The sequence below is a fragment of the Homarus americanus genome, unplaced genomic scaffold (assembly GCF_018991925.1).
Source record: "Homarus americanus isolate GMGI-L3 unplaced genomic scaffold, GMGI_Hamer_2.0 scaffold10373, whole genome shotgun sequence".
In the NCBI taxonomy this organism is placed as follows: domain Eukaryota; kingdom Metazoa; phylum Arthropoda; class Malacostraca; order Decapoda; family Nephropidae; genus Homarus; species Homarus americanus.
The window spans coordinates 400,378-472,466 of record NW_024754652.1 but is presented as its reverse complement, the minus strand read 5'-3'; the positions used below and the strand labels follow the sequence as shown (position 1 = coordinate 472,466).

Here is a 72,089-nt window from a genome sequence, read left to right as displayed (position 1 = left end):
CCAGTAACACCCATTAGTAGAGCCCTGTAACACCACCAGTAAGAGCCCTGTAACACCCACCAGTAAGAGCCCTGTAACACCCACCAGTAAGAGCCTGTAACCACCAGTAAGACCAGTAGAGCCAGTGTAACACCCACCAGTAGCCCAGTAACAGTAACACCCATTAGTAACACCCACCAGTGAGCCCAGTAGAACACCCACCAGTAAGAGCCCTGTAACACCCACCAGTACCAAGTGAGCCTGTAACACCCACCAGTAACACCCACAGTAGCCCTGTAACACCCACCAGTAAGAGCCAGTAACACCCACCAGTAGAGGCCCCCAGTAACACCCATTAGTAAGAGCCCTGTAACACCACTAAGAGCCCTGTAACTTCCACCAGTAGAGAGCCAGTAACACCCACCAGTAAGAGCCCAAGAGCCCTGTAACACCCACCAGTAAGAGCCCTGTAGTAGCCCAGTAACACCCACCAGTAAGAACCCAGTAACACCCATTAGTAACACCATTCAGAGCCACTGTAACACCACCAGTAGAGCCCAGTAACACCCACCAGTAGAGCCCTGTAACACCCACCAGTAAGAGCCCTGTAACACCCACCAGTAGAGGCCAGTAACACCCACCAGTAAGAGCCCTGTACACACCCACCAGTAAGAGTGGAGCCCACCCACCAGTAAGAGGCCACTGTAACCACCAGTAAGAGCCCAGTAACACCCATTAGTAAGAGCCTGTAACACCACCAGTAAGAGCCTGTAACACCCACCAGTAAGAGCCCTGTAACACCCACCAGTAAGAGCCTAAGCACCCACCAGTAGAGGCAGTAACACTACCAATGTGAGCCACTGTAACACCCACCAGTAGGCGTAGCACCACAGTAGCAGCCCAGTAACACCCATTAGGTGAGAGCCTGTAACACCACCAGTAGAGCCCTGTAACACCCACCAGTAAGAGCCAGTAACACCCACCAGTGAGCCCTGTAACACCCACCAGTGGGCCAGTAACACCCACCGGTAAGGCCCAGTAACACCCACCAGTAAGAGCCCTGTACCCACCAGTAAGAGCCCAGTAACACCCATTAAGAGCCCTGTAACACCCCTGATAAGAGCCCAGTAACACCCACCAGTAAGAGCCCTGTAACACCAGTAGAGCCAGTAACAGTAACCCATTGGTAAGAGCCAACACCCACCAGTAAGAGCCCTGTAACACCCACCAGTAAGGCCAAGAGCCCTAACACCCACCGGTAAGAGCCCAGTAACACCCACCAGTAAGAACACCCACCGGTAAGAGCCCCAAGTAGCAAGCCTGTAACCGGTAAGGGCCCAGTGTAGCCCTGTAACACCCACCAGTATCTGCCTAACACCCACCAGTAAGCCCGTAACACCCACCAGTAAGAGCCTGTAATAAGAGCCCAGTAAGAGCCCGCAACACCCCACCAGTAGTAGAGCCCAGTGTAAGTAGAGTAAGAGCCCTGTAACACCCACCAGTAAGATCTGCCTTTGTGCCCGAGAGATACAAGAGTGTATGATCATGGACCCAAAAAGTTAAACCTGGGTCGCCTAAATTAGGGAGTTGGGTGATAATGTAGAGACGGGGAGGAGGAGAAGGAGGGCAGGAAGAGGAGGAGGAAGAGGGGCAGGAAGAGGGGGAGGAGGGTAGGAAGAATAATAAGAGGAGGAAGACGGAGGAGGTGTGTCTCTTGGCATCCCGGCTTTGTTTTCCAGAGGTGAGAACCAGTACTGTGGGTTCGAAGATTGCTTGAAAGGGGGTGGGGTGGGAGAGAGGGAGGGGGGAGGGGTGGAGAGGGCTCTGTTATTCATGGCAGTGGGAGATCTCTTCTCTTATCTCTCCTGGGACGGTGTGTGTGTGTGTGTGTGTATTTCTCGAATGTCTCTCCTCGTGAGATCTCGTTCTGGTGAGGGTAGGGATTTTTGAGATATTATGTCTGTGTCTGTCTCACACACACACACACACACACACACACACACACACACACACACACACACACACTTTGCTTAGATTTTTCAAAGATAATCTCTCTCTCTCTCTCTCTCTCTCTCTCTCTCTCTCTCTCTCTCTCTCTCTCTCTCTCTCTCTCTCTCTCTCTCTCTCTCTCTTTTTGTACGTCTCGCGGTGTTTATCTCCCAGTGTCTCGTGATCTCTCTTGTGAAGGCCCAGCCAAGCTCCTACAAGGATTAGAGAGATGGATGTCCCTTGTGTCTCTTCGGGGTCAGGATTCATGACAATCTTATCTCTCAGTGTCTCTCCCCCATGTGATCTGCCTTTGTTCCCACGGGGTGAGAGATGGGGGGAGAAAGAGAGATACCTTGTACAATGTCTCTCAATGCTGGCTGGGTAGAGATAATGATGTCTCTCACCTCTATCTCTTCATACTGTCTCTCAGGGGGTGTAGTGTTTTGTGGTCTCAAGGAACTGTGACTTCAATTATTACGATGACTTCATTTAGTACGATGACTTCAATTATTACGATGACTTCAATTATTACGATGACTTCAATTATTACGATGACTTCAATTATTACGTTGACTTCAATTATTACGATGACTTCACTCACTCAAATAATAGTATGTCAAAAAATATTCGATGCAAAATAGAATTAGATAACACTAGTCACTGTAGAGTTTCGTAGATTCAGTCTTGTTACAGAGCGAGGGATATAAATACTGTAGTTACTGTAATTGCAAGGTATGGTGATTTGAGTTGCTGCAGCTGTAGGGTAAACGATCACACTAGCTGCTGTTTACGATAGGTTGGATATTGTAGCTACCGGGCTTTATGACATTATCCATTATAACACCACGATACAATAACCCCGGTTAGGGTAGATTACAATACTGTTTACAATTACTGTAATCGTGATGTGAAATAACTATTGGTATAAGTAACCGGAATACGATATTGTATGGCACTAGTTTTACGATACAATATCTTTTGATATGGAAAGTACGAGTGAGATTGAACATTAGGTATTGTAGTTAGGTATTGTAATCAAGTATTTTAATATTGTAGTGAGATATCATCAGGTATTGTAGTCAGGTATTGTCCAAAATGCGTCAACTACAAGTTTTAACCAACGATACGTTCATTTAATCAGTCGTAAAATGTATAGTGTCTGGAAACTATAGTCATGCTGTATTGTAAAATTGTAACTACGATACTATTGTCACCTGTCTGCATATCGGTACTCCTGGGTGGGGCAGTCACTAGGTACGGTGACGAGCGTTACTTGTAAGGCAAGCGGGACTGGTGACACTTCCAACTCAAGGTATTACACTAAGTCTCTGGCCTTTTCATAAGTAACTTTAGTACTTATGATGATTTACAAGGCATTGATTGTTACTTTAGTTTTTATCTTAGGATTTATTTGTATTCTGTAAGTACTGAGAATAATCGTCAATATCTTTCTTTGGCTTTGATTAAGATACTTCACGGTGAAAATAATCGTTAATACAAGAAACTCTAGACAGTGTTGATGATAACTCCCTAGGCTCTGTAGTCTCCGGGCAGGATAGCTAGGCGACTCTAGATAATGCTACTTACGATAACTTAGAGCACTGTAGATGATATCGTTGTTAACCCAAAGGTCATGTTGCCTGGAGGTGTGTAAGATAATAGGCTGCACCGGGTAGTATATCATGTTATAGCACCGCGGTAATGTTGGGTACTGGAGAGGATAAATATATTAATCTGAACCACTGTAACACCAGGATACAGTCACTTGTTGCCTCAGGATACAGTCACTTTACATGATATTATCCCAGTTTACAGTCACTTCACAATCCCAGCTTCCAACCACTCAGATCATTAGCAAGAACCATCAGAACACGCTTACCTGGAGTGATCTAAAAGGTAAATGAACGGTGTGACATGAGAGTAGTGTGGTCAGCAATGATAACTGGAGGGTGGATCAGTACGGCCTCAGCATGCTTAAACAGTATGTGTGTTAAGTTAGATGGTAATGTGTTGAGGGACTGGTTACTAATTGGGGTACAAGCTACACCTCACTGCATACGGTGTACACAACATGCAGACCGCGCCGTGACCCTTGTACACCTGTGTATTTTGCTCACCTCATGAATATTAAGCTAAAATGCATACACACCCACACAGAGAAACACATATACATGCGCATACAGAGAGAGAGAGAGATTCATATACACACACGCGTGCATAATAATAATAATAATGGTTGCCCCTCGTGTAACAAGGATGGCTGACTCAAAGGCCACCTAGGTGTGAATTTGTTTAAGGTGTAGAAGCTGTCGGCAACACGACAACCACACCCTAAGTTAACGAGCTGCATGACCCAGTGTCAAGCAATAGTCCGAGAAGACCGGACAACTTACCAACTGCACTGGCTAACCATTACCCCGGAACACGATCCGCAAATCGATTAACATCCAGGTCCCCAATTTCTGCTGGGTAGACAGAGGCAAATGAAGTAAAGAAACTTGTCCATAGTTTCACCCTACCCGGAGATCGTACCCGGGTCCACTCACTTGCGAGGATAACATGCTGATCATTACGCCACACACACACACTGTGGGCCTTCTTTCTTTCTTTCTTTCTTTCATTCTTTCTTCTTGTACTTCTTCTTCTTCTTCGCTATCTTTCTTATTACAACATAAAGTGTGTTTAATATTTCGTGTTGACGTTCTGGGAAGCTCACAGATGGAGTGTTTATCATACCATAAAAGGAATACTGATGTTAGTTTAATGTTTACCGTAGAATAAACTGGTGATCCGATGTTAAATTTAGTTAGAAACAGTTAATAGTATATAGCGATGTTAATTTGACTTCATTTACCAATTGTTGTTACGAAACGATATTTACTTTAAGAATTATTGATAACAAGTGATATGTACTTACAAATTTGGTGATAGAGTTAATATTTACTTAAAGATATTGGTGATAGTGGTGATAGTCAGTGAAGGTGTTAGTTTAGCATTTAATGACTACTTGTTTATACGTAATTACATGTATGTGAAAATTGGGTGATACAGAAGCAGTTATCGTAGGAATTGGCGATAGAATACAAGAGCCATTGTTGAAGTTTGTGATGATGAATGAGTCTTTATGTTTGGTAGTTACGATAGAGGTTACTTATACAATCTGGTGTTTAATTTGACTTTGAAGTTATTAAAGAAAACGGTTGATTGGCGTAAAAAGCCTGATATTCCGGTGTTGTGTGTCTCTGTGTGTACGTGTTTGTCTGTGTGTACGTGTGTGTCTGTGTGTACGTGTGTGTGATGACGTCTTGGCCAAGATAAAGAAACGCAACGCATTCGGCGCCACCAGTCTTATCAGCACCATCAAGTGATTCTTATCTGTAGGAAGGGAGGAGGAGGAGGAGGAGGGGAGGTGGTGGTGGTGGTGGTAGGTGGTGGTGGTAGGGGGAGGAGGTGTGGTGGGGATAGGAAGAGGAGTGGAATTGCTGGTGGTAGTAGGGGGAGGTGTGGTGGTGGTGGTGGTAGAGGGAGGTGGTGGTTGTGGGGAGAGTGATGGCGGTGTTAGTGGTCCGGGGTGTTATCTTAGTGTATGGGTCACCTGTTATCTCAGTATATGGGTCACCTGTTATCTCAGTATATGGGTCACCTGTTATCTCAGTATATGTTATCTCCTGTTATCTCAGTATATGGGTCACCTGTTATCTCAGTATATGGGTCACCTGTTATCTCAGTATATGGGTCACCTGTTATCTCAGTATATGGGTCACCTGTTATCTCAGTATATGGGTCACCTGTTATCTCAGTATATGGGTCACCTGTTATCTCAGTATATGGGTCACCTGTTATCTCAGTATATGGGTCACCTGTTATCTCAGTATATGGGTCACCTGTTATCTCAGTATATGGGTCACCTGTTATCTCAGTATATGGGTCACCTGTTATCTCAGTATATGGGTCACCTGTTATCTCAGTATATGGGTCACCTGGGTCACCTATCTCATATATGGGTCACCTGTTATCTCAGTATATGGTCACCTGTTATCTCATATATGGTCACTGTTATCTCAGGGGTCACCTATCTCCAGTATATGGGTCACCTGTTATCTCAGTATATGGGTCACCTGTTATCTTTCAGTATGCAAGGTCACCTGTTATCTCCAGTATATGGGTCACCTGTTATCTCCAGTATATGGGTCACCTGTTATCTCAGTATATGGTCACCTGTTATCTCAGTATGGGTCACCTGTTATCTCAGTATATGGGTCACCTGTTATCTCCCAGTACTTGATTCACCTGTTATCTCAGTATATAGGTCTCTTATCTCAGTATATGGGTCACCTGTTATCTCAGTATATGGGTCACCTGTTATCTCCAGTATATATGGGTCACCTGTCTCAGTATATGGGTCACCTGTTATCTCAGTATATGGGTCACCTGTTATCTCAGTATATGGGTCACCTATTCTATCTCAGTATATGGTCACCTGCTATCTCAGTATATGGGTCACCTGTTATCTCAGTATATACTGGGTCACCTGTTATCTCAGTATATGGGTCACCTGTTATCTCAGTATATAGGGTCACCTGTTATCTCAGTATATGGGTCACCTGTTATCTTAGTATATGGGTCACTGTTATCTCCAGTGGTCACCTGTTATCTCACCTGTTATCTCAGTATATGGGTCACCTGTTATCTCAGTATATGGGTCACCTGTTATCTCAGTATATGGGTCACCTGCTATCTTAGTGTGATGATCGTATGTTATCTTAAGCTAGTAAAGATCCCGAGTCATATGTAACCAATAGTCACTAAACATCACTAAACATCACCACTAAACATCACCACTAAACATCACCACTAAACATCACCACCAAACATCACCACTAAACATCACCACTAAACATCACCACTAAACATCCTCACTAAACTTCATCACTAAACATCACCACTAAACATCACCACTAAACATCACCACTAAACATCACCACTAAACATCACCACTAAACATCACCACCAAACATCACCACTAAACATCACCACTAAACATCACCACCAAACATCACCACTAAACATCACCACCAAACATCACCACCAAACATCACCCCCAAACATTACCACTAAACATCTCACCTTCAGAACATCTTAATAATAATGATGCAGGTCAGGGATTACAGATACAGTATAATTACTTTATTACGTTGTGGTCCAGCTGTTCCCATGACTGGCTCCTCCTGTGTAATTATATCAATAATTTGCATAATGACAAGGTCGAGAGAGAGAGAGAGAGAGAGAGAGAGAGAGAGAGAGAGAGAGAGAGCAGTAAAAGTGATATAAATAACCCCAATAATAACTTTAATAACGGAAAGTAGATAACAATAATAAAAATAACTCGAATAATAGTGACAAAATCTCTCTCTCTCTCTCTCTCTCTCTCTCTCTCTCTCTCTCTCTCTCTCTCTCTTCCACTTCCTCAGTGTTTATTTCTCATTCGCTCTCTTAATCTTCCTTCACAAACTCACATACAAAACAATAACAAAGATCCGTGCGTCATAAGTTTGCGTAATAATCACTCCTAATCAACGTCTGACGCAAAATTGCTTCTTAATCGTCTACTTGTGTCTATCTAACGCAGATTAGAGATACGACTTATTTTGGTTGATTTTAACAGACACGTTTTACATCCACCAACATTCTACATTCATCCAGCACAGAGTAGCAACATTCTACATTCATCCAGCACAGACCAGCAACATTCTACATTCATCCAGCACAGAGTAGCAACATTCTTCCTTCATCCAGCACAGAGTAGCAACATTCTTCCTTCATCCAGCACAGAGTAGCAACATTCTGCATTCATCCAGCACAGAGTAGCAACATTCTTCCTTCATCCAGCACAGAGTAGCAACATTCTTCCTTCATCCAGCACAGAGTAGCAACATTCTTCCTTCATCCAGCACAGAGCAACAACATTCTTCCTTCATCCAACACAGACCAGCAACATTCTTCCTTCATCCAGCACAGACCAGCAACATTCTTCCTTCATCCAGCACAGATAAGCTGAGATAACGGCTCCATCCAGCACAGTTCCACGAGTCTATATACAATCCTACTCTTTGATCAGATTACCTCTTATGTGGGTCACCTTATCAGCTTGGTTAGTGTTGCCTGCTGCTGCTGCTAGCCTGGGCAAGACCACTCACACACACACACACACACACACACACACACACACACACACTCTCTCTCTCTCGCACAATAACTGGTTAACTAAGACTGACTGACTTATTGATTCCCAGTTATTTCTGCTGTGTGACTGTCTCCATGGCCGTCAGTCAACTCTAGTGTGGTGCTGACAGTCGCTGCTGGGGTTGCTGACACTTTTGGCTGTCTAACTGGACTTTAGTTAACATTGATAGAGCTGACAGTTGGTGTTGTGGTGGGAGCTGATGGCTGACTTACAGACTCGTGCTGATCCTGTCAACACTCATCGTGCTGACGGATGCTGACATTGTTGTGCTTGTTGACACATTGATGATGTTATTGTTGTTGTCATTATTTAGGTTGTGGTTGTTGAAAAAAGTACATTGTTATTATTGTTATTGTTGTTTTTGTTGTTAAACTGTCTTGGTGCTAGTGGATATGTTGTAATGGGTATAAAGGTGCTGAAAGACTTAATGGTGCTGAGTGATATATTAGTGCTATTAGACATATTGGTGCTAAAAATACATGGCTGTTATTGGAGACATATTAGTGACACTTTGGACTAGCAGACATAGCGGTGACCGAACTGGGCGCTTGTAGATGAGACATAGTGTGGTTGATATGATGGTAGTGGTGGTGATAATGGTGAAGGTGTGGTGGAGGAGGTGTTAGTGGTGATGGAAGGAGTGGTGGTGTTAGTGGTGATGGAAGGAGTGGTGGTGTTAGTGGTGATGGAAGGAGTGGTGGTGTTAGTGGTGATGGAGGTAGTGGTGAATGGTGGTAGTAGTAGTAGTAGTAGTAGTAGTAGTAGTAGTAGTGGTGGTGGTGTACGAGACTGGTGGTGGAGATGAAGGAGGAAGAAGTGGAGGAGGACCTTGAACATGGCTGTAAACCTGGGGGGGGGGGGGGGCGTGGTGTGTGATGTTAACATGATAAGACATGAAAGATTAGATTACACCAGAAAGAAACTCCCTCTCCTCCCTCCTCTCCCTTCTTACCCCTTCCTACCCCCTCCTTCCTCTCCCTTCCTACCCCCTCTCTCCTCTCCCTTCCTCCCTTCTCACCCCCTCCCTGGTCAAGAGGTCGTTCTCTGCTTCTCAGCTGCTGATAAGATAAGGTCAAATGACGTCACGGTGAGATCATGTGAACTCAGATGACGTGATGGTGGTTGTTGGCGACTGTTGGTGGAAAACAACAACAATAAAACTCTTATACTCAGAGCCAACTCTTACTCTCTTAATTAAGGAACAATGGCGGGTGTATAGAGTCCTCGGCGTGTTTAAAGAGTTGCGTTCATGAGCTGCCACCGTCTTCAAGAGTTCTGAAGGTCTTATTGTTTTCAAGAGCTGATACTGTCTCATAACGCTCTCACTATTAAAGAGCTCTTACTATCTGAAATAGTTTTGGCTGTGTCTACAAGAGCTTTGCCTGTATTAAAGAACTCACTCTTACTATCTTAAACACCAAGTTACTGACTTTAAGAACTCTCACTTTCTCAAAAAAAGACTCTCAAAAAGCTCTCACTGTGTTAAAGGACTTTCGTTATCTGAAGGAAAGTGATACTCGTTTATCTTATCAGGTGGTGGCGGTGATAAGGCGAGTGGCTATAACACGATGCATTCCTGGGTGATAAGGCGGAGAGGGAGGTGTTGTGTGTGATTCCCTGGTTAGTAAGAGACAGACAGACAGACAGGGGACACAGACAGACAGACAGACAGGGGACACACAGACAGACAGACAGAGAAAGAGATAATAATAATAATAATTGATGGTTTATTGAAAAAGTTCTGCAGCTCGAAGGCTGAAAATATACATTGGACATAAATGACTTATTACATACATTGATGGTTTAACAAAAGCCTTCATTAGAGAAAGGTAAAGGAACATACAGTGAACATACAGATTAATGTAGGTGTTGAACAGCAAACTCGTAGTGTAGTAACTCCCTCCCAGATGGTGTTAGGAGGGACCTCACGTGGTGTAGTAGTTCCCTCACAGATGGTGTCATGAGGGACATGTGGTGTAGTAATTCCCTCACAGATGGTGTTATATGAGTGAGGTTTGGTCTTAGGCCTTCCTATCGTAGACGGATTAACACATCGCTGGTTGTTGTTGGGTCTCACGGGCCGTTATCACTGGGTACCTGGGACCTCACTGTGTGAAGGTTAACTTGGGTACGACTGTTACTGTTGAGTTGTTCTCACTGACTTAAGCACTGTTCACCACTGTTCACCTCTGTCCAACACTGGTTCCGTTCCTTTCCTAAACGAAATTGTAACTTCTGGCGAGAACTTGTTGATATTCCGGTGGGGAGGAGGGTTCAGGGGAGAGGGTTGGTATGGGCCAACTTAACAGTTGACCTGGCTGCTCCGAGAGGAGCGCCAGGTACGTCTTGACCCTTCGGTGGTCAAGGATGGTGTGTGTGTGTGTGAGGAACAATAGTCTCCATTCATCATATTTAGTAATAGTCTGATAAGTGATGAAGAAGGTTTAGAAAAAGGTAAATGATAAGGTCAGGGCGGAGGACAGATAAGGTCAGGGGGGGAAGGTAAGATAAGGTCAGGGAGGAGGACAGATAAGGTCAGGGGGAAGAGTGGGTGGGGTTGTTTATATCATTGAGTTAAAAGAAGATAAAGAAATACAAAATTGGTCAATGATAAGATAGTGATGAGGTCAGATAGGAAGAGGGAGAAGAAGAAGAAGAAGGAGGAGGAGAGAGACAAGAAGAAGAATTAGAAGAGAAATAAGAAGATCAAGAGAAGGAAGAAGTATAATAGAGAAGAGAAGAAGAAATACCAATAAAGAAGATTATTAACCTAACATAATAATCCTGATCTTGTGTCAGTAATCAACGTCTGGGATAAACATTATTAATGTATAAAAAAAAATACTTTATATACATGTACTGTGAGATCGAACCCAGGTCGTGTTGGCTCCGGGAAGGTTATAATAATGAGGTTTGAGATGGGAAGTAGATGGTGGATTAGTTAGGTAGATTAGTGGTAACTAGAGGTTGTTAGAGGGTTAGTAGTGGATGTCGGCCAACGCTTATCTGATGATTGCATAAACAGTTTCTCTTATCGATCACTCTACGTAAACAAAGAGCCGCCATCTTGGCTTGCGAGGAAGGGGAGGGAAGGAAGGAAGGAAGGAGGAGAGGGGTAGGTTGTGGGAAAGGAAGGAGGGAGGGAGGGAGGAGAGGTATAGGTTGTGGGAAGGGGAGGGAAGGAAGGAGGGGGGTTAGGTTGTAAGGGAAGGAGGGGGAGGTTAGGTTGTGGGAAGGGGGGAAGGAGGGAGGGAGGAGGAGGGGCAAGGGAGAAGAGGGGAATTGTTGTTGATTTTAGGGACAGGAGAAGACTTTTAAGTTAAATATATATGTTTTAGGAAAGAACCATTGAAGAGAAGACGTACAAGGGAATTATGGTGATTTTAAAGGGATGTTTGACGATTTTTTTTAAGTAAGGGGCATATTTTAGGTGGGGGTCATTTAAGGGGAAGGAGGTGAGGAAGCATACTGAGGCAGACAAGCGACAGCGCCGTAAAGACGCTGCCTCCGTCCCTCCCGCACTAGATGTAGCCCCCCACACGTGCAACCTCAGAGCTCACCAACGAAGGTGACATCCTTAATAACTCATATCATTGCATCGTAGCTGGATGATCGCCATACTGGATTCCGAGTGACAGCAAAGTAGTAGTAGTATCGTTAGGTTAGGTTAGATTAAGGGAGAAGTTAGAGACTGTATGATAGGGTTAGGTTAGGTTAGGTTAAGGGAGAAGCTAGAGACTGTATGATAGGGTTAGGTTAGGTTAGGTTAGGTTAGGTTAGGTTAGGTTAGGTTAAGGGAGAAGCTAGAGACTGTATGATAGGGTTAGGTTAGGTTAAGTGTGGGAGGTGATGGTGGTGGTCGTGAGTAAAGCTGGAAGACCAGAAGTTACTGCAATTACATCAACAGCAGCAAAACACAGCAGCAGCAAAAGCCACAACAAAAGCAGCAGCAGCAAGAACAGCGGAGCGTCTGAGACTATCGGTACATCAGCTGATCATTATCAACAGTGGGGGGGAACAGTGGGCGGGGGGGTGGGCGGGGGTGGGTGGCTCAACAACCTAGTAGCTCAGGTTTTTCTTTAATTTTCTTTATTAATCCACTAAAGGTGTGTATTTATGACTTACCTAGACATTGTTATATTTTTCTTCTTTCCTCTCATGTATGTTATTAAAGTATATTGAACCTGTGTGTGTGTGTGTGTGTGTGTGTGTGTGTGTGTGTGTGTGTGTGTGTGATGCTTAAGAGTAGGAAGGAGGAATTTGAACACAGAAAATGTTTGTCTCAAAATGTGGGGGTAACTGCGTTTTTTTTTTTTAACAACCATACTTAGGCACATTAGCTATTATTGTTCGGTTAATATATGTATGTCTGTTAAGCGAATATAGTAATCAGAGTTGTGTTGTTGGTACAGTTTGTGATTCTTAAGCGATTGGGGTCTTTTTTTTATTAACGTAAACAATGACATAATGGCTCTTGTTTACATAGCGTTGGTTAAGATAATATAGTTTGATGACCGGACAGCAGTTTATTACCATTTGATTGTGTTACTTCCTTGTACTGATTTAAATTACCCGTTAAACGATACTAAGAAGAGAGAGAAACGATTGAAGAGAAAGGTAAACAAAAGAAGAAAAACGAAAGAAAAGAAGAGAAACGAAAGAAAAAGAAGAAAAACAAAAGAAGAAAAACGAAAGAAAAGAAAAAAACGAAAGAAAAAAGAAGAGAAACGAAAGAAAAGAAGAAGAAAAACGAAAGAAAAGAAGAGAAACGAAAGAAAAAGAAGAAAAACGAAAGAAAAGAAAGAAGAGAAACGAAAGAAATGAAAGAAGAGAAACGAAAGAAAATAAAGAAAAGACTCAACACTACATCTCACAGTTCACTACACTCGCCCATTTGTTATTATTACTGTAATAGGGCGTACTGGAGCATTACAATCATGGTTTATGCTCATTGTAACGTTAACCAACTTGTACAAAATAACAGTCATACTTGTGTCCAGTTATTGTGTGGGTCATCAATTTTAAAGTAATGAGAAGAAAAAAAAAATCAAAATGGAACTGGTTTGGTAATACTGCCACCCGCTATTATATTATACATTATTATTGTTATATATTGCTTCTTAGATACATGTTTTAGGACACCACCACCACCACCACGACTTGTCTAAAATCATTGCTTCTGTAAAAAAAAAATGGTAAAATTGTTATAGATCTGACCTATTACAGTGGGTCTTGATGATAAAGATTATATACCAATTTAAACTTTATTGTGCTCTGTGTGTGTGTGCAGGGGGGGTGGGGGGTTGTCTGCTGGTGAACTGTAAGATAATGGAGCATAAGATAATTCCTTCAGTTCTCTCATTATTCTTATATATAATTTAATTCTACTAAATTACCAAATACTCATTATATTATTACAGCCACTCAAAAAACTATCTGTACTCGAGGTGATCGATGAATCCCAGAATGAACACTGTAACTCCTGTTGTCTCGGTCGGGTTGTCAAAATCCTTCGTCCGTTGTGTCATATTTCTTCAACACAATTTTGTATAGATAGTTTTTTTTTATTTATAAGCACAATAAATTTTTCCTCAAAGGGCAGACCAACATTCAAGAGGACATTTTCTACAGTATTTTGAATGTTTGAGGGTTTGTATTTGTGTGTGTAGGTTAAGTTACAGTAAGGGAGTGGATGTAGGTAGGTTAGGTTACAGTAAGTACAGTATGGGTGTTTCTCATTCTGTAATTGTGTATTTTGGTGATTTGTATCCATAATACAGTCAAAGGGATAAGGGTGGTGTTAGGGTGTGAGGGTGGTGTTAGGGTGTGTGTGTGTGGTGCCAGGGGGTGAGAGTGGTGTCAGGGTGATGTCAGGGGGGTGAGGGGGAGGTGTATGCAGGCTGGGGTGTACTTTATCACCTGATCACCTTGTTAGTGCCACTGTTATCACCGTCATCGTCTCGAATCTACACCGCGAGGATAGAATGTTTTCACTTGGTGTGTACCGCCTCGCTAACACGCTCACCCACCCACACACGCTCACTTACGCACGCACGCACGATCACCCACCAACAGACGCACACACACACACACACGCACGCACACACACACACACACACACACACACACACACACACACACACACACTCCTCACAGACGCTCCACCCACCCCACTCACCCACCCCGCTCCCACACATACATCCCCTCCCCACACACCCACCCACGCTCACCCACCCACGCTCACCCACCCACACACGCTCACTCACACACCCACACACGCTCACTCACACACCCACACACGCTCACTCACCCACGCTCACCCACCCACACACGCTCACTCAGGGACAGGTTTAAGCATACTGTGTGTGAAATAGCACAACACTTCATCTCTAATGGCAAGATAGCCGACATATTAAGATTGTATCCACTTTTTGCACTTAGTAGCTATATCAGTTCCCATGTACAGAACCAAACACACAATGTGCTTGAATACTTCTCACGCAAATGTGAATAACAAATGTGCTACCAAACATATTGCCTCACACGCCTGTACTCACGCAGTTGCAAATAAGTTACCCTTTATGTATAGAACTAAACAAAGAATTGATTTCAAATACTGTGTAACATTCAGTGCCACAATATCCTGACCACGGGGGTTAGTTATACACACCCTTTGTGAACTGTGTAATCCTTTTCCGCTACCGCTCACAGGATGAGTATGGGGTGCACAATAAAGTAGCCTCTGTAAATGGCACACGCTCACTCACCCACACACGCTCACTTACCTACACACGCTCATGTACACGCTCATGAACTTTCGCTCCTGCATCATAGTCACCAACACACGCTCATCTATACAAGATAAACGTGGGGTTTTATTGTCAAGTTTATTCAATCGTATTTAATTATACCAAATCAAATTCATCGTAGGCAGAAAATTAAAATGTTGGTTAATTATAACTTATTAAGCGTTGATGACGTGATTGTTTAAATAACGTGATTTATTTTGTGATTATGACCGTGTGTGTGTGTGTGTGTGTGTGTGTTTGTGTGTGTGTGTGTGTGTGTGTGTTTGTGTGTGTGTGTGTGTGTGTGTGTGTGTGTTTGATGGCCCTCCCAGTACATTCAGTAACTTCCTCCCCTCCCAGTACTGCCCCATCCAGTAACCCCTCCCCTAGCACCCCCACCCCCATTCCCTTACTCCTGGTTCACTGACCTCAAAACACAACTAAATTAGAGGAACTCAAAATCGATTTAGGTAGTAAAGATAAGCCACTGATAATAATAAGGCCGGAATCACCTGAAGTACACCTGCACACACACACACCTGCACACACACCTGCACACACACAAAGGCCAGCCACCACACCTGTGCCTCTGTTACCGTGATGATGTTGATGATGGCAATTGTGTTGATCGAACTTAACCTCAACACAACAGCTATTTATTTCAGTTTATTACAGGTGTTTCATGTGATGTCCCTCTTTAAGAGCACCTGTGAGTGTGGGGGGCAGTCTTACAGGTGTAGTAGTAGTAATAGTAAGTGTTGTAGTAGTAGTTGTAGTTACAGCACTTGATTGAGAGTCTTTTGTGTGTAGCTTGAAAAAAAAAACGTGTTTGGAAGCCTTTTAGGTCAGTTTATATGTAACTATTTATCAAAACACACACACACACACACACACACACACAGACCGACCTATAAATGTGTGTGTGTGTGTGTGTGTGTGTGATACCTGAGTACACCTATGTTACCTGTCAAGTGTTTACGTGTAATAACTAATATCCACTTCTCTTCCTTCCACAGGTAAGTGAGAGTCCATGTGTGTGGTGATGAGCGTCTTGTAAGTACTGTATACCTGTATGATTAAGGTATACATACATGGTGAATTATGTATATTTACGGTGTGTCAAGTAGTTTCTCGAGTGTTTATCATAGTTTGGTGCTTATAACAGGAAGGACCTCAGATCTGGTCATTAGCCACGTCTACTGTAATGTATTGGGAGATAAATAATTATAATTATAAAGCCGCTCAGTCAAAATGATAATAATACCTCCTGACCAACACCGAACCTAATTATCCACACCTGTACCTCTTGATCCACACCTGTAACTTCCTGACCCACACCTGTAACCTCCTGACCCACACCTGTACTTCCTGACCCACACCTGTACTTCCTGACCCACAGCTGTACCTCCTGACCAAGATGGCTCTCTTGACCCACACCTGTGATTCCTGAAGGTGTGACAGTAGGTGGAAGCTGAGAGGTGGAGGGTGGAGGTTGAGAGGTAGGAGGAGGGTGGAGGTTGAGGTGTGATGAGGTTGGAGGAGTTGAGGTATGATGGAGGTTGAAGGTTGAGGTGTGATGGAGGGTGGAGGTTGAGGTGTGATGGAGGGTGGAGGTTGAGGGTGTGATGGAGGTTGGAGGTTGAGGTGTGATGGAGGGTGGAGGTTGAGGGTGTGATGGAGGGTGGAGGTTGAGGGGTGTGATGGAGGGTGGAGGTTGAGGGTGTGATGGAGGGTGGAGGTTGAGGGTGTGATGGGAGGTTGGAGGTTGGAGGGTGTGATAGAGGGTGGAGGTCATAAATTAGGTCGGCACCTCAGGTTGTGGAGTGTCGTGTTCTTATCAGATGGCAGGGTCGTGTTGTCATTTTATCTAAGGGGTGTTTGGTCCTCCCTCCCTCCTTTGGTTTCTCCTTTGGTCATGTAGTGGCCTCACCCACCTTGGTCTGTCCCTTAAGGGGTAGCTAGGCTCCCTCCCCCTCCTAGCCCTTGTTGTCTGTTGTCTGGTTCTCTCTCACCTCCCCCTTCACCCCTTGGTCCTCTTTAGGGGTATCTGATACCCTCTTTCGTGAGATAATTTTGCCCCTGACCCTTTCGTGGTCTGTTCTTCAGGGGCGTCTCAGCCCTCCCCCCTTGTAATGACTCAGATATTGGGCATCGATGGGGGGGTTAGGAGACCCTATGACCCAGTGTTGGGTACTGGGGAGGGCATGAGAGCCATAATGACCCCAGTGTTGGGTACTGGGGGAGGGCATGGTGCCCAGAGTGTTGGGTACTGGGAGGGGCATGAGGCCCTGTGACCCAGTGTTGGGTACTGGGAGGGGCAGGGGCCTGTGGCCCGAGTGTTGGGTACTGGGGAGGGCATGAGAACCATATGACCCAGTGTTGGAGTGGGGAGGCATGAGGGGCCATGTGGCCAGTGTTGGGTACTGGGGAGGGGCATGAGGGACCATGTGGCCAGTGTTGGGTACTGGGGAGGGGCATGAGGGACCCTATGGCCCAGTGTTGGGTGCTGGGGAGGGGCATGGGGACCCTGTGGCCAGAGTGTTGGAGGCTGGGGAGGGCATGAGGGACCATAATGACCCCGAGTGTTGGGTACTGGGGAGGGGCATGAGGACCATAATGACCCGAGTGTTGGGTACGGGGAGGGGCATGAGGGACCATAATGACCCAGTGTTGGGTACTGGGGAGGGCATGAGGGCCATGTGGCCCAGAGTGTTGGGTACTGGGGAGGGGCATGAGGGGCCATGTGGCCAGAGTGTTGGGTACTGGGGAGGGGCATGAGGGCCATAATGACCCCGAGTGTTGGGTACTGGGGAGGGGCATGAGGGACCATATGACCCGAGTGTTGGGTACTGGGGAGGGCATGAGGGCCAGCCAGCCAGAGTTTGGGTACTGGGGAGGGCATGAGGGGCCATAATGACCCAGAGTGTTGGGTACTGAGGGGCATGAGGACCATAATGACCCCGAGTGTTGGGTACTGGGAGGCATGAGGCCATAATGACCCCGAGTGTTGGGTACTGGGGGAGGGCATGAGGGACCATAATGACCCCAGTGTTGGGTACTGGGGAGAGGGGCATGAGGGGCCATGTGGCCGAGTGTTGGGTACTGGGGAGGGCATGAGGGGCCATGTGGCCAGGTGTTGGGTGCTGGGGAGGGGCATGAGGGCCATAATGACCCGAGTGTTGGGTACTGGGGAGGGGCATGAGGGCCATAATGACCCCAGTGTTGGGTACTGGGGGAGGCATGAGGACCGGGTTGGTAGGGAGGGGCATGAGGGGCCATAATGACCCAGTGTGTTTGGGTACTGGGGAGGGGCATGAGGGACCATGTAATGACCCCAGTGTTGGTACTGGGGAGGGGCATGAGGGGCATGTGGCCAGAGTGTTGGGTACTGGGGAGGGGCATGAGGGGCCATGACCCCAGTGTTGGGTACTGGGGAGGGGCATGAGGGACCATGTGGCCAGGTGTTGGGTACTGGGGAGGGGCATGAGGGGCCATATGTGGCCAGTGTTGGGTACTGGGGAGGGCATGAGGGGCCATAATGGCCAGAGTGTTGGGTACTGGGGAGGGACATGAGGGCCATAATGACCCCGAGTGTTGGGTACTGGGGAGGGGCATGAGGGGCCATAATGGCCAGAGTGTTGGGTACTGGGGAGGGGCATGAGGCCCTGTGGCCCAGTGTTGGGTACTGGGGAGGGGCATGAGGGACCATGTGTGAGTGTTGGATGCTGGGGAGGGCATGAGGGACCATAATGACCCCAGTGTGGGGTACTGGGGAGGGGCATGAGGGACCATAATGACCCGAGTGTTGGGTACTGGGAGAGGGCATGAGGGGGCCATGTGGCCCAGTGTTGGGTACTGGGGAGGGCATGAGGGGCCCTGTGGCCAGTGTTGAGGTGCTGGGGAGGGCATGAGGGGACCATAATGACCCCAGAGTGTTGGGTACTGGGGAGGGCAGGGGCCATAATGACCCAGAGTGTTGGGTACTGGGGAGGGGCATGAGGGGCCATGTGGCCCCGAGTGTGTTGGAGTGCTGGGGAGGGCATGGGGACCATGTGGCCAGGTGTTGGGTACTGGGGAGGGCATGGGGGACCATGTGGCCAGTGTTGGAGTACTGGGGAGGGGGCATGAGGGGCCATGTGGCCCCAGAGTGTTGGGTGCCTGGGGAGGGGCATGAGGGACCATTGGTGACCCCAGTGTGGGTACTGGGGAGGGCATGAGGGACCATAATGACCCCGAGTGTTGGGTATAGGGAGGGCATGAGGGACCATGTGGCCAGTGTGTTGGGTACTGGGGAGGGCATGAGGACCATAATGGCCAGTGTTGAATGCTGGAGGAGGGCATGAGGGGCCTGAGCCAGTGTTGGGTACTGGGGAGGGCATGAGGGGCCATAATGACCCGAGTGTGGGTACTGGGGAGGAGGGCATGAGGGGCCATAATGACCCAGAGTGTGGGTACTGGGGGGAGAGGGCATGAGGGCATGTGGCCAGTGTTGGAGTGCTGGGGAGGGGCATGAGGGACCATAATGACCCCAGTGTTGGAGTACTGGGGAGGGCATGAGGGACCATGTGTGAGTGTTGGGTACTGGGGAGGGCATGAGGACCATAATGACCCGAGTGTTGGGTACTGGAGAGCAGGGGCCATGGCCAGTGTTGGGTACTGGGGAGAGCATGAGGGACCGGTGAAGTGTTGGGTACTGAGAGGGCATGAGGACCATGTGGCCAGTGTTGAGGTACTGGGGAGGGCAAGGGACCATAATGACCCGAGTGTTGGAGTACTGGGGAGGGGCATGAGGGCCATGTGGCCAGAGGTGTTGGGTACTGGGGAGGGGCATGAGGGGCCATGACCCCAGTGTTGGGTGCTGGGGGAGGGCATGAGGGACCATAATGAAGCCAGAGTGTTGGAGTACTGGGGAGGGGCATGAGGGGCCATGTGGCCAGTGTTGGGTACTGGGGAGGGGGCATGAGGGACCATAATGACCCCGAGTGTTGGGTACTGGGGAGGGGCATGAGGGACCATAATGACCCGAGTGTTGGGTACTGGGAGGGGCATGAGGACCATGTGGCCAGAGTGTTGGGTGCAGGGGGAGGGCATGAGGGCCATGGAGCCCAGTTTGGAGTCTGGGGAGGGGCATGAGGGGCCATGTGGCCAGGTGTTGGGTACTGGGGAGGGGCATGAGGGACCATGACCCAGAGTGTTGGGTACTGGGGAGGGCATGAGGGGCCATATGACCGAGTGTTGGAGTGGGGGAGGGCATGAGGACCATGGCCAGTGTTGGGTACTGGGGAGGGGCATGAGGGCCATAGCCAGTGTTGGGTACTGGGGAGGGCATGAGGGCCTGTGGCCAGTGTTGGGTACTGGGGAGGGCATGAGGGACCATATGACCCCAGTGTTGGTACTGGGGAGGGGCATGAGGGACCATGTAATGAGTGTTGGGGTACTGGGGAGGGCATGAGGGACCATAATGACCCAGTGTTGGGTACTGGGGAGGCATGAGGGACCATGTGGCCAGGTGTTGGGTGGGGAGGGCATGAGGGGCCATAATGACCCAGTGTTGGGTACTGGGGAGGGGCATGAGGGGCCATAATGACCCTGAGTGTTGGGTACTGGGGAGGCAGGGGACCATAATGACCCAGTGTTGGGTACTGGGGAGGGCATGAGGAATATGACCCCAGAGTGTTGGGTACTGGGAGGGGCATGAGGGGCCAGCAATGACCCATGTTGGGTACTGGGAGGCATGAGGGACCATATGACCTGAGCAGCAGAGGGGCATGAGGGGCCATATGACCTGAGTGTTGGGTACTGGGAGGGGCATGAGGGCCATAATGACCTGAGTGTTGGGTGCACTGGGAGGCAGGGACCATAATGACTGAGTACTGGGAGGCATGAGGGACCATAATGACCCTGAGTGTTGGGTACTGGGGAGGGGCATGGGGCCAACAGACCTGAGTGTTGGGTACTGGGGAGGCATGAGGGACCATAATGACCCGAGTGTTGGGAATTGGGAGGCATGAGGGGCCATAATGACCTGGAGTGTTGGGTACTGGGAGGGCATGAGCCATAATGACCCGAGTGTTGGGTACTGGGGAGGGGCATGAGGGACCATAAGACCCTGAGTGTTGGGTACTGGGGAGGCATGAGGGGCCATAATGACCCGAGGTTGGGTACTGGGAGGGGCATGAGGGCACCATGGCCTGAGGTTGGGTACGGGAGGCATGAGGGACCATGACCCTGAGTGTTGGGTACTGGGAGGCATGGGCCATAATGACCGATGTTGGGCATCGGGGAGGCATGAGGACCATAATGACCGAGTGTTGGGTACTGGGAGGGCAATGAGGGGCCATAATGACCCCTGAGTGTTGGGTACTGGGAGGCATGAGGGCCATGACCCGAGTGTTGGGTACTGAGGGGCATGAGGGCATGACCCTGAGTGTTGGGTACTGGGGAGGGCATGAGGGGCCATAATGACCCGAGTGTTGGGTGCATTGGGAGGGGCATGAGGCCATAATGACCCGGAGGTACTGGGAGGGGCTGAGGGGCGCAATGACCCCTGAGGTGGTGGGTACTGGGAGGGCATGAGGGGCCAGAATGACCCGAGTGTTGGGTACGGGAGGGGCATGAGGGGCCATAATGACCCTGAGTGTTGGGTACTGGGGAGGGGCATGAGGGGCCACAATGACCCTGGAGGTTGGGTACTGGGAGGGGCATGAGGGGACCACACACCCGAGTGTTGGGTACTGGGAGGGCATGAGGGACCATAATGACCCGAGTGTTGGTACTGGGGAGGCATGAGGGGCCACAATGACCCTGAGTGTTGGGTACTGGGGAGGGCATGAGGGACCATAATGACCCGAGTGTTGGGTACTGGGAGGGGCAAGGAGCCATACGACCTGAGGGTTGGGCAGGGGCAGGCAGACCTGAGGCAGCACTGGGAGGCATGAGGCTACAATGACCCCGGAGTGTTGGGCACTGGGGAGGGGCATGAGGGCCATACCAACCCCGAGTGTTGGGGTACTGGGAGGGGCATGAGGGGCCACAACCCGAGTGTTGGGTACTGGGGAGGCATGAGGGCATGACCCCGAGGTTGGGTACTGGGAGGGGCAGGGCCATAATGAGGAGAGGCACTGAGGGCATGAGGGGCCATATGACCCGAGTGTTGGGGTACTGGGAGGGGCATGAGGGACCACAATGACCCTGGAGGCAAGTTGGGAGGGGCATGAGGGCCACAATGACCCCTGAGTGTTGGGACTGGGAGGGGCATGAGGGACTCAATGACCCTGAGTGTTGGGGTACTGGGGAGGGCATGAGGGACCATAATGACCCGAGTGTTGGGTACTGGGAGGGGGCATGAGGGGCCATGATGACCTGAGTGTTGGGCACTGGGAGGGGCATGAGGGGCTGGTACGATCCCTGAGTGTTGGGTACTGGGAGGCATGAGGGGCCATAATGACCCTGGAGGTGGGTACTGGGAGGGGGAGGCCATAATGACCCGAGTGTTGGGTACTGGGAGGCACAGAGGGCCATATGACCTGGAGTGTTGGGTACTGGGGAGGCATGAGGGAGCACGACTGGAGTGTTGGGTACTGGGAGGCATGAGGGGCCATAATGACCTGAGTGTTGGGCACTGGGAGGCATGAGACCATAATGACCTGAGGCAGGCTGGGAGGGCATGAGGGGCAATGACCCCTGAGGTTGGGTACTGGGAGGGGGCATGAGGGGCTGGTAATGACCCGGAGTGTTGGGCACTGGGAGGGGCATGAGGGCCATGACCGAGTGTTGGGCACTGAGGCATGAGGGGCCATAATGACCTGGGAGGGCACTGGGAGGGGCATGAGGGCCATAATGACCCCGAGTGTTGGCACTGGGAGGCATGAGGGGCATGACCGAGTGTTGGGTACTGGGAGGGCATGAGGCCATAATGACCTGAGGTTGCACTGAGGGGCATGAGGGACCAAATGACCTGTACACTGGGAGGGGCATGAGGGGCCATAACACCTGAGCAAGGTACTGAGGCGAGGGCCATGACCTTGAGGTTGGGCACTGGGGAGGCATGAGGGGGTCATACGACCCCTGAGGCACTGGGAGGGCATGAGGACCACAATGAGCCCGGAGTGGTGTGCCTGGGGAGGGCATGAGGGGCCATGACCCCGAGTGTTGGGCACTGGGAGGCATGAGACTACATGACCCGAGTGTTGGGCACTTGGGAGGCAGAGGCCATAAGACCCGGAGGTTGTACTGGGAGGGGCATGAGGGGCCAGCATGACCTGAGGTTGGGCACTGGGAGGCATGAGGGGCTCATGACCCTGAGTGTGGGGCACTGGGGAGGGCATGAGGACTAATGACCTGAGGGAGGGGTACTGGGAGGGCATGAGGGCCATAATGACCCTGGGAGGTTGGCACTGGGCATGAGGCTGCATGACCCCTGAGGTTGGGTACTGGGAGGGGCGAGGCTATAATGACCCGAGTGTTGGGCACTGGGGAAGGAGGGGCCATAATGACCCGAGCTGGGGCACTGGGAGGCATGGGCTACAATGACCTGAGTGTTGGGCACTGGGAGGCATGAGGCCATAATGACCTGAGTTGGTATCAAAGATACATGACCCGAGTGTTGGGTACTGGGGAGGGCATGAGGGGCCATAATACCCGATGTTGGGGTACTGGGGAGGCATGAGGGGCTAATGACCAGAGTGTTGGGCACGGGAGGCATGAGGCTCACGACCGAGGTTGGGCACTGGGAGGCGCAGGGGCCATAATGACCCGGAGTGTTGGGTACTGGGGGAGGGCATGAGGGACCATAATGACCCCGAGTGTTGGGTACTGGAGACATGAGGGCCATAATGACCTGAGCAGCACTGGGAGGCATGAAATAATGACCTGAGGGTACTGGGAGGGCATGAGGCCATAATGACCTGAGAGTTGGGGCACTGGGAGGCATGAGGCCATAGACCTGGAGAAGTACTGGGAGGGGCATGAGGGGCCATAATGACCTGAGTTGGGTACTGGGAGGCATGAGGACCATAATGACCCGAGTGTTGGGTACTGGGAGGCATGAGGGGCCATAAGACCCCGAGCACTGGGAGGCATGAGGGGACCATATACCTGAGGCTGGGGGGGCATGAGGGGCCAGGACCTGAGTGTTGGGTACTGGGAGGGGCATGAGGGCCATACACCTGAGGTACTGGGGAGGCATGAGGGACCAATGACCGAGTGTTGGGTACTGGGAGGGCATGAGGGACCATAATGGCCTGAGTGTTGGGCCTGGCCGCCTGACAGGTTTATCTGCAGGTCTTGGACGACAAGCAACACGCCCTACAAGATACATAACCCAGCCAGCCAGCCTCCACTACAGCCAGCCAGGCCCTCTACTGCAGCCAGCCAGCGCCACACACTCACCAGCCAGGCCCCCACTGCAGCCAGCTAGCCACACACACCAGCCAGGCCCCCCACCGCAGCCAGCCAGCCACACACCCCCAGCCACCACAGCCAGTCAGCCTCTACCGCAGCCAACCAGCCAGCCACACACACCCAGCGAGGCCCCACCACAGCCAGCCAGCCACACGCCCACAATCTCCCAGCCAGTTTTAGTCTCCTTTCTAGTCAGTCTCCCAAGCTGGTCAATCTCACCTTCCCAGTCAGCCAGTCATTTACGACAGATGCCCGCAGACTTTCCCCTGTCCCACCTTTCCTCTCCTCCCACTCCTCTGTCCCACCTTTCTCTCCCACCTCTCACTATTCTTTTCCTCCATATCCTCTCCCCGAGCAGAGATTCTGAAACCCATGACGAAGAATATAGGTAAAGTGTCAGTGAAGCTTCGAGGTTTGAGTCTAGACGGGGAACCTTTACCAGAATACTTGTCGTGGGTTTCAGAATATATGGTACATTAGTTACGGAAGTGTAGAGACTTGTTTTGGCTGTACATATTTAATAGTTATGAGGGGGGGTGGAGGAGGTAGAGGGGGAAGACTGGTGGAAGAAGGGAGGAGGAGACGAGGATGGAGGGAGGAAGACTGAGGGAGGAGGGAGGAAAGGGATGGGGGATTAGGGAGGCTTGTCGTGACCAGTAGTAATTGTGTGGTGGTGGTGGTGCTGCCCTCATCACTTTAAGGTTCACCTGATGACACCCGGTGACTCCTTGTGACACCTGATGACACCCGGTGACTCCTTGTGACACCTGGTGACACCCGGTGACTTATAGTAATAGCTCGTTGAAGGTTCCTGGTGACAGCTTTGGACACCTGGGTATAAAGAGGTGACATATACCTGGTGAGACTTGGTGCCTTGTGGTGAAAACTAGTGCCCTGTATAGCACTTGTCTGTTATATCCGTGTGTGTGTGTGTGTGTGTGTGTGATGGCATATATCTTCCCACCTATATGCCACCCCACCCACATGACACCCCACCCACATATCACCATCCACCCCCAAACCACTACCCCACCCACATACCACCACCCCACCCACATGCCACACCCCCCACCCCACATATCACCATCCACCCCAAACCACTACCCCACCCACATGCCACCACCCCACCACACGCCACTACCACCCAACACCCCACAACACCCCCACCACACCACCACCCCACCCACAGGACGGAAGCCCCCTGTAGTGGGCATGTATGCGTTGGCCTCCCGAACCTTGAGACAGACTCGGTAATTATTCCTGGCCAAATCCTTCACTCGTGATGTAGAGCAACGGCCGCCCATCTTATCTGATATCTCGTTGCCAGCTTCTCTTAGAATCGTAATTATCCGTAATCAGATCAGCAGGGATGACATGCTAACGACCAATTATCGTTTAGAACCAGTAATTCAACCAGGGTATCACGAGCAGACTTTGCCCCGGCCTCATGCAAACTATTCCCCCCGTCAGTGTGTGTGTGTGTGTCTGTCTGTCTGTCTGTCTGTCTGTCTGTCTGTCTGATATTTCTGTGTATCAGTGGTGGTTGAGTAGGTTTTGTGTGACAGGTGTGTGTGGTGTGTGACAGGTGTGTGTGGTGTTTGATAGGCGTGTGATGTGTGGTAAGTGCCTGTGGTCCGTGGGAAGTTTCTGTGATCCGTGGTCAGTGCTTGTGGTCCGTAGTGATCGTCCGTGGTCCGTAGTGGTCGTCCGTGGCCAGGCTGTCAGGGTTGGAATGTTTCGGGGTTGGTTCTCATGGGGCAAAAAGTTTAGTGGAAAAATTAAGCAATTAGGAAGGTCTAGTCCCCAGTGTGTGTGTTGACCATGGCTTGTGCCCCGACCATGGCTTATGCCCCGACCATGGCTTATGCCCCGACCTAATACCCTTATGAGTTAGCCATATAAGAATGTGTGTGCGTGTGTGAAGGCGTTTATGTAATGTAAGCCCTGTGTGTACATAAAAACATTCATGTATGTGTAGGAATGACTCCATGTTATGTAGGAATGGTGGTCCTCCTTCAGAATATCTTACACGTGTCTTTAATGAGATCTACACCTGTATAATACTTAGGAACACCTGTACACCTGTATAATAATTAGGATCACCTGTACACCTGTATAATAATTAGGATCACCTGTACACCTGTATAATAATTAGAAACACCTGTACACCTGTATAATAATTAGAAACACCTTTACACTTGTATAATAATTAGAAATACCTGTACACCTGTATAATAATTAGAAACACCTTTACACCTGTATAATAATTAGAAATACCTTTACACCTGTATAATAATTAGAAACACCTGAATAATAATAATTAGGATCACCTGTACTTGGGAATGCCATGCCTGTATATGTGTATAAATATCAACATATACTTCAAAATACTTGAATGAATATATGATAATGTGTTTACATATATTATCATACCATTGTAAGTAAATGTGAATCATGAGTGTATATATGTATGTTGAAATAAGTGTGTTATTTCTTCGTATATATGTGTTCAGCCATGACCCATTATACACGTGTACTGTATAATAGAAGGTTAAGTAGACCATCAACCTCCCCAAGTGAACCGCAGTGTGTGTGTGTGTTGGTCCATCCGGTGAAACCCAGTGCCACTACCGTAAAAAGCTCCATCCTTCAGGCCACGTTACTTGCTCCCCGACTTTTTTCCCCCTCTCCCACCCTCTTATCTGACATCGGTAATGACACAAGTTACAGCAACGTATCATCTTTTGCCGACGACACCAGTATCAGTAGACAGCTAACATCTCCGGCCAGACGAGAGCCAAGTTTTCCACAGGACGCGGGGCTTCGGCGGAGAATAATGTGACGGCGACTAGAGACGAATTTCAAATCCTCCTTCGGTGTGTGGGAAGAATGGCGAGATGAAACTGGGTAATCCCTTGAGTTTTTTACTTGATCTCTGTCGTAAGGTAACAAGACTGGTGTTGATTGCTTATTATAGCGTTAAACCTTGGCTGCTGGAACCACTAAAACCAAAATAACAACAAGAACAGATTGAGGGCGGAGTACAAGACAGAGCTAAGCCACAAACACAGAATGTAAGAGAATGTAAAAGATACGAGAATAAAAAAAAACCCAAAACAATTACGTCAGGGCGATAGGAACATCAGACAACCTAACCTAACCATCGAGCCCAGCAGAAAATAATGGGGTGTATGATGAGAACTTTCAGAGCACAAGATGTCAAGATGTTGCTGCTGTAAGGGCAGGAGGAATACATACCCACGTTCTACCAACATTACCGTATATAGCTGATGAAATTACCCAAGTGGAAAAATATAGAAAGATCATTTGAACCACTTGGATTAAATCACTTCTAAATCTAAATTGCCACAGCGGCTTACAAACATTCATATCAGACACAATGGAATGTAGGCACTAGAGGTATATACATTTTTACAGGCATGAAAATATATTACTAAATCTGATGCTTCCTAATATGATAATAATTCAGTGCTGTGTGTGTGAATCTCTCTCCCGGCCTCAGTGTGTTTTTTTTTGCCTTCCACCATTATATATAACTTTACTCACTTCAAAAACATCTTGCTTCACATAATCTTCAATTCACGCCTCGCTGGGTAGGTATAGATCTGACACTTGGGTTATAGTGTAATCTCTCTCTCTCTCTCTCTCTCTCTCTCTCCCTTGTTTATATAAGATGATATATTGACTTAGATAACAATACATATTACAAATGCCTTTTACCTCTCCCACTCCTCTACCCCATTCCCCTTTCAACATCCGGGGGGGGTGTCTGAGGGGCTTCAACCTGTTAACATCAGCCATCAGGTATTTTTAGGAGTGATGCAGACAAGTTTTCTCCGCCAAATACTTGATTGACCAGACTGTAAAGAATATATCGAGTTGAGATGCAAAACAACAGTAGATTGCTTGATCGGGTCCTCATCCGGGAAGCGTGGGGGTGGGGTGGGGGTAGACTGAGGTGAGGATGGGGGTAGATTGAGGTTCCTGGTGGGGTTGGAGGTTAGATGGGTACCTGGCAGGGATTGAGGGGGTAAACTGCGGTAGAATTTTGCTCTTGTTTACATGCAAATCCTTCCTCAAAAAAAAAAATCTAAAAATATCTACATCAAATATCTCACTAATAACACCTTCACACAACCCTCATTAACTACTAATTAATAACCAGGTGTGAAACATTACCTGCGCTAACCTCCTACCTTTTTTTTTTAATTACCTTGTGAACATCCATAAAGAAGATGAATTTTGTTCCCCGCCAGGTGAGTTCTGTCATCGGTGTGAGTGATGGCCTCGCTAACACTCAGGCATTATAACCTTGTTGAACCTCACTGATTTAATACATCAGCCTGGGAGATGGATTGGCTGGGTTTTCAGGTTCGTATACTAATCTGAGGTGATGATCTTATTGATGGATTAACCTTTAACGTTTTACATTAATCGGTACTGATCGCTGTAGAACTTGTAGTGAAGGATTTTTTTCTAGGGGGGGGCGTGCTCTGGTCGTGTGTGTGTGTGTGTGTGTGTGTGTGTGTGTGTGTGTGTTAGTCATCGCCTCACTTCCATCCTAGTTGGTGTTTTAGTGGTGTTGGAAGGGGTGATTGGTCCTGTGGTGGTGTTGGTGAATGATTGGTCCTGTGGTGGTGTTGAAGGGTGATTGGTCCTGTGGTGGTGTTGGTGAAGGGTGTGATTGGTCCTGTGGTGGTGTTGGTGAAGGGGGTGATTAGTCCTGTGGTGGTGTTGGTGAAGGGGTGATTGATCCTGTGGTGGTGTTGTGAAGGGGTGATTGGTCCTGTGGTGGTGTTGTGAAGGGGTGATTGATCCTGTGGTGGTGTTGGTGAAGGGGTGATTGATCCTGTGGTGGTGTTGGTGAAGGGGTGATTGATCCTGTGGTGGTGTTGGTGGGGGGTGATTGATCCTGTGGTGGTGTTGGTGAAGGGTGATTGATCCTGTGGTGGTGTTGGTGAAGGGGTGATAGATCCTGTGGTGGTGTTGGTGAAGGTGATTGATCCTGTGGTGTTGGTGAAGGGGTGATTGATCCTGTGGTGGTGTTGGTGAAGGGGTGATTGATCCTGTGGTGGTGTTGGTGAAGGGGTGATTGATCTTGTGGTGGTGTTGGTGAAGGGTGATTGATCCTGTGATGGTGTTATGAAGGGGGTGATTGATCCTGTGGTGGTGTTGGTGAATAACTAACTGGTCTTGTCTTTGGTGGTCATATTTCTCCTCCAAACCTTTTAAAATAAATTCTTAATGTCATTACCATAATAGACAGATAACTTTCAACGCATCAAATTAAACCACTTTTCTATCTTATTTTAAATCCCTTCAGTAATCCGACCCCCTTTGATCACCGACTTGACGTGTCTGTATCGATGTATGTATGTGTGTGATGGATTAACCTTTAAACCGCATTATTATTCTCGGAGGCTGATCTAATTGATTTCCAAGTAAGTGAGGGTGGAGGCTGGTCGTGCGAGATGGAGCCAAGATGTTCGCTAGAAACTCGTTTGTCTGACCTGTGTTTTCCCCGATTCTGAGGCTGATAAACGGACGATTGCGACGGATCTTAATTATGTGGGACTGATAGTGATCACGAGATGGCCCTATCGACTTTTTTTTTTTTTTTATTATCACGGGCCAGGTGCGTGTCCGAATGGCTGGGTGTTGACTTCCTTCTGCTACCTCTCTCTCTAGATTTATCGTTTTTTTAAGATTATTATTTTTTTTCTCTTTATTTAAGTTTTCGTGGTTATGGTTTTTGGTGTTAAATTTTTTGTAACGTGTGTGTGTGTGTATATGTATTAGCGTGTATATGTGTGTGTGTGTGTGTGTGTGTGTGTTCGAATACCTCAATTTTAACTTGCTAAGGTACAGTAATTTTCCGCTTTAGATATTGATAGAAATAATTTTTAACTAATTTTTTCTTTTTTTTTCCTTTTTTTGGCTCTTGAGATTTATGGTAATAAGTAGCGGTATCAAGGGTGATCGTAGGTGTTCGAATCCCTTGACTATCGACTTTCTAACACACTATATGTCTCGTAGGTGTTCGAATCCCTTGACTATCGACTTTCTAACACACTATATGTCTCGTAGGTGTTCGAATCCCTTGACTATCGACTTCTAACACACTATATGTCTCGTAGGTGTTCGAATCCTTGACTATCGACTTCTAACACACTATATGTCTGTAGGTGTTCGAATCCCTTGACTATCGACTTTCTAACACACTATATGTCTCGTAGGTGTTCGAATCCTTGACTATCGACTTTCTAACACACTATATGTCTCGTAGGTGTTCGAATCCCTTGACTATCGACTTAACACACTATATGTCTCGTAGGTGTTCGAATCCCTTGACTATCGACTTCCTAACACACTATATGTCTCGTAGGTGTTCGAATCCCTTGACTATCGACTTCTAACACACTATATGTCTCGTAGGTATTCGAATCCCTTGACTATCGACTCCCTAACACACTATATGTCTCGTAGGTGTTCGAATCCCTTGACTATCGACTTTCTAACACACTAATGTCTCGTAGGTGTTCGAATCCTTGATCATCGACTTTCTAACACACTTATGTCTCGTAGGTATTCGAATCCTTGACTATCGACTTCCTAACACTATATGTCTCGTAGGTGTTCGAATCCCTTGACTATCGACTTTCTAACACACTATACGTCTCGTAGGTGTTCGAATCCTGACTATCGACTTCCTCAACAATATGTCCCGTAGGTGTTCGAATCCCTTGACTATCGACTTCCTAACACACTATATGTCTCGTAAGTGCTTGAACTTGACTATCGACTTTCTAACACACTATGTGTCTCGTAGGTGTTCGAATCCCTGACTATCGACTTTCTAACACACTATATGTCTCGTAGGTGTTCGAATCCCTTGACTATCGACTTTCTAACACACTATACGTCTCGTAGGTGTTCGAATCCCTTGACTATCGACTCTAACACACTATATGTCTCGTAGGTGTTCGAATCCCTTGACTATCGACTTCCTAACACACCATATGTCTCTGTAGGTGTTCGAATCCCTGACTATCGACTTCTAACACACTATATGTCTCGTAGGTGTTCGAATCCCTTGACTATCGACTTCCTAACACACTATACGTCTCGTAGGTGTTCGAATCCCTTGACTATCGACTTCCTAACACACTATATGTCTCGTAGGTGTTCGAATCCCTTGATTATATGGGGAGAGGTGTTCGTTATATGGAAGTATTGGTATTTAGTGATTCATGTATAGGTAATGTTTATGTGATATTATTTTATGAGTAATGTTAACAGTTTCCTTTGCCGCGTTTGTTATATGAATACTGTTTTAATGTTCTTATGGGAGCTTCAGTGTAAATAATGAAAATAATAATAATGTTATTTTTTTGAGTTATGTATGGTATTTGTGAGTAGTGAATGTGGAGTGAATGTTTAGTGGCTGTGTAGTAATGTGGAGTGAATGTTTAGGGATGTGTAGTGAATGTGGAGGAATGTTTAGTGGCTGTGTGTAGTGAATGTGGAGTGAATGTTTAGTGGCTGTAGTGAATGTTGATGGCTGTGTAGTGAATGTGGAGGAATGTTTAGTGGCTGTGTAGTGAATGTGGAGTGAATGTTTAGTGGATGTGTAGTGAATGAGTGAATGTTTAGTGGCTGTAGTGAATGTGTAGTGAATGTGTAGTAAATGAGTATTGAATGGGTGTAGTGAATGAGTATTGAATGGGTAGTGAATGAGTATTGAATGGGTAGGAATGTAGTGAATGAGAGTGAATGGGTCGTGAATGAGAGTGAATGAGAGGAATGAGTAGTGAATGAGAGTGAATGAGAGTGAATGAGTAGTGAATGTATCGTGAATGAGTAGTGAATGTGTAGTAAATGAGTTGTATCTATAATCAGGTGAATGGTTAGGTTAGGTTAAGTGGCTCTTTTGTTAATAGGTACATACCAGTTGTAATTGGCCCCCAGTCCTATTACTGTAGGTGGAGGAGGTGTTGGTGTAGTGGTGTAGGTCAGGGTGGTGGTGTAGTGGTGTAGGTGAGGGTGGTGGTGTAGTTGACAGTGGTGGTGGTAATAGTGGTGTAGGTGGTATTGGTAGTAGCATGAGTCACCACTACTGTAGGAGGTGGTGATGGAGGCGAGAACTACCACTAACCACTTACTACCACAACCACTCCTTCTGCCCCCCCCCCACCCCCCCGGGTCGCCAGTAAAGTCTTAGGCCGAGGTAGATGTGAATTGAGTTCTCAAGATAAGGGTTCTGGACGCCAACGAGCCTTCCAATTAACGTCGGATTCCAATGGACCGGACTGCTACACGTCGCCAGTATTGCCGTAAGACCAGCTGACGTGCTCCTGCAATTCGACGCTTAAGGATTATAACGAGATACCATCAGGTTCTCGCGCCGCAGGAAATTGGACTTAATGGTAATGAGGGAGTGAGTGTGTTGTGGCGTGCGATGGTCCTCTCTCTCTCTCTGGTGTAACTCTTATTTTTTTTTGTAAATTCTCAAAGCTCTTAACATACACACTTTAAGTTTGTGGACATTATAAAAGAGAAGACTTAAGACTAATAATGTGGGGGTCTTATTTGTTACCTGTGATAGATGTAGATATTCTTGAAGCAAAGATTATAACATTTCCAGCGGACATATTTAGTTTAAGTATTGTTATAGATATTCGGGTAACTTACGGTCTATTGATTATATATTTGTCGTAAGATAAGAGCCAAGATATGCGATTAAGATTAATTATTAGTTTAGCATTATTATTAGTCTTTGAGTATAGGGAATTTGAAGTGTCTTATCGAGGTGTTTTTATAAGAGACAGTCATATACGTGGACCAGATAAGGTGTACAGGTATGAATGCTGATCTAGAATAAGTGTTTAACGACCTTAGTAAGTTGTTGGTGGTCGGGGATACAATATACTGTAGGTGTGGGAGAGAGGTCGCATGGGGGGAGAGTAAGTATTCCCTATATTATTAATGTACCAGGAAAAACTATATTGAACTATTTTTTTTACAGTTTTGAATTTAGTGTAAATATTTGATCCGCCGTGTGAGTAATTACAGAGTTATATTACAAATTAATACTTGACCGTAGTGGGGAATATTTTCAATAGAGTTTTTTCAATACATAGATTAATAATATTAGATTTGGTTTATTGTCAAGAACTTTTGAGGTGAAGGAAATTATGAGAAAATATTTTAATGTTTTTAGTTAGGATCTTAAGTTACGTCAAAATAAGGACATACATACATACATACATACATACATACATACATACATACATACATACATATATAATTTGTATCAATGTACATGCTGTAAGTGTGTATGTAGTGTTTATATTAATATTCGCTAATATATACTGTATATAATGCTTGTCTTTTATTTTATTATTAATTATATTTTTTATTTATCCCACAGGTGAGTACCATGACCCGGACAGGTGTTGTGTTACCCGCGCCTCTCACGTCTAACCCGGTACTGAACCCCAACACCGTGAACCCCGGTACTGAACCCTAACACCCTGAACCCCGGTACTGAACCCCAACACCTGCCCAGTACTGAACCTAACACCTGACGGTACTGAACCCTAACACAACCCCGGTACTGAACCCTAACACCCTGAACCCCGTACCGAACCCTAACACCCTGAACCCAACACCTGACAGTACCGAACCCTAACACCCTGAACCCCGGTACTGAACCCTAACACCCTGAACCCCGGTACCGAACCTAACACCCTGAACCCCGGTACTGAACCTCATCACCCTGAACCCCAGTACCGAACCCTAACACCCTGAACCCCAGTACTGAACCCCAACACCCTGAACCCACTGAACCCCAGTCTGAACCAACCAATGGAACCCTAACACCTGAACCCCGGTACTGAACCCCAACACCCTGAACCCCGGTACTGAACTCCAACACCCTGAACCCCGGTACTGAACCCCAACACCCTGAACCCCGGTACTGAACCCCAACACCTGAACCCCGACCTAACCTGGCCCCAGTACTGAACCCCAACACCCTGAACCCCGATACTGAACCCCAACACTCCGACCCTAACACCCTGAACCCCGTACCGAACCCTAACACCCTGAACCCCGGTACTGAACCTCATCAACTGGCTGTGTATATCTGATAGTTTCTCCAACAGTTTATACTCCTACAACTCCACAGTGTCTAAGAGGAACACTGGGTACAATGTCTTTTTATTTTAGACCAGGATTCAATTTTTACCTTGGAATTTTTTTTTAAAATATTGCTTATAATATTTTGTTTAGATGTAAAAAAAAATTGTAATATTTTTGTTATGTATAAAGTCAGTTCGTTATTGTAGACTAAATGTTAATATTGTTAGATGTGGTATTTTAACTCTTTTTAAATTACTTGACTATTATAACACCTGTAATTAGAATAGGTTATGTCTAAATTTTTCAAGTATTTTTTTTGTGGGGGTCGAGGGTGGGGGGCGGAGGGGGGTCGATGTATTTTTGCAAGATTAATTTTATAAGATGTGAAGACGTTAACAGTGTCCCGTTATCAGGAGAGCCTTGAGTATCTCACACACTCCTCTCTAGATAGCTCTTTAAACTTGACCTTTGACCTTTAAAACACCAATAACACCGTAGTTCCAGGGGTCAGACAAGTTCAATCCCGTTTTTAAGAAGTTTCATTGAGTTCTTGTTTATGGTCCTGATAGATAGATAGATAGACTGGTAAATATAGAGATAGATAAATAGATAGACAAATAGTACGATAGATAGATGGATAGATAGATAGATAGATAGATAGATAAAGGGTTATAGTTAAGGTTTAATTTGTGACCTTTTTGAGTTGGTGGAAAGTTAAGTGTTTGGATATTGGAATAGACAGACAGACAGAGAAATAGACAGACAGGCTTACGCAAACAGACGGAGGAGACATAGAAACAGACAGATAGACAGAAAACAAGACAGAGGAGACATAGACAGACATACAAACATAGACAGACAGACAGAAGAGACATAGACAGACAGACAGAAGAGACATAGACAGACAGACAGAAGAGGATCGTGGTGTATAGGTATCTCTTAACAGTATATAACAGCAAGTAGATTAATGTGTCTTGATATGGACGTTTCCCACAATGCGTCTTCTGTCTCCTCATCCATCTTCCCCTCCTCACCACCCCCTCCCATCTCACCTACCCCCCTCCCTTCTTCCCCTCCTCACCTACCCCTCCCATCTTCCCTCTCTCACCTACCCCCTCCCATCATCCCCTCCTCACCCCTACCCCCTCCATCTTCCCCTCCTCACCTACCCCCTCCCATCTTCCCCCTCCTCACCCTACCCCTCCTTCATCCCCCTCCTCACCTACCCCCCCTCCCATCTTCCCCCTCCTCCACCTACCCCTCCTTTAGTAACCAGGTAGTCAGCCACCCACCATACTTCTTGTCCCTCCTTCCCCCACCAACCCCCCCCTCCTCCTCCCACCACACAAACACCTGTCAATTAATCCCCGTTACTCAGGTGAAGTTAATGGCTACTCTCATCAATTCCCGACCAGTGTGTTGAGGTCTTTGGAATAATACTGTGTTAGGGAGGCCGTCATTGTTGTTGGCAGGCGTGAACACAACCCGGGGACTCGTTGTTCTGACGGACGGCCTACTATATACAGGTTGCCTTCACGAACAGTACCTGGAGGAGGGGAAAAATTTGTTCTGGTGGAGAGGTGTTGATCTGTCCTCTGGTTCCCTGCTTCTACTGAGGAGGAGGTGGAGAGGTGTTGATCTGTCTGAGTGATGGTTCCTGCTTCTGCTTCTGCTGAGGGAGGAGGTGGAGGGTGTTGATCTGTCCTGGTGATGGTTCCTGCTGCTTCTGCTGAGGGGAGGTGGAGAGGTGTTGATCTGTCCTGGTGATGGTTCCTGCTTCTGCTTCTACTGAGGAGGAGGGTGGAGAGGTGTTGATCTGTCCTGAGTGATGGTTCTGTCTACTTCTGCTGAGGGAGGAGGTGGAGAGGTGTTGATCTGTCCTGAGTGATGGTTCCTGCTTCTACTTCTGCTGAGGAGGAAGGACAGTGATGGTTCCTGCTTCTACTAATTACCACACTGTTGTCTTTATTAATATATTCCTTCTTCTTCTTCTTCTTCTTCTTCTTCTTCTTTCCATCCGCCATTCTGTAAAGCTTCAGTCAGCTTAGTGGTTTGGGTACTAGCGAAGATGGATGTTTACGAGCAGCTATTGGTGATATTGTTTACCTATTAAGTGATATTGTTTGCCTATTGGTGATATTGTTTACCTATTAAGTGATATTGTTTACCTATTAAGTGATATTGTTTACCTATTAAGTGATATTGTTTACCTATTGGTGATATTGTTTACTTATTACTGATGTTGTGGTGTTTATTGAATCTTGGTGCAGGAGCTTCAGTAACTAAGGCCGCGGTACATCTACCCCAGTATCGTGTTGTGTTCCTGGCTCACAGTTAGGTATTAATAGTATGTTGCAACCTCAATGACATAGTCTGGGGACAATGGTGGAAGGTTGGCGTGATAATGTATTGGTGTGTGTTGTTGTGTGTTGTGTGTGTGTGTGTGTTTGTGTTAGTGTGAGTGACATGGTTGATGGATGGTCTACAGTAGTTCATCAGTAATTATAATGTATGAGAGTTAGAATACTTCGTGTTGATCAATGGACTACCTGCACAATACTGTATTTAGACAGGTGAGTTGGATAGATACGTAGGATGGTGGGTGGATAGGTAGGTTGGTGGGTGGGTGGGGGTGGGTTGGTGGGTGGGTGGATAGGTAGGTAGGTGGGTGGATAGGTAGGTTGGTGGGTGGACGGATAGGTAGGAAGGTGGATGGGCAGGAAAGCATGTGGGTGGATAGATAGAAAGGTGGATAGGTAGGAAGGTAGGTTGTTGGATGGACAGACAGACAGGCAGTGGGTGTGTGAGCTGAGCAGTGATGGGTCGTGTCCTTGATGCGATACAGAGAAAACTCCCCACACGATTTCTGTACGAGTAATTAATATTAGCTTCGGTCAAGTTCCTATATGATCTACTTATTATTACAGGTGATATATCGTATAAGAAGGAGATTAAATTGGTATAGGTATATATGATCTGAATTAGGTTTGGTTAGGTTGGGTTAGGTTGGGTTGGGTTGGGTTGGGTTGGGTTGGGTTGGGTTGGGTTGGTTTAGGTTGGGTTAGTTGGGTTGGTTGGGTTAGGTTGGGTTGGGTTAGGTTGGGTTAGGTTGGGATAGGTTGGGTTGGGTTGGGTTGGGTTGGGTTGGGTTAGGTTGGGTTTGGTTAGGTTAGGTTGGGTTGGGTTGGGTTGGGTTGGGTTGGGTTGGGTTGGGTTAGGTTGGGTTTGGTTAGGTTGGGTTGGGCTGGGTTGGTAGGAGACGTTAGCCTAATAATAGTACAGGTGTATTCATTGAACAGGTAATAAATATGGCGGCAAAGGAATCGACTGTTTTTAGTACTGTATTTTGATAAATTGTGGATAAACTTATTGAAACAGTTTGGGTAATTAAGTCAAGAATGTACTGTAAGTCGTTTTACAGCACGTAATGGCGGCAGTATTTTATCCTTTAATGTACAAGGACGGAAAAAAAAATATTTTAGTCAATATTGAGCGGTGGTGGTGGGTCAGGTGGCTGGGCTCCTGAGCGGTGGTGGTGGAGTCAGGTGGCTGGGCCCCTGAGCGGTGGTGGGTCAGGTGGCTGGGCTCCTGAGCGGTGGTGGTGGGTCAGGTGGCTGGCCCCCTGGCGGTGGTGGTGGGTCAGGTGGCTGGGCTCCTGAGCGGTGGTGGTGGGTCAGGTGGCTGGGCTCCTGAGCGTGGTGGTGGTGGGTCAGGTGGCTGGGCTCCTGAGCGGTGGTGGTGGGTCAGGTGGCTGAGCAGTGGTGGTGGGTCAGGTGGCTGGGCTCCTGACAAGTATGGCTGCGTGGCAACACTGGTGTGTGTCTCTCTGTTCTCCTTCTCTTGTTGACTTTCTTGACGTTGTCCTCTTTGGTTTAGTAGTATAAGTCAGGTACAGAGACTGGACGTGAGCCTAAGTGGTAGTTGTTACTTGGATGTGTTTATGTATTAAATCTTTATTTTAACTAACAGGTTCGGCGAGATCATTTTGTTCTGGAGCCTAAGTTGTTGGGTACTGTACCGTGTGTGGTGGTGTGTGGTTTAGTGGAAGTCATGTTTTTGACCTGACCTCCTGTTTGGTAAGGTCCCCCTGCTACATAAGCCTCTCTCAGTCCTTGTAATTCAGTTTCCTCTGAAGTTGTCTTGAATAAAGACGAAAGCTAAGGTGCTCCATTGTTTCCCTCTTTCCTGTGTGATATTATCAATATATATATATATATATATATATATATATATATATATATATATATATATATATATATATATATATATATATATATATATATATACAATATAGAGAGAGCGTGGTGACGTTATTGTATCGACTCACAATATCAAGACAAAGACACGAAACACGTCTCAAAGTTTCGACTCGTGGGTATTGACGAGTTCAGGACAAGATAAACAACTTTGTCCGGTGGACCAACGAGCCTCGTGCCCAATCGTCCGCTCGTTATCGTTTACCTCAGATGGAGTCGAGGATAAGGCGCCGTGTCACTCGTATTTTAACCTCGACTCTTGATTACCTGAAGCGACGCGAGACAACCTGCAGGCTTCGGGTATCAGGACTTCATTAGAATCTCTTGATTGGTTTTGTAAGAAAGTGATCCTTGTGAGTGACGTTTATGGTGGCCGGCCATCTTTACGGCAGGCATTAGACCGGGAGGCAGTAGCAGCCCCTCAGCGATTGTCTCTTATTCTGTGTATCCTCTGTAGCTCAGGGGAATATGGTCGTCTTTATTCAGCCATTTAGTGGGATAGCTGGCGGTCGACAAGCTGCCACGGAGGTGATGGGCGAGATTGTCTAATGAGCAATAATAGAACCTGAGCCACTCGTCCAAACTGGTGCTAATTGCAGAGAGGCCCGGCGTCTGTCTGCCCCCGTGTTAACTCTCCACCTCACCCTCGCTCTGTTTACCTCCTCCCGACGATAACTCGCTGGGCTGGCACTAAGGGCTCTCTTCTCACGTCAGGTTAGGAGTGCGTTGCCGCGTCGGAAGTAGGAGTGTGTTCCGCCGCGTCAGGTGAGGTGTGTTGCCGCGTCAGGTAGGAGTGTGTTGCCGCCTCAGGTAGGAGCGTGTTGCCGCGTCAGGTAGGGTGTGTTGCCGCGTCAGGTAGGGTGTTGCCGCGTCAGGTAGGAGTGTGTTGCCGCGTCAGGTTGGAGTGTGTTGCCGCGTCAGGTAGGAGTGTGTTGCCGCGTCAGCTACTGTTTGGTCCTCTTCAACCCAGTGTTCGTGTTACCTGTACCCAACCTGTCCTGATGATCTCACCTGTTGGCAATATTGACAGTTGTTTGGTGTAGATGTTTATCATTAGAGCATGTAGTGATAGTTTAAAGTTTAGGTTAGGTTGGTGAGATGATTAGGTTAGGTAATGGAAGTATTTTATCTGCGTCACACTCCTCCTCCTCCTCCCCCCCCCCTCCTCTTCCTCTTCTCCCCCCCTCCTCCTCCTCTCATCCTCCCCTTCCATAACCTCAGCGTATAAATCCCTCTCCGCTTGTAATGTTTTCCTCAGCTCTGACAATAAGTAACTTAGTTTAGTTGGAGTTCGCCGCTGAGCTCACCATCGTTGACCACCTAAGCTGATCCCGGGCTGGATTATCCGGTATCTCGCCTCTACGACCACCAACTGTGTGTGTGTGTGATAAGGTCAAGGTCATTGTGGTTAATCAAGCGGTCAAGGTCATTAGGCTCTGTCCTCGGCTTACAGAGGGCCTGCCTGACTTAACCTCTCTGATAGTGTTTTCCTCGCGTGGGGGGGATGTTTAGCTGTTAATTGTTAGTAAATGTCCTCCATAAGGCAACAACAACAGTGGTAGGAAACATCAGCACAAGCACACACACCACACTGTTTGGTCTGGGTGTGGCTGATTTAGTGTGTGGCTGTAGAAGTGGAGGTTCTCGTAACACTTGTAGTGGTGGTTGTGATTGTGGTGGTTTAGTGTAAGTAGTGGTGGTGATTGTGGTAGTTTTGATTGTTATGTTTTATTGTAAGTAGTGGTGGTGGTAGTGGTGATTGTTATGTTGTAGTGTAAGTAATGGTGGTGGTGGTTGTGATTGTGGTAGTGGTGATTGTTATGTTCTAGTGTAAGTAGTGGTGGTGGTCGTGAATGTGGTGGTTTTATTGTTTATTGTTTCAGTATAAGTAGTGAGAATGGTTGTGATTGTGGTGATTATTATGTTCTAGTGGTGGTTGTGGTAGGAGTGGCAGTAGATAATGGTGATGGTGGTGATGGTATTATAGTATGGTTAAGTAGTCAGCAATATGGTGTAAGAATAGTTAGTACAGTGTTAATGGTGATGGTGGTGATGGTATTATAGTGTGGGTAAGTAGTCAGCAATATGGTGTAGAGAGAATAGTTAGTACAGTGTTAATGGTGATGGTGGTGATGGTATTATAGTATGGTTAAGTAGTCAGCAATATGGTGTAAGGAATAGTTAGTATAGTGTTAATGGTGATGGTGTATTAACTGTTGAGTGTATAAAGGACATACACTTCACCCATGTATACTACACACACACATACACCTATGTATATTGCCCTTTACACACCTATATGTATACATCACTTTACATACATACACGTACACAGTCACATGTTATGAACACATGTATGTAGTAATAGTCCGTTCATACCGTTTATTAGAATATATTAACTCTCTCTCTCTCTCTCTCTCTCTCTCTCTCTCTCTCTGACGATGATAAACAGTATATGTTATTGGCTTCCCCTGTAGGCCCACCTCCACGCCTCGACAGTACACTGATCTGGTTGACGGTAACACTTATCTGGTGATAGTTACCTAGCCTGGTTACAGTCTGCTGGGTCATGGTACAGTCTGCTGGGTCATGGTACAGTCTGTTGGGTCATGGTACAGTCTGTTGGGTCATGGTACAGTCTGCTGGGTTATGGTACAGTCTGTTGGGTCATGGTACAGTCTGCTGGGTTATGGTACAGTCTGCTGGGTCATGGTACAGTCTGCTGGGTCATGGTATAGTCAACTTGGGTCATGGTACAGTCTGCTGGGTCATGGTACAGTGCTGGGTGTGGTACAGTCTGTTGGGTCATGGTACAGTCTGTTGGGTCATGGTACAGTCTGCTGGGTTATGGTACAGTCTGCTGGGTTATGGTACAGTCTGTTGGGTCATGGTACAGTCTGTTGGGTCATGGTACAGTCTGTTGGGTCATGGTACAGTCTGTTGGGTCATGGTACAGTCGCCTAGACAATGTTACAGTCAGTCAGGCAGCTGGTAGGGTATGATCAGTAGAGCCAGGTGGTTGGGGGTACAGTTGAGCCAGGTGGTTGGGGGTACAGTCAGTGAGCCAGGTGGTTGGGGTACAGTTAGTGAGCCAGGTGGTTGGTGGGTGTGCAGTCAGTGAGCCACGTGGTTGGGGGTACAGTTAGTAAGCCAGGTGGTTTGGGGTACAGTTAGTGAGCCACGTAGTTGGGGTACAGTTAGTGAGCCACGTAGTTGGGGGTACAGTTAGTGAGCCAGTGGTTGGGGGTACAGTTAGTGAGCCAGGTGTTTGGGGGTACAGTTTAATTGAGCCACGTAGTTGGGGGTACAGTTAGTGAGCCAGGTGGTTGGGGGTACAGTTAGTGAGCCACGTGGTTGGGAGTACAGTTAGTGAGCCAGGTGGTTGAGGGGTACAGTTAGTGAGCCACGTGGTTGGGGTACAGTTAGTGAGCCAGGTGGTTGGGGTACAGTTAGTGAGCCTTTTTTACGTGGAATAGCTTACCTGGGCACAGGTCACTGACCCATCAGGGCCTTGGGGGCGAAACTGTAATAATAATAATGATAATAATAATAATAATAATAATAATAATAATAATAATAATAATAATAATAAGAACCATAAAGAAATAAAATAAATAAATAAATCAGAAGTGAGAAGCAATATATGTATGTTGTGTTGTCAATAGTAAGAGAAACAATTGAGACCCTGCAATTATGTGTAAATGAGGCAGAAAGTCAGATCATCAACCTGGGACTTGGTACATATGGCAGCAGGGTCTACCATTAGAACAACATTATGCTGCCAATATCTTCCCAGGCGGTAGTACCTCCTGTTTGGTAGCTGCCTACTACCTACAGTTAGTGAGCCAGGTGGTTGGATTGCAGTCAGTGAGCCACGTGGTTGGGGGTACAGTCAGTGAGCCAGGTGGTGGGGTACAGTTAGTGAGCCAGGTGGTTGGTGTACAGTCAGTGAGCCAGGTGGTTGGGGTGCAGTCAAGGCCAGGTGGTTGGAGTACCGTCAGTATGCCAGTTAGTGGGGGTACAGTCAGTAGCCAGGTGGTAGGGTACAGTCAGTGAGCCAGGTGGTAGGGTACAGTCAGTGAGCCAGGTGGTAGGGTACAGTCAGTGAGCCAGGTGGGTTGTACAGTCAGTGAGTCAGGTGGTTGGGGGTGCAGTCAGTGAGCCAGGTGGTTGGAGTACCGTCAGTATGCCAGTTAGTGGGGGTACAGTCAGTGAGCCAGGTGGGGGGGAGGTACAGTCACAGGTGTTCAGTACAGTCTGGGCGTCACAATCTCTGGCAGTAACCTGAGCCGGACACGAGTCAACAACAAGTTATGAATTATCGTAAGTTTTTGTTTACTCTTTTCGAATCTATATATAACCCTTGGGAATTATCAGCCTCTTGGGAATTAGAGCCTTGAGACGCGACAAGAACCACTTTATCTAAATTATTGTGTTGGAAGCAGAGGACAGGTCGCGGGCGTGCGTGTGTCTGGCAGCAACACCAACAATTAGTGTATTACCTGCCTCACCGCCACCACGCCATTATGAGTGCTGTTGTGATGGTATCGCTCGCCTTACTTACGGGTCACCTTCTGGGGATAACAGGATAGATAAGCCTTCAGGGATGACTGCCCCCCTGCCTCCTCCTCCTCCTCCTTCTTCTCCTCTGGTTGATTCTGATGGTGGTGGTGTTGGGGCAGCTACTGTTGGTGGAGATGGTGGTGTTCTTGTTGGTGGGACGGGTATTGCTGGTGGTGTTATTGATGCTACAACTGTCTTCTACTTGTTGCTGTTGCGTTTCCTGTTGCTGTTGCGTCTCCTCCTGTTGCTGTTGCGTCTCCTCCTGTTGCTGTTGCGTCTCCTTCTGTTGCTGCTGTTTCTCCTGCTGCTGCTGCATCTCCTGTTGCTGTATGTCTCCTGTTGCTGCTGCATCTCCTGTTGCTGCTGCATCTCCTTTTGCTACTGCATCTCTGTTGCTGTTGCATCTCCTGTTGCTGTTGCATCTCCCTCCTGTTACTGTTTGATCTCCTCCTGTTGCTGTTGCGTCTCCTTCTGTGCTGTTTCTCCTGTTGCTGCTGCGTCTCCTGTTGCTGCTGCGTCTCCTGTTGCTGTTGCGTCTCCTGTTGCTGTTGCGTCTCCCTATTGCTGTTGCGTCTCCTGTGCTTGCGTCTCCTGTTGCTGCTGCGTCTCCTGCTGCTACTGCGTCTCCTGTTGCTGCTGCGTCTCCTGTTGCTACTGCTGCTGTTCTCTGGTGGTCGTGTTTGTGTCTTCAGCCCTCAAGCCCACAGAACATTACCTGGGAGTCTGGGCCACACCGTGTGGTACAGTGGACTGTGTTAGCTGTCTGCTTGCACTCAACAAGCCATACGGAACAGATAATTATATGCAAAACAAAAGTTAAAATGCAGGATTATATGATAGTGCGTCCATATATGTCGCACGGGTCCGTTACAGCAAGACCCATCGCTATCTTGACCTGTGTTAGGTTGGCAGGAGGGGAGTTGTACCAAAATCAACTTGGCTAATTATCTTGACAGTAAATAACATTTGTGACGGGGGCGGGTGAATGTATGACACGGGTAGGAAGCAAACCTATGTTTTTCTACTCGAGAATTCACAACCCATGACTTTTGCAACTGAGTATTTGAAGCCCAGGAGTCGAGTTTCAGTGTTCATAATGAGGCTTCGGGTCAAAGTATTCGAGTCCGAGGATTAGAGGTTTAGATTTTGAACTCAGTAATCGAGGCCAAAAGGTTCGATTAAAAAGGATTCATTTGATTATTATTCGGTTCTTAATGTTCGAAAAATATGATAAAACGAATTTGACAGAAAGGCTTCATTTTGGATTCAAAGCCCTCCTCCTCTCTTCCCCTTCCTCCCTCTTTTATCCCCCCCTCCTCCTCTCCTTTCCTCCCCTCCGCTTCTTCCCCTCCTCCCTCTTTCTTCCCCTTCCTCTCTCTTTCTTTCCCTTCTTCCCTCTTTTATTCCCCCTTCATTTAATGGTATTTAGGTCTCGCCTCGACACCTCCCTGACCATCGTATATTACAAGTGTTTGACCAATGACCAGAAGATACTCCTACTCCTGCAGCTTAACCTCATAAGCTTGGTAATTATAGTGTGGAGTGTGGGGACGTGAGCTCTCCGTCAACACTTCAGGTCTGATTTCACCTCCGGGAATCACACAAACTGAAGCTCTGTAAAGACCAGCTGAGTGGCTCTTAAGGGGTTAGGTTAGGTAAAGGTTTGGTTTCGTTTGGTTAGATTAGGTTAGGTTAAATTGGGTTAAGTTAGGTAAGGTTAAGTGAATGATTCTTAAGAGTTTAGATTAAGTGTTTTCTTCCTTATCTGACCACTTTCTCCACTTGGTCGACATGAAGGCATAGACTCGGCCACTTAAGTGTATGTAATAGTAACACTGATATTATTTTACTCTTTACAATTTCCATTCAGTGTTAACAGATATATTATTAGAACAGGGATCGAGAGGGTCAATCAATGTGTGTTATGACGATACTTGGTTGTGTTGGGGTGAAGGAAGGGGTGTTGGTGGTGGTGGTGGTGGTGAAGGTGGTGGCGATGGTGTTGATGATGGTGGTGTCGCTTGTGGTAGTTGTTGGTGGTGATGATAGTGGCGCTTGTATTAGTATAGTTAGTGATAATGATGGTGGTGGTTGAAGTTGAGGCTTAATTATCACCTGAACAGGGAAGGGCAAGAGAGAGAGAGAGAGAGAGGGCACAGGGCGTTAGAGGTTATGGCTATCCTTTAGGGCAATGGAGATTTATTAGATCCTTAGGTTGTTATCAGGGAGGTGGACTGCTGGAGCCAGGTTGTGCCCACCGCCTTACAGAGCCTCGCTTGTACAGTGTTGCAACTCCCAGGGATATATCACCCCGTGTAACCTTATCTCCCGGGGTCGCTGGGTCGTAGGGGGTCTCCGGATTATTAACGCTCAAAGCTGATTTTGTTTTTGCTCTCCTCTTGTGACACTGAGGTGGACGGGGTGGGGGTAGAGAGGGGGGGTATTTTGGGAGGGGTAGAAGGAGAGGCAGATAGGTAGGGGGTTGGGAGAGGATGGGGGTGGAATGACCGTAGGGGAGCATAGGGATAGGTGGTGGGAAGGTCCAGAGAAGGGGGATAGGAGATGGGTTGAACTGGAGGGGGGGAGGGGGTCATTAGTAAGAGTATCTATAGTTACAGAGTTATGTGATTTTATTTGTTGACTTCACCACACGAGAGGTTAAAGCAGTGTGTGTGTGTGTGTGTGTGTGTGTGTGTGTGTGTGTGTGTGTGTGTGTGTGTGTGTGTGTGTGTGTGTGTGTGTGTCAGTATTCTTCTAAGATGAAATCAAACAAAACCTTGAACTATTATTTATCTTATCATTTGTTAATTTATTTTTATTAATTTGTTTTTGTACCGTAATCTAACTTTATGTAGCTGTCACATCAACTCAACGAAAGATAATGTTACATATTGTTAGTTTATTGTTAATTTGGATATGTAGCGTAAAAATGAATTCTTTTTAACCTCGGAACACTGTTAATATTTTTATCCTATACTTTAAAATATTCACAAAGTAATATTTTTTTTAACTTAAGACAACATTAACATAGAGCTGGTCTTAATGCCTCTAAATTATGTAAATTTATCTAACTCATGAATAATTGTTTATAAGTTAACAAACAATTTAGTCTTCGAGAACATAAAGAAAAGGAATTATTTCTCTTGTTTATTTGTTTGTGTCGTCGTGTTTACCTTTCGTCTCACCTGTAAAAAAGGTTAATGAGAGTTGCTGAGGTGTAAAGTATTGATAATAGTGAGGTGTTGAGGCGGGGCTTAGGGGTGATATCAGAGTAACCCCTTGAGTACGATGATTTAACCCCTTGAGTACGATGATTTAACCCCTTGAGTACGATGATTTAACCCCTTGAGTACGTTGATTTAACCCCTTGAGTACGTTGATTTAACCCCTTGAGTACGTTGATTTAACCCCTTGAGTACGATGATTTAACCCCTTGAGTACGATGATTAAACTTCTTGAGTACGATGATTTAACCTCTTGAGTACGATTATTTAACCCCTTGAGTACGTTGATTTAACCCCTTGAGTACGATGATTTAACCTCTTGAGTACGTTGATTTAACCCCTTGAGTACGATGATTTAACCCCTTGAGTACGATGATTTAACCCCTTGAGTACGATGATGTAACTTCTTGAGTACGATATTCAACTAATAGTGGGTATGATGATTTGCTTCTTGGTACGATGATTTAACCCCTTGAGTACGATGATTTAACCCCTTAGAGTACGATGTTGTAACTTCTTGAGTACGTGGTTAACTAATTGAGTATGATGATTTCGCTTCTTGAGTGCGTGGTTAACCCTTGAGTACGATGATTTAACTTCTTGAAGTACGATGATTTAACTAATTGAGTATGATGATTTAACTTCTTGAGTACGATGATGTAACTTCTTGAGTACGATGATTTAACTAATTGGAGTATATCGGTGCGGGCTCTTATGGGCTGAATTTTGTTGTAGTGGCGGACTGCGCGAGTTGGGTGGGGGGCTGCAGGTGGCAGGAGGTGGCGATGACGAGGGTGGTGCAGTAGTCCACTGCCAAACCTTTCCAGTGCTTGGTGGTGGAGGTCACTGAGGGATGGCATTTCCAGGGTGGAGAGAGCGTTGGTGTAGCCGGAGTATTCTGCGCCGAGCATGATTCTGCAGGCCCTTTTCTGTACCTTCTCTAGCTGACGTTGTTGGGTGGAGTTGAGAGAAGACGACCAGGCTGGTGACGCATACGTTAGTTTGGGGAGAATAAAGGCGTTGTAGATGGTCCTCAGCTCTGGCGTGGGTGTCCCAAGTGACCTAAGTCTTCGTAGCATGTAGAGACGGTACGAGGCTGCCTTGACTGTGTTATTTACATGGGCCTTCCAGTCAAGTTTGTTGTCTATAGTTACACCCAGGAGTTTGGCAGACTGCACCAGCTGGAGAGGATGGGCACCCACTGTGACTGCTGGGGCTTGCACTGGAGTGGTGGCGGTATTGATGTGCATGACTACGGTTTTGGTGTGGTTGATGGTGACCTTGTTCTCCGTAGTCCATGCCTGTAGCCTGTCCAGGGTGCCTTGGAGCGATGAGTAGTCTGGTGCGGTGTTGTCCACTGAAACCCCCACAGTGCAGTCATCCACGTACTTCCACCTGTGAGGAGTGTCCGATAGAGCGTCGTTGATCAGGATGAGGAAGCACAGTGGTCCCATCTTGGTCCCCTGGGGAACACCGCAGGTGAGGTGTTGGAATGTAGAGACCAAGCCCTGATACCTCACTGCTTGGCGACGTCCACTCAAGAAATCAGTGAGCCATGAGACCAGGTTGGTGGGCAGCCCTAGTGCCTTTATTGTTGATAACAGTACGTGTGTGTGTGTGTGTGTGTGTGTGTGTGTGTGTGTTGTTTAGGGGACAGGTGAGGGTGTCATAGGTGAGATTAAAATAGGTAATGGTATAATAGACGTGAGAGAGAGATATAGAGAGAGATAAAAAGAGAGAGATATAGAGAGAGATAAAGAGAGAGAGAGATATCACTCTTATCTGTGTTATCTTAATACTGTGGGATAAAGATGTCGTTTTTCTTCGTGTCTCCCATTCCCTCACTATCTCCCCCCCCTCCCCCTTTCTCTCTCCCCCTCCCTCTGTCTCACCCCTCCCCTTCCATCACCCCCTCCCCCCCGAGTGACTGCCCAGTACCTGTCTCCCTGATATATTGCCTCGATACCTGGCCACTATACCCACACTTAACCTTACACTTAGCCCTTACACTTGGCCTTTACCCTTACACACTTAACCTTTATTTACACTTAGCCCTAACACTTACACTTAGCCCACACACTTAATCCTTACACTTACACTTAGCCCTGACACTTGCATTTCCACTTGGCCCTTACACTTACATCTCTCTCTCTCTCTCTCTCTCTCTCTCTCTCTCTCTCTCTCTCTCTCTCTCTCAGCTAACACGGACCCTCTTGTCAGTCTCCCTGATAACCATCTTTACCGATTTATCTTCAAACTATTTCACTCTTCTCGCCCCCTCATGTTTTCTCCTCCTTCTCCTCCTCCTCTTCTTCCTCCTTCTCTTCCTCCTCTTCTTCCTCCTTCTCCTCGTTTCTCTTCATTCTCCCCACTTCTCTTCCTTCTCATCTTTCTCTTCATTTTTTTCTTCTCTTCATTTCTTTTCCTCCTCCTCCTTTCTCTTCCTTCTCATTTTTCTCTCCATTTTCTCCTCTTCATTCCTCTTCTTCCTCTTCATCCCTTTCACCTTCCTTCTTCCTCCTCCTCCATCTTTTTTTCTCCTCCTCTTCCTCTCCATTCCTTCTTCATCTCTTTCCCCTCCTCTTTTCCTCTCCTTTTCTTCCTCTTCCTCTCCATTCCTTTCCATTTTCTGCTCAGTTTCCATATTTTTTTTAGTCCTGTAAAAGATGTCTCGCTGATGTCTCTGTGATGTCTCAGTCGTGTCTCGTGTCTCAGTGATGTCTTGGTGATGTCTCAGTGATGTCTCGGTGATGTCTCGGTGATGTCTCAGTGATGTCTCAGTCGTGTCTCAGTGATGTCTCGGTGATGTCTCGTGATGTCTCGGTGATGTCTCAGTGATCTCGGTTGTAGACGTTTCATTTGTCGGTAAAATAAGATAGTCTATATTTCTTTACAGACATGAACCGTGTTATTGTCTTACACTGAAGGTTAGGTTAGGTTAAGTTTGGTATTGTTTTGGTTAGGTTAGGTTAAGTTTGGTATTGTTTTGGTTAGGTTAGGTTAAGTTTGGTATTGTTTTGGTTAGGTTAGGTTAAGTTTGGTATTGTTTTGGTTAGGTTAGGTTAAGTTTGGTATTGTTTTGGTTAGGTTAGGTAGGGTGGGGTTAGGTTAGGTTTGGTTTGTGAGGTTAGGTTAGGAAGTGATATTAATAATCGGGGGCTAACGCTGTTTACTGAAATATCTAGGAATGAAAATAGCCACCAATTGGCCAGTTTTGGTAGGGTGGTACCTGTTGTCGTCCTGTTCCGAGATCTGTAGGAGGCCATTGTCATTACCGTGATATTTTTGCGCCCACTGAGGATTGGTTAACAACATGGCGCTGTGTAGGTGTTGACAGTACTCCATTGACTCGTTTTGTGATGTGATGGCACTGATGATGATGATGATGATGATGATGATGATGGTAATAATAAAAATAATGATAATCATGATAATAATAATAACTCATTTAATTGACCGATAATATCAACATGCAAATTAACCTGATACAAACAGGACAGGTGTAGATGCGTTCCGTTGATCCTTAACGAGGCCTTGAGATGAAGTAAGGCCATATCCCCCTCACCTGTGTGGCCACATCCCTATCACCTGTATGGCCACATCCCCGTTACCTGTATGGCCACATCCCCGTTACCTGTATGGCCACACCCTCCCCCCTGATACGAGACTCAGACCATGTCCACAGCGAAACCTCTCTCTCTCTCTCTCTCTCTCTCTCTCTCTCTCTCTCTCACGGCGTGGTTGGGTGGTGTGGTAGGGGAGTTGAGGCAGGCCGTCAGGCAGGTGGCCCCTCACGCTCCGTCACTAGGTAGCAGGTGATGTGGGGGCCTCCTTCATGATTTACCTGAGTTGCCTGTAGCCATGAGGTGGGGGGCCCAGAGGCTATGGGTCAGGTTAGAGGCCAATTCGGACACACACACACACACACACACACACACACACACACACACACATCTGCAGGTTGTCCCATGCCCTGTGTTGTCTCATCCATGCCTCCTGTTGTGACGTCATCGAGCTCTTGCCGCCTGCTAGTATATCTTCCCACGCCCTCTCTGCTGTAGTTTACCACGCCCATTTCTATCCCCGTGTTTGCTTCTGTCACGTACACGCCTCCTCTCTACACGCCTCCTCATCACATGCACGCCTCCTCTGTCACATGCACGCACCTCCTCCTGTCACTGTACACGCCTCCTCTGTCACGTACACCTCTTCTGTCACATGCTTTCTCTCACCTCCTCTCACGTACACGCATCCTGTCACGTACGCCTCTCCATGCCTCTCTGTCACGTACACGCCTCCTCTGTCACGTACACGCTTTCTCATGCCCCCACTCTTGTTGTTCCTCCCCTCTTCCCCCTACTAACTGTTCCCACCCCCATCATCACCCATGCTTACCCACCTTGTAAACCCACGCCTTTTAGCACGCCCATCCCACAAGCCTACACCTCACGCCCATCCCGCAAACCTACACCTCACGCCCATCCCGCAAACCTACACCTCACACCCATCTCGCAAACCTACACTTCACGCCCATCCCGCAAACCTACACCTCACGCCCATTCCTTTAACCCACACCTCACGCCCACACCTCACGCCCACACATTGCCTCCACGCCCAGCTGACCAGGCACTGATAATAAGCCCAGGTATTAAAGTCTTATTTTATGGGTGAATTTATAAAGACCGTGATGGTATCGTGGGCACATAAAGCCACTCCCCCATGCCCCCATTACCTCCCCCCATCACCATGCCCATCCTTCCTTCACCACCACTATCCCCCATCACCTCCTCCATCCCCTTCATCATCCCCATCACCCCATTCCCTTATTCCCATCATCACCCGAGACCATCATGGTACTTTCCCCCCTCCCCTCCCCAAGGCTCTCTCTCTCTCTCTCTCTCTCTCTCTCTCTCTCTCTCTCTGGAATGAAATGCAAATAAAATTATCGAAATCAAGAAATTATTATTTGGACACACACACACACACACACACACACACACACACACACACACACACACACGAGAGAGGAAAATAAACACTTAGAATGATCCTTTGTTTTGATTGGGCGCCATGGGAGAAAAACTTGATCACTCGTGTTTTAACTCTTGACTCATATTAAGACATTCCCCCCGTCATCAGTGGAGGAAAAATAGTGAAAGTATGTCATGGTCGTGTACAGTCACGAACCAAAATTCCCTTGACACGCCTAAGATTCGAAACTGCAGCGGGAACGAGACACCGAACAGCTTCACTACCCATAGATGGCGAGGTTGTGGTTCATTTGGGGTCTGGTACAGTGTCGACCAGGAGTGTATGTGAACTTTCGATTGTCATTGTTCGTGTTTTCATTTTCCTGCTCCACCTGTGTCAATGAGTTTACCCAGTTTATAGTTTACTAATTATATGTTTACAAGGTTGCTGTGGTTAGTATACAGTTTATTGATTGATTGATTGATACGGTATACAGTTTATTGAATTTTTTTTTTTAGTTTACAATAAACTTCGTGGACCTGGAGGCTACAGTATTGAAATTTGCAGTTGAGGATGTTGTTTTTACTCGAGTCTACAGGATTAATTACAACAGGTAACTGACTGAGGTTACAGATTACAGTAAAGTGGTTATTGACTGTACTCTACCTATTTACAGGTTACAATAAGATGTGTTTTTTAGTCAGGTGTGTGTTTTTAGTCAGGTGTGTGTTTTTAGTCAGGTGTGTGTAGCCATTATCTCTTGTTTTAATGTTATTTTAGAATAGTTAGCTTATTTTTTTCTTTGTATTTTATTATTTTTTATTATAGCTGTATTAGCGTTTTAGTAAATTTAACACCTAATCTAACCTAACCTATCCTAACCCTAACTAACCCTAACCCTAACTAACCTATCCTAATCCTAACTAACGTAACTCTAACTAACCTATCCTGACCTAACCTATCCTAATTCTAACCCTAACTAACCTATCCAAACCCATCCTAACCTTAACTAACTTATCCTAACCCTAACTAACATAACCCTAGCTAACCTAACCTATCCTAACCTAACCTAACCTATCCTAACCCTAACTAACCTAACACCGACTAACTTAACCAAACCCCAAGTAACCTAACACCAACTAACCTAACCTGACCCTAAATAACCATAACTAACATAACCTAACCTAACCTGACCTCAAGTAACCTAACCTAACCTAACCTAACCTTAAGTGCATTGACTCTTCATTTAATACCTATCTTCCATAGAGGGCGCGTGGTGGTGTCTCAAACGATCGATTTTATCCCGTTTTTACGACACATGAGGCAGAGAGAGGGGGGGGGGAGGGGCAGGTAGGTATGGAGGGTGGGGTGGGTAGATGTGTGGAGGGGTGGGGGAGGGCAGGTGTGGAGGGGAGGGGATGACAGGTAGGTGTGGAGTGGAGGGCAGGTAGGTGTGGAGTGGTAGGTGTGGAGTAACGGCAGGTATGGCTTATGGCGGCGTGGTCACCCAGTACAGGAATATCTAAATATCTCGGTCGCAGTACACAAAGGACACCAGTAATCGGGGCTGTTTTCTTGCTCGCGATGAAGGGGGTCACTGTCTTTCCCACGCTGTGTGTTACTCCCTGGGTATACTGTGTGCTGTTACATGTCAGGTGTATATATATATATATATATGTTGTTACATGCTTGGTGTACTGTATGTGCATTTATTAACAAGTCAACCCAGGGTATTTATTTACAAGTCAACTCAAGGCATCTGTTCATAAGTCAACTAAGGGCATTTGTTTATAAGTCAGCCCAGGGTATCTGTCTGCAAGTCAACTCAGGGCATTTATTTACAAATTAACCCAGGACTTTTATTTACACTTCAGTCTTGGGCAACTGTTTACAAGTCGATCATATCACACACAGGTTAGGACAAGATAACGTGGGATTGTGACCCAGTTAGGAGGTGGAGGAAACTAATGGAGATATGGCAACACTGACCCACGTATACAGAACCCATTACCACTGTTGTCTGATAGGGAAGTAGGTGAGAGCATTGTGGTGTGGTGGAGGGAAGGGTTAGTTAGCCAGACTTTGGGATTAGCTGTATGACTGTATACCAGATTGGTTGTGTAACTCACGTGATATAATCCAATGGAACACACACACACACACACACACACACACACACACACACACACACACACACACAAGGGAGTGCCAGTGAGCGTGGCCCCACCTGGCTAACAGTGAGTGAGGCGGGCACCCAGTGTGACAGAGGCAGGCACTCTCATTTGGCACACCCAATGACACGAAACATACCAGGCACCTTCCTCCCCCACCACCCCCGTCTCCTTCTACCACTCCCCCCCCACCACTTACCCCCCTCCTACCATTTACCCCCTCCTACCCCTATCTCCCTCCTATCCCTTACCCCCCTCCTACCCCCGGGTTAGGGGTTGGCTAGCTTAGGTTAGGTCAGGTTAGGCCAGGTCATGTTCAGTCGGTTACATGTAATTAGGTTAGGTTAGGTTAGTGTGGCTTGTCCATTCCAACCAATTCGTGTTGAGTGGACCATTGTACTAGTTAGGTTAGCTTCTCAAAAGCCTCTTCCACGTGTTAATGTTCCTCTACCCACTAACTGATGATGTCAAAACGTCATTAACTGGTTCACTACACAGGGATGTCAGTCATGTTTTACTATAATATTATTCTTGGTCGTGTTGTTGGTGAGATAGAGAGAGAGAGATTGGCATTTTCTCCTTCGACAAATATATATTTTTACTTAACTGAAAATGAAAAAAAAATATAATTGTAACAGTCTCAGTGTAGTTTCGACGCCATTTTGCTCTTCATTTTTTTTTTTTTTTAGTTACACGTGATATCAACATCTTCAGTCAGGAGAGAAAATTAACTTCGGCATTTTTGAAAGTATTTTGAGCCAGCCGTCGAGGGATGGCTGGCGTCAACACACTGCCTCGCCATATGCACTCACACAATCCTGCTCTACACGCAACTAACCTAATCAAAACAATATATTCCTTTTATCGTACTTTATCGTGAATTATTTATTAGCATATTAATCTTCTAGTGAACACAGAAGGCCAGGGAATGTGGAGCGAGCACGAGAAAAACACAAGCGGTGGCTGCTGATACGACCTGCATAGCGGAGAGGTACAAACGTCAATGATTAGAAAGACGTAGTGTAGTATCAAGAGTGTCGGTGATGCCATCTAGCGGCCCGGATAGCACACACACACACATACACACACACACACTCACACACACACACACACACACACACACACACACACACACACACACACACACTCAGGGCTTCAAAGGCGATGGATCCCAGATGTGACGCCTCGATGCCTCCCGGGGTTGTATTTGCGAGAAAGTGATCAAGGTGGTGGTGTGTGTGGAGGAGGAGGCCGCGTCACTCTGCATGTGTAGGTGTGTTGTCTGTGGGTTACTGCGGAGGTGTGCCACGCCGACACAGGTAATTGGCTATGGTAATTGTTAAACACTTAAATTGGCGATTGACGTTGACATGGAACTTTGCCATCGTGGGATACGGTGAAGGAAATGCTAAGATGTTGCCACACTCTCCCTGCCGCCTCCACGTCTCTCTGTCTGTCTGGTTCTTTGTCCGTCTGCCACACTTACCGTCGCACTCTTACGTTTCTCGGGATTATTTGTTTATTGTATATATCTTATCTGGTAAAATACGTTTACGGAAGATGTGATTTGTTAGTATAGATGTTATACCGACTTGGGGGACAACGGGAGGCATATCTGTGTATACTCTGAATTTAAGCGCCATGGCTGCTAGTTTACAAGTCTTAAATGTTCGTAAGATGATGCAAGAATTAACGTCATCAATAACATACCAACATTTTTTAATAATATACCTAACCTAACCTAACCTAACCTAACCTAACCTAACCTAACGTTACCTAACCTAACCTAACCTAACCTAACCTAACTCTCTACCTCAGTTCGAGTTAATGAGTCAGGTGTGTGTTTACATCTTCACCTACGAGGTATATTAATGGTACGGACTTTAACAACCTGGCCTCTGGTGCATACATTAGTTTGGACACCAGTGGGATGTGAGTCTGAGATCTTCATTTGTTTTAATTTGGGTTTTAACTAAAGAGTGCGGTGGCTGGGTGGATACAGTGCTCGTCTCCTGTTATGAGAGTTATTGGTTCGATCCCCGGGGTATTTTCAGTCTACCATGCTGTAAATGTGTACAAGTTAGGTGAGTGAAGGAGATGGGGTCCAGTCCTAGCCACACTGCCTCTTTGTTTACTTATGGTATAGTATACAGTTTGATAGATCCACACACACACTCTACCTGGCAGTCATCCCTAGCAGCCTCAGGCACAACAACGTCAGGTTATTAAGTCCCGGATAAGATTCTGCCTCTCGCCAACCACTCATGTTATAACACCACTACACACACACACACACACACACACACACACACACACACACACACACACACAAAATTCCTACAGGTGGGTTTTGTCAAGTAAGAGGCGAGGAGGTAGACAGGTAGGTGGTATCTGTACAGGTGGTGGAAAAAATAAGAGATTTACCTAAGCATTAGTATCAGCAGCCATTAAGATCTTAGAGTGGAGTGGGACTCATTAATTACCGCGAGATAAGGCAAGATGCTGTGATAAGGACGAGACTAGCTAATGAAGGTATCTGTCTTGCCCGCCTGCGATACACTATAGGTGGGGTGTAGTGCCAGCCTCACCACACCCTTTAACTATGATACACTACGGGTGATACACTATAGGTGGGGTGTAGTGGGTGTAGCCAGCCTCACCACACCCTTTAACTATGATACACTATGGTGATACACTATAGGTGGGGTGTAGTGGGTGTAGCCAGCCTCACCACACCCTATAAGTGGGTAGTGCCAGCCTCACCACACCCTTTAACTATGATACACTACGGGTGATACACTATAGGTGGGGTGTAGTGGGTGTAGCCAGCCTCACCACACCCTTTAACTATGATACACTATGGTGATACACTATAGGTGGGGTGTAGTGGGTGTAGCCAGCCTCACCACACCCTATAACACACCGACCAGTGTAGCTCTGGGCTTGACCTGGTCCTCGTCCGCCTCTTAAATTTATAATGTGAGACGATGCGATGTTTATCTAATGATTGGAAGTGTGGCCAGCGTGGTACAGGTGGGGCCAGTGTGGTACAGGTGTGGCCAGTGTGGTACAGGTGTGGTATTGATGTGGCCAGTGTGTCTAACAAATCTGCTGACGCTTTTTAGGAAAGTCTATGAGGTAGTAGATAATGACGAAAATTACGATGTTATTTACTTAGACTTTAGCAAAGCATTTGACAGAGTACCGCATCAGAGGCTTCTGAGAAAAGTAAAGGTTCATGGTATCGAGGGGAAAGTTTTGAATTGGATAAAATCATGGCTCACCGATAGAACACAGAGGGTCAGCGTAGATGGTTTTAAATTTGGGTGGGGCTGTGTAACCAGTGGGGTTCCCCAGGGGTCAGTACTAGGCCCACTCTTGTTCATAATCTACATAAACGATCTAGATACTGGGATCAGCAGTGACATAAGCTAGTTTGCGGTTGACACCAAAATAGGGCGGCAGATTAATTCAGGGTAGGATGCAAGTGCACTACAGGAGGATTTAAATAAACTGCAGGAGTGGTCAGAAAATGGCAAATGAAATTCAACACCAACAAGGGCAGCGTACTTAATATTGGAAGAACAAATACTGTCAATGTATACAGCCTTAACAACATCAACCTTGTGAAAGAGACCTAGGGGTTCTCGTAAGGACCTTCGGCCTAGAAAACAGTGCGTTAATGTTCGAAATAAGGCAAACAGAGTATTAGGTTTTATATCTAGAAGTGTAAGTGATAAGAGTACGGAGGTTATATTGCAACTATATCTTGCGCTAGTCAGGCCGCACCTCGATTATGCGGTTCAGTTCTGGTGCCCCTATTATAGAATGGATATCAATTCACTAGAGTCGGTGCAGCGAAGAATGACAAAAATGATTCAGGGACTTAGAAACCTTCCATATCAAGATAGATTAAAGAAACTAAACTTGCATTCCCTAGAAAGACGAAAAGTGTGGGGAGATATGATAGAAGTATTTAAGTGGGTGAAAGGAATCCATAAAGGAGATATAGATAAAGTTCTTATAATATCCGAGCAGGATAGGACTCGTAGTAACGGATTTAAGTTGGATAAGTTTAGGTTTAGGAGGGAGATAGGAAGAAACTGGTTCACAAATAGGGTGGTGGACGAGTGGAACAAGCTTAGCAACTTTGTAGTAAGTGCTGGAACGCTGGGAAGTTTCAAAAGGAGGCTAGATAGATTCATGGATGATAGAGAGTGGTAGTAACTCTCGACAGGAGCTGCCATGCACAGGCCACCCGGCCTATTGCAGACTCCTTATTTTCTTATGTTCTCATGTATTGATGTGGCCAGTGTAGTACAGATGTGGCCAGTGTAGTACAGATGTGGCCAGTGTGGTATAGTTGTGGCCAGTGTGGTATAGATGTGGCCAGTGTGGTATAGATGTGGCCAGTGTGGTATAGATGTGGCCAGTGTGGTAATAGGTGTGGCCAGTGTGGTAATAGGTCATGCCAGTGTGGCATAGATGTGGCCAGTGTTGGTATAGATGTGGCCAGTGTGGTATAGATGTGGCCAGTGTGGTATAAATGTGGCCAGTGTGGTATAAATGTGGCCAGTGTGGTATAGATGTGGCCAGTGTGGTATAGATGTGGCCAGTTTGGTAATAGGTGTGTCCATAAGAGACAACGTTGTGGTGTGTGGCTGGGGATAGGGGGTGGAGGGAGGGAGGGAGGGAGGGAGGGATAGAATTATATATGGAGTGACGCATAGACAGACAGACAGACAGACAGACAGACAGACAGACAGATAGACAGACAGACAGACCGACAGACAGACAGACAGACAGACAGATAGACAGACAGACAGTAGGGCGGAGACGATCCTTCTCCCTGCCCTTCCCTCGAATGACTAATAGTCGCCTTCTATGGTTCTTATCAACACACGGCGCAATGTATTTTTTTCTTAGGTTAGTGAAGATGTTAAGAGGGTTGCCCGCCTCTCACCCCTGTGTGTGTGTGTGTGTGTGTGTGTGTGTGGGTGTGTGTGTGTGTGTGTGTCAATTACTACTATTAACCACACATACATATTTACACTCACATAATTTTACCCTTCATCTGTCTATTTCTGTGAATATTTTGTTTACCAGTATGAAACAGGACAAACTTTTGACCTCCCGGTAACCATCGTGACCTCTTGTACAACACGGTAACACCCCCACAATTGGCTTTAACAAACACCTGACTCTCTCTCTCTCTCTCTCTCTCTCTCTCTCTCTCTCTCTCTCTCTCTCTCTCTCTCTTTTTTTTTACAATTAACAAACGACTGAAATGAAAATAAGAGACATTTATATTTTTTTTTCCCCTTCACCAAAAAAATAAAATCTATTAAAAATTTATACAGAACAGGAGAAAAATACCAGAAAATTTCAACACATATCAGAACCTCATGGAATAATATTTTCACTTTTACGTTATCATAGTTTAACTGTTTTAAAATTGGACGCATGGCAGACTTATTTGCCTCGTCCGCTGCCGTCACTGTGTACCGACCGACCGACCGCCTGCCTATATAGCCTATACCTGCCTGTCTGCCGGACTACGTTACGCTGCTCATCATTAGTGAACGTTTAGTGGACCAATTGGAGATCGGAATATACGACGTTTACCGGACAAGGCAGTAGTATACTTAAGGGAATATTTATCGGATGAAGTAAACTTTTAATGGAAAATTTACCGGATATAATTCCTCAAATCACAAAAACGTTCAGTAGTTTGTCAGGTCAGATTATATTTAGTAAACAATTTGTCTCACCTTCCTACACACACACACACACACACACGCACACACACACACACACACACACACACACACACACACACACACACCAGTTCTCTTGATAGTTCGGTATTAAGTAATCAGCGTGTCACCTGCCCACAATATGCAGGTGTGGCTAATTAAACCCAGAATAACAGGTGTGTAAATCAAGCACCAGGGAGAGAGTGGAGGGGAGAAGCCTGCCAATTAAACCCTTGGGAGAGCGAGGGAGTGAGAGTTAGTGTACCCTCCCCTCCGTCCCTCAGGTAAATGAGGAGGAGGAGGAGGAGGGGGAGGGGAGGGGGCCGAAAGGGGTGCAAAAAAAACTGGGGCAGGAGCTCTTGGCGGCGTCCAGTCTATGTGTGTGTGTGTGTGACTGTATGTGTGTGTAAGTCTCTATCTGTAGTATTTGTGTGTGTTTTGTATGGTGTATGTGTGTACTAGACCGCCTCAGAGCCATAGGGTGTATTTGATTTACATATATACAAAGGTAAATGTATTTAGATGTATATACTGTATTAAATAGATTGATAGCGAAGTTTTATTAATAGATTTTGGATTATATGTTTTATTATTTAGATTTGTAAGTAAATATAAGTAAGAGAATCAAGATGTGTATAAGTAAATCAGATGTATGTACTTAGTGAATTGAGTGAATAAATACTTCAATTTATACTAAATTTGTTGGTATATTAAATGGATAGATAAATAAAATTACGAGTATTAAGATATTATATAAGATAAATATATCAATAAAGTTAGCAGTAATTAAATGGATTAAATAGACGACTGAAATAAATTAACAGGTGTATAAAATTAAATATAGAAATAATTTAAAAAATACTGTGATCTATTTATTGATATTTATTTTAACAGACATAAACTATGAATGAAATTAACGTTATTTTAGTGTTTTATTAAAGATTAAAATGAATGAAATAAACAGATTTAAACGAAAACATCTGAAATCTGTAAAATATATTTTTTAAACAATAATCTGATAAGTTTTGTCACAAAGAAAAAAAAAAGGTTATACTGAAACTCTTATCTAGATGGTATTAAACAAGAGGCTGTTGTATACTGTAGTGTATTAACAACCATATAAGGACTTATTACATGGTGTATTAACGACCATTTAAGGTAGTTAGGGTGGTGAGTGGTCGAGTGTCTTCGTCAAATGGTTGGAAGAACAAATTGGGAAACATGAATTATTATCAACCTCCAAAAAAAAAAAAGTGGTTGATGTGAATTAAGATGGGGAGTGATAGCGTGTGGGTAGTCATTAGTGGACGCGTGATCAGGGTGTGTGATGACCGTCCTCCCCCCCCTCCCTTACTCTCCCTGCCTCACGTTCCGTCCCTCACTACCTCACGCTAAAGTCCTCACTCACTATCTCACGCTGCATACTCTCTTCACGCTTCTTGCTTCTCTCAGTTACCTCACTCCTCACGCTCCTTTCTTCCCTTACGCTCCGTCCCTCACTACCTCACGCTAAAGTCCTCACTCACTATCTCACGCTGCATACTCTCTTCACGCTTCTTGCCTCTCTCAGTTACCTCACTTCCTTCACGCACCCTCCCTTACACTACTTTCCTCCCCTCACACCATCTCTCCCCCCACGCCACTCCCTCCCATAGAGGTGAGGGAAGGAAGTTATAGTTCGGAAATTGAAGAAATTTAGGAGGAGGTAAGAGAGGGCGGGCTGACCACCTAGCTAAGCTAATAGTGTGTTAGGGTTGTGTCATGGGTTTGTTATTGGTTAGGGTTGTGTCATGGGTTAGTTATTGTCTGTCGGTACAGGCACTAGACAGCCTACCCTGTCCCATATATGGGTGTTTTGAGGGCCTTATTTCATATTCCGCCGACCCTACTGGCGGATGCTGGTCTAGGGAGGTTGTCTATTGCCCCATGCGCTCTCTCTCCCTTGCTCTGCCTGCCCCCCCCCCCCTTCATGCCTGTCCCTTCCCTCCCTTCCTCCACACCTCCCTCCCTCCTCCTCCCTCCCCCTCACTTCCTTCTGCTTCTTCGAGTTGGTAATTAAATTTGAAAGTAGTCCTGGAAATATTATCTGGAGTAAATCTGATAGTTAGGTTGGGTTGGGTTGGGTTGGGTTGGGTTGGGTTTGGTTAGTTACCCTCGGAGGTTATTTCATTAATCTAACTACTCTCTATTAAACAAGCAACAAGCCAGGGTAGTTAGGAATCTATAACAAGCTTGTTAGAGAGAAGAACTGATCAACATACAAGAAAGAAAACGACATTTACGCGAAACTAAACTACTGTCCACGGAACATACAACAACCCAGGGTAGTTTAGACATCATAACGAGCTTGTTAGCGAGATTGGCGGAGGGGGGGGTGTTTTGTTGTGAGGTGGTGAACGATGTAACGAGCCAATGGTTGTATCTGCTAACGCTTGCCTGTTGTTGGTATCCGTTAATTGATATTATGTTGTTGCTTATTGCCAGAACATTTTTTAAGTGTTTGGAATTTATATTTTTCATGTGGGTTTTTGGTTTTTACCTTCTGAGGTTTAAATAGTTTTTTTTTCCTTTTTGAGAATGTTATTATTATTATTTTTTTTTTTCCTGAGGGTTTAATAGGGTTTTTGTTTTTTTTACTTCTCGGATCTTTTATTATTGTTGGTTTATATTTCCTGAGGGTTTAATATTTCTTTTATTCTCGAGAACTTTATTTGTTCATTTGTGTTTTTATTTTAATTTTGGGATTTGGTTTTTTGAGTGATTATAACGACATGTGGGTTTTACTTCCCGAGTATTTGATTATCGTTGGTTTAATGTTTTATATATTACCGATGGTTTATAATTGTTTTTACTTCCTGGGAACTTTATAAATTGATGTCAGTTTTTACCTCCAGAAACTATATTAATTTGTCAGTTTTTACATTGATATATTAAGAGGCGGTGGAGGCATTGAGTTCTTAAGCTGTTGACTGTACCTACGTCAACAAAACAAGTGTATAGATTACTAAAACTCGGTAGGTTTCAATAATACGTTACAAGGTTCTCATGGTAAACCTTTGCTGCTGGGCTAAAATTGACCAAATATATTACCATGGTAAAGGTTCACACAGGGATGACTTATAACCTATTTCGGGGGTTATAGAAAACGGTGACCTGAGACACTCGCCAGTGGTGACTGCGTTAATTTACATGAACGGTATCACTTGTTTTATCCGAAATGTTTAACTCTTGTTTTTGTGAAGCGATAATATATTCAATTGATTTTATCTGTATTTTATTGCCGTTTCCTTTTTTTATAGTAATTCCTTCTATTTTTCTCACAATGGTAATTTACTACTTTCTTCATTCTTGTCAGTTATTTATTATGTATATATTTTTATTACCTCATTATGTTATATTTCATGATTTATTTGTCTAATAATTTGGGGAATAAATATTTTTTCTTATAAATTTTATATATTTTTTCTTGTTATTTATAATTTTATTTATTTATTGTTACTGTTAATTATATCTTGAGATTTTCTTTTTATTTTATAATTTATTTTATTTCGGTATTAATTTATTTGTTTTTTAATTTATTCAGTTATTTTAGTGTATAAATTTTATTTATTTATTTTTTATTTATATATTTAATTTTTTGTTGTTTTGGTATTTTATAAAATTTTCATTGTCTCGTATTTTTGTCATATTTTGCAACGCTTTTTCCTTATCAATAACACCAAATAATTGCTTTATTTATTCATATTTACTTTTTTATTACATTTAATTATTAATTCTTTGTTTAATTTCCATTTAATTTTGTGTTTATTATTTGTTTTCTCCATTGTATTTTGCTTTTATTTTGTTAAATGTGTCTAGTATTTTATTATTTCTGCTTTATGTCTTTTTATTCGTATGCTTTTGTTGTTATTCTAAAAGTATTTTTTTTTCAACATTTATTTTTTTTTACTGTATAATATTTTTTTTTCACGATTTTTATTTTATTTTCATCATCTTTTTGTTACGTCTCTGAGTTTTGTTACATTAATTTTTGTTATTATTTGTAGGGTTTATTTTTATTCTCTTAATGGTGGTTTAAGATTTTTTATTTATTTTTTATATATCGTAAATATATTAATTGAGTTTTTATTATATTTTTAAGTTTTGGTTTTATTTATATCTCGTTTTTTTCACGTTAAAATATTTTTAATATCAGGTATTATTATTATGTGTTTATCATTGTCTTTCTTTCGATATTTCTCCTTCATTCCACTTTCTATATTGTGTTTTATTATTTATTATTATTATTTGTATTATGTATTTATTTATTACTATCTTTATCTTTCTCCGTTTAATTCCATTTTCTGTGTTGTGTTTTACTGGAGTATTATCATAAGAGTCTGTTGTCTATGTTCGGTACCGCTCGGGTCATTGTACCTTTGTGTGAACACCTGTGGGGCATTATTACCTTTGTGTGATTTTTAGAACTTTTAATTTGTAGCTTTTGATTTTTAGAACTTTCTATTTCAAAACTTTTTTTTAACTTTATAACTATCGATTTTTAGATTTTTTTAAATTGGTGTTTCAATTTTAAAATTTTTATATTTCAGTTATTTTATTTTTAGAACTGTTTCAATTTAAGAAGTCATAATGCAATTGATCTTCCCATGGTCATTATCCTCCCCATGACCACTAACCTTCCCCTAGTCACTATCCTCACCATTGTATCTGTAAATCATATCATTTCCCTATCCTAACTAGCCTCCCTACGTAACCCATAACTCAATTAATCTCCCCATGACAAGTAACCTCCCCATGCCATACTCAATCTCCCTATCGCGGCTCTCAGCTTCCCACCCGTGTGTAGGGAGGACCTCGGCACACCAGGTTGGGGAGGAAAGGAAGACGGTAATTATAATGAGTGAGGGTGAGGGGGAAGATGGGGTGAGGGAGACTGTGGGCGGGGTGAGGGGGAGATGGGGTGAGGGAGACTATGGGCGGGGTGAGGGGGAGATGGGGTGAGGGAGACTATGGGGTGGGGTGAGGGAGATGGGGTGAGGAGACTTGGGCGGGGTGAGGGGAGATGAGGTGAGGAAGACTATGGGCGGGGTGAGGGGGGGAGATGGGGTGAGGGAGACTGTGGGCGGGGTGAGGGGAAGATGGGGTGAGGGAGACTATGGGCGGGGTGAGGGGAAGATGGGGTGAGGGAGACTGGTGGACGGGTGAGGGGTGATGGAGATACGATAGGGGTGGAGGGAGGGTTCATGGGGAGGTGTGAATGAGGAAGAGAGAGGGAGAGGCTGTGAGGAGGAGGAGGGTGGAAGGTCTGAAGGAGGGTGGATGAGGTCTGAGGGCGGAGGAGGTGGGTGGATGGACGGTAGGGGGGGGGCTGGGGAAGCTGGAGGAAGGAGGGGAGGTGGCAGGAGGGTGGTGGGGGGGCGATGTTATCAGCCACTGATCTATCACCTCCAACACCCTCCTGGCCTTGTTTACCTTGTGTGGGGGGGGGTGAGGATGGAGGGAGTGATGGTGGTGGTGATGTAGTTAATGGTGTTGGTAGTGGTGATGGGAGCGGTGATGATGATGTAGTCAATGGTGCTAATGATGAGAATAGTGAGGGTTAATGGTAGTGATGGTTAATGGTAGTGATGGTTAATGGTAGTGATGGGGTAATGGTAGTGGTAGATGGTTAATGGTAGTGATGGTTAGTGGTAGTGATGGTTAATGGTAGTGAGGGTTAATGGTAGTGAGGGTTAATGGTAGTGAGGGTTAATGGTAGTGATGGTTAATGGTAGTGAGGGTTAATGGTAGTGATGGTTAATGGTAGTGATGGTTAGTGGTAGTGATGGTTAATGGTAGTGAGGGTTAATGGTAGTGATGGTTAATGGTAGTGAGGGTTAATGGTAGTGATGGTTAATGGTAGTGAGGGTTAATGGTAGTGAGGGGAGTTATGGTATTTTGCTGGGTATGGGGAATGACGGTGATGGTTGTTAGAGAAGTGGTGAGGGAAATGATGATGATAGTTTGATGGGGTTATTAGGGCGGGGGGGGGGCGTTGTGATGGAGGGAGGAGAAGGGGATGTAGATGTGGTGATGGGCGTGCGGGCGTGTGGGTGGTGAAGTGATTATATCTACCTGGTGTGGTTAATATTATAAATAATATCATACGTAATGTCTTCATAAGTGGTCGTTGATAATAATTACTATGTTCTGTTTAATTAATTACGTTCTCAGTATAGTTAATTAATGCTTAAGTATATATAATTTTTCTAGATAATAGAGAGAAGAAAAAAATAATCCCAGCGTTATAAAGTTGCAGCAAATGTTCCCCCAAACACATTAAATTTAATTGCAAAAACGCTTTGATACGCTCTATCACGAAGCCATCCAGTTATCTGCGAGGACTCCCTGCTAGTAATGTGTTGCGGGTAGCATGGAAGGAAGTCGTGATAATTAAAATGCAATAAAATGATATATGGGATCCCAGGCAGTATAATTTAGCGGCAGCGTTCCTCCCGTCGCTAGTGCGCATGCCGAAGCTCAACCCCAGGCCGCCGTATTTTTTCCCGTGCTCGCTTATCTCTGCGCGCCAGACGAAGTATTTACGTGACGGTTATGTAAAAGAGATCTAGACGATAAAATACGCTGAGCAGATGAAGAGAGGGGGATAAAATAGGCACCAGAGGGATAAAATAGGGACGAGTGCGATGCGAGATGACGTTATCTGTAAATCACTTTCCCAGTTCTGTCGAAATGACCGCTTTTAAGGGAGGCCAACAAGATAACTGGAAACCCGGGTCCGCTGCCATGACGCGTCGGGTCCCTGGTATCTTTCTGGACGTGTCGGAGCGGGTTATGTATGCAATGTTTAATGAAGCATTAATGCTGATAGCACCAGAAAAAGCCACGATTCCTGGCTTGGTGTGTATCTTTGGATTGGTTTATTGCCATTCTTAGCTGGAATTTAAAGTTGACGAAAAGGCTTCCATCTTGGATTCGAATTTCACGCGTCCGGTAAATTTTATGGAGAATATTATTAATTTTTCCTTTGACTATCTGAGAATTATTTAGCCGTGAAATTTAATTGTTTGAATTTCGGTTTTAATGAGCGATCTGATGGTAGTTGACCTGTGAACCGTTAAGCACCGTTGACCCCGTTGCTCCTAACGGTATTTTTAAACCAATTTAATCTCGACGAATTTGATAGGCTAAGGTAATTTTATGTAACCATGAAGATAATTATTTCAATTTATTTATTTATTTATTTATTTATTTTGATGTATGAGGGTAAAACGGACGTAACCGCCTTAGACGTATAGACAAACACATTATATTATTCTGATAATCTAAGGTAATTGTTATATTTTATTTTATTTAAGCCATTCTTTTACCTCGAGGGGGGATATAACGGTAATTATGTCCGTTTGTCTGTTTGTCTGTTCGTCAGCGTCAAATATATTTCCGCTTGATAACTTTTCCATAGACTCAGTGAAGCATATTGCTGTGTTACTCTGTGTTGCTGTGTTACTCTGCGTTGCTGTGTACTGTTACTCTGCGTTGCTGTGTACTGCCCTATGTTGCTGTGTATTGCTCTCTGTTGCTGTGTACTACCCTATGTTGCTGTGTTACTCTGTGTTGCTGTGTGACCCTTTGATGTTGCTGTGTTACTCTGTGTTGCTGTGTACTACCCTATGTTGCTGTGTTACTCTGTGTTTGCTGTGTGTTACCCTATGTTGCTGTGTTACTTTGTGTTGCTGTGTGTTACTCTGTGTTGCTGTGGTTATTTCTGTGTTGCTGTGTTACTCTGTGTTGCTGTGTGTTACCCTATGTTGCTGTGTTACTTTGTGTTGCTGTGTGTTACTCTGTGTTGCTGTGTTACTCTGTGTTGCTGTGTTACTCTGTGTTGCTGTGTGTTACCCTATGTTGTTGTATTACTTTGTGTTGCTGTGTGTTACTCTGTGTTGCTGTGTTACTCTGTGTTGGTGTGTTACCCTATGTTGCTGTGTTACTTGTGTTGCTGTGTGTTACTCTGTGTTGCTGTGTTACTCTGTGTTGCTGTGTGTTACCCTATGTTGCTGTGTTACTTTGTGTTGCTGTGTGTTACTCTGTGTTGCTGTGTTACTCTGTGTTGCTGTGTGTTACTCTGTGTTGCTGTGTTACTCTGTGTTGCTGTGTTACTCTGTGTTGCTGTGTATACTTTATGTTGCTGTGTATTGCTCTGTTGCTGTATTGGTGTTTATTGCTGTGTTGACGTGTTGAGATAAAGATGTGAATGACGTGTTGAGATAAAGATGTGAATGATGTGTTGAGATAAAGATGTGAATGACGTGTTGAGATAAAGGTGTGAATGATGTGTTGAGATAAAGATGTGAATGATGTGTTGAGATAAAGATGTGAATGATGTGTTGAGATAAAGATGTGAATGATGTGTTGAGATAAAGATGTGAATGATGTGTTGAGATAAAGATGTGAATGACGTGTTGAGATAAAGATGTGAATGACGTTTTGAGATAGAGATAAAATTCCTCAGTCTCTTCCTACTTCATCCGAGAGACTGACAGTGGTAGGTTTGGTTAGGTTATTAATCGCGTTGTATTTACGTTAGATTAGGTCAGGTCAGGTCAGGTCAGGTCAGGTCAGGTCAGGTTAGGTTAGGTTATTAAATGCGTTGTATTTTGGTTATTCTTTGCACTTGTCCATCACCAATCTATCTAATATACTATAGGACTAGCTGTCTGTCTGTCTGTCTGTCTGTCTGTCTGTCTGTCTGTTCTGGGTCAGCCGAAACGGCACAATCGTTTTTCATCAAACTTGGTGGAAAAATCGCAAAAAATTCGTAGAGTGGAACAAACCTGGTCCCATGTCGATGGTTCCTTTAGGAAGGCATTAATTAACAATTTTATTTACGATGGAAAATGATGCAAGTCTACGGACTTGGCGCACCCTCATTCGCTGTACGCTGTCACAAGCGTTCAAACTTTCACAAGGGCACGAAGGGCCTGCGATCACTTGTTAAAAGCTATAAGAGATGATAATCGCTATTTTGGTAAGGGTGGCATTGGATAACACCCTTCTCACATATGACCTGGGACGAGGATTGAACCCAGGACATAGTTATGAGAGGAAGTTGAATTTGGCCAATGTTATTGATGTAGCGTTAGTCACGTCTATGGTCAGCTAGTTACTGTGTTATTGGGTATTGTAATTAAGGATGAAGTTATTTAGCTTTTACAAGGAAGACTGTCAGCCGTCAGCAAGAAGAGCCAATCAGCTGTCAGGAGGAATGAATCAGCCGTCATCAGGAAGAACCATGTAGTCAGCCGCCAGCAGAATCACTCGTTAGAAGAAAAAATCAATTATCTGTCAGCATGAGGAGTCAGTTGGCTGTCAGCTACAAAGAAAAAGAGTTAGCAGAGAGTTTACATAAGCCGCCCCAACCTTCCTCCCCCTGACAGCCCGGACTCCCCCTGACAGCCCCGGACTCCCCCTGACAGCCCCGGACGCCCCCTGACAGCGCCAAACCTTCAACCTTCCGCCTCCTGACAGTACTGGACTTCCCCGGACTCCCCCTGACCCCCTGACCCCCGGACTCCCCCTGACAGCCCGGACTCCCCTGACAGCCCCCAAACTCCCCTGGCAGCCCTCCCCTGGCAGCCCCAAACTCCCCCTGGCAGCCCTGGACTCCCCTGGCAGCCTGGACTCCCCTGCAGCCTGGACTCCCCCTGACAGCCCTGGACTCCCCTGACAGCCCCCAAACTCCCCCTGACAGTCCCCAAACTCCCCTGACAGCCCCCAAACTCCCTGACAGCCCCGGACTCCCTAAAATTACAACCTTGGGGCTTGTTTGAATATTCTGCTGTAGATGCGACGGGTAGACAAGGCCTTTGTACCCTGTCAGTGGGCACAAAAAATCCGTATTCGCCTCTCCCCTCCCTCCCTTCTCTCCCTTCCCTCCCTTCCTTCCCTCCCTCCCTGTCTACCTTCCCTCCCTCCCTCCCTTGGCCTGCATGCACCTCCCTCTCTGGCAATTACTCTCGTGTTTATGTGTGTGTGTGTGTGTGTGTGTGTGTGTGTGTGAGGATGGGGGTGGGAGAGAGCAGAGAATGAAAATGGTGTATGTGTATGTATGTATGTATGTATGTATGTATGTATGTATGTAAGCAATCACTGGGTATTCCACGATAACAAAAAAATCTTCCTTGTGATCCGTAATTATGGGGATGTATTGTGATTGCTTGAGGTCATATTCTCTCACCTTCCGGGTTGTATTGTAGAGATATCACTTATATAACCTTGTATGAGCATGACGGTCTGTTTATATGAGGTGTATCAATTGAGTTATTGGAAGTATCTAGATATAAAGAATTCCGACCATAACCTAACCTAATGTCACCCAACTACTGCTAACCTAACTTAACCTATCCATTGAAAAATTATTCCAAATATCACTTCAGTTATCAGGTACATGAGGCAGGCGTAGTGTTAGGGGCCAGCGAACCCTTAGGAGATTCCCTGACTCCCACGGACCCAGGCGGAGGATATGTTGAGTGTCGTGGGTTCGAATCCCTCCCGTCGTTCAGGGATGGGCGTTGTGTAGAGGTGTTTGACTGGGGTGGGCGGGTGTGTGTGAAAGCTCTGTGTGTGTATGTTTCTCTGTGTATGTCGGTAACTTTGTGGTACGTCTGTCTTCCCGTCTATTTTATGGACAGGTAAACGGTAATGCTTCACAATTAACAGATAGTGTGTGAGAGCCAGTTCCCGTTAACAGTGGTAGGGCTCGTAGCCATTCCCGTTTATCAATCATCTGGTAAAAATGCTTTCCTCTTAATCCCCGTTAACGGCACGCGGCAGTCTCACCTGTATGCCGTTAACGGACACTGCACTTAGCCCGATTACTCAGCAACAGGTGCCGGGGACGTGTTAACAGGTGGTTGTCCGCGCTACCACCACCACCACCAACCACCTCACTCAGCCCCGGGGACAGCCTCCTCCTGGCGTTAATGTGAGGCGTGTAAACCATGTCCCGTCAACGCAGTGGAGAGAGTGCGCATTAATGCAGTTGCGCCGATAAGGAGAATAAAAGCATACTTGTGCTTTATTACGTCTGTAGAAATTGCGCAGATTCCCGTTCGTGTGTAATGCGCTTTTGTATGCGCAAAGTAGAGAGAAAACTCGGGAATATTTTTTTGCGCGGTGTATGTAAAGCTGCGCAAGTAATAGAGAGAAAGTTTTTTTGGGGCGCAGTGTGTGCATACCTGTGTGGAGCTGCGCAGATAATGAGAGGGAAGGGCGGAGGGGTTTCTTTTTTTTTTGCGCAGTGTATCTGATGAAACAAGTGCAAGTCAGAAGCGCTCGCGGGTTCTCAGATCTGCTAGCAAGAACAAAGACGGGAGGAACACGGTGGTGGTGGTGGTGGAAATAGTGAAGTGGTAGTAGTAGTAGTTGTTGTTGCTGAAGTAATGGTAGTAGTAGTACTTGTAGCAGTAATAATGGTGGTAGTAGTAGCAGTAGTAATAGTGGTGGTAGTAGTAGTTATGGTGGTAGTAGTTATAGTAGTAAAAGTAATGGTAGTATCGGTAGTAGTGGTGGTAGTATCGGTGGTAGTATCGGTAGTAGTGGTGGTAGTATCGGTGGTAGTGGTGGTAGTATCGGTAGTAGTATCGGTGGTAGTATCGGTGGTAGTGGTGGTAGTATCGGTGGTAGTATCGGTGGTGGTATCGGTAGTAGTGGTGGTAGTAGTGGTGGTAGTATCGGTGGTAGTATCGGTAGTAGTGGTGGTAGTATCGGTAGTAGTGGTGGTAGTATCGGTGGTGGTTGACAGTGGTGATAGTCGTGGTTCTGTCGTTTCTGCTTGTACTTCTGTTTCCGCTCCGCTGCTGCTGCTTGTGTTGTCGCTATTATCATTTACTATGACTGCTGCTGTTATCACTACCGTGGCGCTGTGATCATGTGAGAGAGAGAGAGAGTAGCCTACCGAGAAAGATTTAATTATAAACCACACAGTAACCTAACCTGACCTAACCTAACCTGACCTGACCTGACCTGACCTGATCTAACCTAACCTAACCTGACCTGATCTGACCTAACCTAACCTGACCTGATCTAACCTAACCTAACCAAATCCCCCAGGTAGCATTAGGCTTAGGGTGTTAAATCATCAGGTAAAATGCTCTGGGGTGCCTAATCTCCACGTCACCGCACACACACACACACACACACACACACATACACGCCCCCCCTCCTCCTCACCCAAAATATACCTGGGAACCGGTTAAAAGGACATATAGGTAGTACAGGTAAAGACTTAATATAATTTAGATGTTATTATGGCAGTCAGGTACATGCGGCAGGTGAGTTGGTCATGGTGTGTTGCCTCGTGTTCTGGTGAGGAGAAAAAAGGAAGATTGGTGTATGAATCTTCGGGACATTTTTGCTCGTGTGTGTGTGTGTGTGTGTGTGTGTGTGTAGACCGACCCCGTTACAGTGTATTTGACTTGGTGATTGCGGTTGTATCATTATGCCCGGCCCGGTTATTTACCTTCGCAAATATACCGGGGAGAAAATTACCGGGGTTAACACACCTTCTGGCGGCTGTGGAGGAGT

At 45.8% G+C, this 72,089-nt stretch overlaps 1 protein-coding gene across 1 annotated transcript; it reads right to left on the bottom strand.

Moving 5' to 3' along the window:
• Positions 1-17,486: 17,486 nt before the first annotated feature.
• On the bottom strand, positions 17,487-49,924 carry LOC121855889 (proline-rich protein 36-like). Its single transcript, XM_042351057.1, has 9 exons — positions 49,839-49,924; positions 43,509-43,930; positions 25,590-25,729; positions 25,110-25,233; positions 24,728-24,835; positions 23,681-23,880; positions 21,109-23,274; positions 18,559-19,732; positions 17,487-18,301 (listed from the first exon to the last, which is right to left on the bottom strand). Exons 1-9 carry the CDS (start codon positions 49,922-49,924, stop codon positions 17,487-17,489), a joined length of 5,235 nt encoding a protein of 1,744 aa, XP_042206991.1.
• Positions 49,925-72,089: the final 22,165 nt, after the last annotated feature.

Bases quoted from the DNA above. Each gene is read 5' to 3' on its own strand.
- LOC121855889 (XM_042351057.1), bottom strand. From the start codon at position 49,924: ATGTTGTTAACCAATCCTCAGTGGGCGCAAAAATATCACGGTAATGAC. The intron at 25,234-25,589 runs GTGGGTGGGGTG...CTTTATACCCAG, and splicing joins CTACAGGGGGCTTCCGTCCT to GTGTCCAAAGCTGTCACCAG. The intron at 23,275-23,680 runs GTCATTAGCCCC...CATGCCTCCCAG, and splicing joins CTCCCGTGCCCAACACTCTG to TGCCCAACCTCAGGTCATGC.